Source organism: Lactuca virosa, chromosome 3, assembly GCF_052849685.1.
Source record: "Lactuca virosa cultivar CGN04683 chromosome 3, Lactuca_virosa_CGN04683_v6, whole genome shotgun sequence".
NCBI classification, from domain to species: domain Eukaryota; kingdom Viridiplantae; phylum Streptophyta; class Magnoliopsida; order Asterales; family Asteraceae; genus Lactuca; species Lactuca virosa.
Genome location: NC_136428.1, coordinates 367953260 through 368025348, shown reverse-complemented (window position 1 = coordinate 368025348; position 72089 = coordinate 367953260). Strand labels below are relative to the sequence as shown.

Below are 72089 nucleotides of genomic sequence, written 5' to 3'. Positions count from 1 at the left end.
ACTTTAACTGGAATGGGGCACATAAATGTCAACATGATAGGTTATAAACCTCTAGTCGTGTGCTAGTGATGAAACACAGGTTTTATTCTTGATTAGTTCTTGAAACTATTTTAGGATCTTTTAGACTCCCACTGTCCTCTTGGCCTATAAGACTTTCTTGCCAAATATTCAAGAGATAGTGTGGATTCTAATCAAGACAAACACTTCACATAATTGGCCTTAGTTGGTCTTTGTTTTATCCAAAACAACACAACTTACCAACTTCAAATGTTCAAGAATAAAAAACTTTTACTCTTACATTTGACAAGTGTTATAAACCTTCTTTAAGATGTGTCACTCAAGTTACAATCTTGGAGTATGATTCTAAGATTTGTTTTGGAACGAAGTATGAATCATCTTCTTGATTTAACCACTTCAACAATTCATAACTCCTCTTCTTAGCTATCAGAATGCACTTAGAGGATGAATTGTGATAAGGTCTCTTAATCATTAAGATGATCATATAACATGATACTAAAGTACTCTCCCATCTTTTCAGATTTGAAAAACTTTTCTCCTTTTGCCTAATTTGATTCTTCTTATTTGCTCTGCCATACATTGGAATTTTTCCAATGTCTCAGAATTATACTTAAGCTTGTAAGCATAACCATACTTACTAACCTTTAGTAAATCATGACGAATAGTCTTATCAATCTTTTGTGGTAGACTCTGACCAGTGCACAAGAATTTGTACTTGATCCCTTAGTCCTTCACTTGAGTCACATATACATGTGAACAAGCAACTAGTCTTAATTTTTCCAAAAAATGAAAATTCTCATCCATCATACTATACAACTTGCATGATTCCAAGTTTCGGTCCAACTGAAACTTGGGTGATGAGAATCTTTCCTTGTTTGGTAAATTTAGACACTACCACAAATGAAAGAATCAAATTCATATTTCCATTATTGCTATCAGTGGAATCATATAAAGAACCATTTTTTTTACAAATGCCACTGTAAGGATATTTAAAATAAATAAAATTAAAACCTTTTCTTTTATTTTAAAACTTGCGGAAAAACTTATCCTTACAATGCATATGCAAATGAAAACTTGCTGTTAATTATTCCTAAGCAATATATCATAACTCCTAAGCAACGGCTCAAAATTCTGATCACCGAACCATGCAATCGAAATCCATCTTCGCGATCAGAATCAGCATATACTTCCTTTAAGCTTCCTCACTTTTCTTTGATTCTTAAAACATCAACATGTGACCCAGTCACATCATGTAATAAGAATCTCAGAATAGAAACTTAACAGAGTTAGATAGTGAATTTTACCTGAAGTAGAGTCAAACTTCTTGACTTGATCAACCTTATGATCTTTCAGGTAAATAGGCAGCTTCGCAATAAATGCCCCTTCCTTTGGCAAGAGAAACATATGGACTCTTTGGGAATGGTACATGAGACTGTCGCAGACTTAGCTTTTTCTCTTTACCATTTGGTCAACCGAGTTGACTGTGGCCGATCCCTTTCCATTGGGAAGAGGAAGCCTTTTCTAGATATCCAATGTTACCATTGTCAATGTCCATTGGGAAGTTGATCTCCTAATCAGATTTGCTTTACTAGTCCTCAAACCATTGCTGATTCAGCAGCACCAACCAAATAGATAAGATCATTATGGGTCATGTCAGATTCTGTTTCATAGTAGTCCCAAAGGAACTCACTATGTGACTTAGAAAGTGATTGAACATCCAACTTTCTTAAGACTTTGACACCCAACTCTCCCGGCTTGTCAATATGTGACTTCATCTCCAAGATGCGATCACACATAGACCTTGCTTGCCAATAGGGCTTGAGTAACCTTGAACTTGTGGGTTAGGAAAAATAATTGGAGGAGGTGGAGGAAGTGAAGTTCCAAGAGATTTGGGAAGATCATAAATGTCTGAACTAGACATCTTTTGGGAGATATTCAAGATAGTTGATCTAAAGTCCTTAATATAACACCCAATATGAAATATTAAGGCTAGGACCCAACACAATATTTTATAACTTGGAAGAGAGATGTCGTATCCAGGCTATAAAATATTTGAAGGTAGGTGAATGACGATTCACCAATTTCCACCATGAAAAACGAAATAATTTATTAGGTTTTAATTGGTTTTGAAACTCCTAGATTCTTTTGAGATTCATTGAACTTTTCAATGACATGTTTCAATCTCGATTATGCCCTTTAGGTTTTGTGACTGGGATGCCGAGGATCACAAAACAAGGTGTGAAGTAACCATGCAAATTACTTGGTACTCTTAAATGTTTATCACTCAACCGATGTGCCGGTTAACCACACACGCTCCACCGGCCTATGATAAACTTTAAGAAACCCTTTGCCTACTTTGTTAAAACCAGTTAGTGTGCCGGTTAACCACACACGCTCCACTAACAGCTCAAACAAAGTACAAAGTGTAATTTCATGGATTAGCACCTTATTCACATTTTCCTAAGTAACTAAGATTGGGAATTTATAAGTGTTTAGTTACTTAGTATTTATCATTATACTTATAATGAAGGGAGAATTATAGTCCTTGTCCTACCCGTTCGGCTAACGACCCTCCACCAGTCAAGGAAGCGGTGGGTGAGAGTGGACACCCATTAAACTGCCATTTTATAGGCAGTAACCTTATACCCCCCTTATAGACTGGCTTCGTGAATGAGGCCTACTAATGGTAAGACGACTTGCTCATATACATATATATATATATATTATTAACTTATAATATTATAAAGTATAAGGGTTGAATTTTAACTTTTAAAATCCTAAGGGCTTAATTTGGAATTAAAGTATTCATGAAAGAAAACTTTTCAAATTCCAAAACTTAAGGGCAAGTTTTGAACTATTCAAAAACTTTTCAATTCCATAACTTATGTGTTTAAATTAGTTTTAATTCAACAAACTCTTCAAGTTCCATAACTTGAGGACAAGTTATGGAAGACTTTAAACTATTAAAAGAATATGACTTTTCTTTATTCATAACCTATGTAAATATTTATGAGTTTTATCAATCTTAAATGTGACTTTTCATATAACTTGAGGACAAGTTACAAACACATATTTTAGAACCAACTCTTAGATTAATTGGGATTGAAAACTACAATTTCACATAACTTTTCTATTAATCTAAGAAACTCATAAGAACAAGATAATTTAATCAAACTTTTTCATGTAATTAGCCTAACCATAAAACTAATACAAAACATGAATCTATTGACAATTATCTTTGAAATTGGATTAGCATGAACATTACCACATCAAAAACAGGTTTATAAGTTGAAAAACAGCTTAGGGTAATGTTCCTAGTCCAATTCCAGCCAAAACAGTCGAAGATATGTTGTCTGGGGGTCCAACTCGTCGAGTGCATGAACCAACTCGGCGAGTTGGATGAATTTAGTCTTGGACTCGTCGAGTCCCTTCATGGACTCGGCGAGTCTGCTGTTCAGACAGCAACAAACTTCGTTTTTTCAGCCAATTTTGCAAGTATAACAAGAAAACAAGCCTAGGCTCTAATACCACTGATGGGTTTTGAGCATTCTAACACTCCTAAGTGTACATGCAACCCTAAATACCTTGGATCTATGTTTTCTCTATTATACATGAAAATATGAATATTCTAAGGTATTACCCTATCTAGCATACAATCTTTGATACTTGGATAATAAAAACAAGTTAGAAGACATACCTTTTTATGTAGCTTGATTCCTTGATGCTTAAGAGCTGAGTGCCCCAAGTGTGACACCTCAAATGGTTCACACAACATCAAATACACTTGGAATAACTTAGAGAGAAATGAACCACTTCATGAAATCGGCTAGCCCTCACCATTCCATCATAGTCTTCTCATGGTTACCGATTTTGGGAAGAATAAGATGCTTATATAGTGTATCACAATTAGGGTTACACCATGTAAACCCTAATTGTCATGGCCTTTCATTTCCATGATCCATGGGTACAAAAACACCATGGAGCATCCATGGAGCATCCTATGGGTTTTAGCCCAACTAGATAATCCATGGAGCATTAGCCCACTATACAATTATGGATGATTTACACAATCAACCTATATATTTAATTAGTCTCCTTTTGATCACTTAGTTCATTCCAAATTAATTCTTGATCAATACTAATTAAATAATCTTATTAATATATTAGAACTTATAATATATTACCAAACCTTAAGTGTTATTTCTCTCATTTTAGTCTATCCAAATGCATGATGCCATGCAACCCAAATGGACCATGCCAACCGGGTCAAGTACATACCATATATAGTTATGGACTTAGACACTAATCCAACACTTGCACCATAAAATACTCACGAACTCCCTGATGTCATCCCTCAGCATATCATGATACCTTACCTTCTTCATTTCCTCATCCGTTGCATACTGCAGAACCAATAAAGCCTTCTCCCAAAACTTGGCAGTGATCTCTGCCATAGTCTTTGTAGTCTGACGAAGGTCCTAAAACTCCCTTGCCAACTGCTGCACCTCAGTATCCGGTGTGAACTCAGCCCTAAACCGGGTCACAAACTCATCCCAAGACATTGTCTCCAGGGCCTCACCTCCCAAGGCGAAGTCTACCTCCTCCCACCACTCTCGAGCTCTATCTTTCAAAAGACAGGAAACAAATTTGACCTTTGTCCCCTCGGGGCAGAAACTCGTCCTAAACACATTAGCCATATCTGCTAACCATCTCTTAATGGTAATGGGGTCCTTCTACCCAAAGAATGCGAGAGCTCCACAAGCACGGAACTCACGGAAAGAAAGAGTGTGAGCTCTAACAATTGCCATAACCTCGACTCGGAATGTGCCCAGACGCTCATCCAAAATCTCCAAAATCCTCTCCTTGACCGTACCAAAGATCATAGGAATCTGCTCCAAAATACCGCGGGTAATCTCCGACGAGATGAACTCCCGCATCTGCTCTCTAATCAGCTCAGTACCTGCACCTGAGCCGGAACCAGAACCTAAACCTCCTTCCTGAGTGCTCATCACCAAACTGAAAAACAACATGCAAATGATCAGAACATACCCAAGGATCCTTATCCCACAGATTTCCTAGATTCTCCGAAACTTTCCCCGATTCAAGTATGGATCTTGTGCTTTCAGTAGTACGAGCCCAATACTACCTTCCACACCTATCCATACTTTCCTCAAGAATCATCCCAAATCATATAAGTCGCCTTCTCAAACTGATACTCCAAATGATCGCTAAACAGTCTAACTAAACCCACTGAAGCACTTCCTAGGTTTTCCTAGGTTCCCGACCTCACCTTGCCATCGGCTGATGAAGAACTCCCAATAATGTCAGTTAACTACTTCATGAATAAAATCACATGCAACAAAGCTTAGATAATCCTTCGAGTAACAGACTCATCCCTACAACGGTTAGACTCAAACGAGAGTTGCGCAATAGGGTCAAATCCATCACTCTAAGATTATTCAACCTTTGTTACATGTGACTTAACATATTTACTTAGTAGCTAACCCACATCACTAAGGGACCCACAAAGCACAAAGCAAACAACATTCGGATAACGGAAAAATCTAACCAACGTGCCAACCAATCAAGCCATTCTATCCAATCATCTGAAAACCATACTAGCATGCAATTCTAAAAGCTCAACAATCAGGCATATAAAGGCATCTCTCCTAGCATGAAATCTTGAGCAGATCCTTAGCCCTAATCTAGCATGCATTTCTCATAACATATAATCATAACAAACATGTATGGGTATTCTGGGAATCACTTACTTAAGCTTGGCCGATTGCACAAATCACACCCCCTTTATCTTTACAAAATCCTTTTGAAACTTCTTTCCTTTTTCATTTTTTTGAAACTCATTTTCTTTTTAAGAAAAATTACCAATTCCTCAGTTTGAGTTCATTCACACTCGAGAATGTGCCCGAATCCCTCAAACCAAGGTTCTGATACCAACTTGTAATGTCCCAAAATCAAAACACCCATTTATCCTTTAAACAAACATTTAGACGTATCTCATAATAAAACAGTTATCAGAGTACAATCCTAAGATCACAAAGTTGCGAAAAAACATGGGTGTATGCGCTGCAATCATACCGAACCCTTCCCTTTTGAACCGTAAGTACCTAAAACCATAAACAATAAACCGTAAGCACAAAGCTTAGTGACTTCCCCAAAATAGCGCATACCATATATACAATAGAAAATGTTATGTGCCAGCCATAGTCTTGCCATTATGCCACGAGCCATATCATCGTCTTTCCTTGCCAAGCCGGGGCCAAACCCTAGGTCTTACAGACAAGTGCCAAGATCCACCTCCTGGTCTTCTATTCAAGCATCACAAAGACAACAAGCATACAATCTACAACTAACAATCTACTTAACTTACAGGGTTCAAACCCTGGTCTTGCATACAGATTTTCCAGGAGCCACCTCCGGGTCTTTCATACAGTGCCAAAGTCTACCCATTGGTCTTTCAATAATACATAAGCCAATGGGCCGACATTAGTGCCTTCGACCCATAGTACAGTGAGGAGACTCACCTCAGACTGCTGAAACCCACAGATAAATCTCTGACCGCAGATCCGCTAACATCCCCGCGTTATCAATCACAAAATAACATTTAATCAATAATTAAATCCCGACTCACACCAAGAGTCCAAACTAGGGTAAAAGAGCTTTCTACCCTTTCCCAAACTCGGCCCAAGGCCAAGGCCCAATCCAATTGTCCAAAAAGCCCAAAATCTAAAATAATTACCCAAAGCCCAAACATGGCCCAATTTTCCAAATTCCAAAACCCATCATGGGCCTAATTCAAGAAGGCCCAATATCCTAAAAGGCCCAAAATATCCATTGGTCAACTCTGGTCAAACTTCTGGTCAATGGTCAAAGGTCAAAAGGTCAACAAATCAAGAAAGCCCAAATAGACTGAGCACGCCCAGCATACTCAGTTGGTACGCCCAACGTACAACGAGTTGACCCAGTACGCGCTGTGTACCAGGAGGTACGCCCCCGCGTACGCACACTGCTCACAATCCACTTAAAAAAGGTCTTAACCCCTTAAGCCAAAGTGTCCAGTACTCAGAACTTGTTCCAAATCATGCCTTGATCCATAAAGTCGTCGACTTTGAGCTTTTGTATGGCTCAAAGGGGTCCCAATCTAACTTCTAACTTTACAACTTCAACAAAGGAACTAATAATCATGCATGGGTTGATATTATCCATCAAGATTGAATTTTTATGCATTTGGGACACCAAAAACGTCCAGATCTAGGGACCAAACTGTTGGGTTTTAAGCACTATAACACTCCTATGGTGCACATGCAACCCTAAATGCTTTGGATCTATGTTTTCTCTAATTATACATGCATTTTCAGTTTTCCAAAGCATTCTCCCTAGCTAGCATACAATTGAAGCTATAAAATATAAACTTAGTTTAGATGCTTACCTCTTGAGTAGGGTAGAGTTCTTGACTTTTGAAAGCTTGAGCACCTCAAATGTAATGCCTCTATTGGTTCACAAACACCAATAAGCAAGAGGAGGTTTTAAGAGAATAAAATACTTGACTCCAAAGAGTGTGTTGCCGATTTTGGCTTATGGGGTCACTATTTATAATGTGGCAAATACGAGGGTTACACTTTGTAAACCCTAATGCTCCATGACTTTTCATATTCTTATGCTCCATGGGCTAACCTCCATGGACTATCCATGGATTATCTTATTGGTTTAGCCCATCCATATAGTCATGGATCATTAGTCCACATTACAAGAATCATTGATTTATATAATTAATCCCCATATATTTAATTAGTCTCTTTTGATCACAAAATTAATTCCAAATTAATTCTTGATCAATACTAATTAAATAATATCAATATATTATACTTGTAATATATTAACAAATCATAAATAACCTTATTCTCAAAAATCCATCCTATCAAATTGCACTGGTGAAGGCAACCCAAAAAGGACCATGCTACAATCGGGTTAAGTACATACCAGTTATAGTTATGGGCTTAGACACCAAATCCAACAGTCTCCCACTGGGATAAGTCTAATAACTATTACTGCTAATGCACTTCAGGATCTGACTTAGCAATCGTAAGCTTTCAAAAGTCACTGTCAACTCTGACCCAGTCAGTGACGCATCCTTTAGATAAGTGATCATATACTCCTCTGTTCTCAAGATATCTATGCGGACAAACACATGGAATATAGTCATACTAATTATCCTGCAATTTGTTTCCCGATTTCCGATTCGTCTAACATAGAACATAACTGAACACATCAATTTAGTTCTGACCGGGCCCGACACATAAGTCAAAACAGAATCATCGAGGGGCCCAAGATATCGCTTTTAATCCTCTTATGATAAAAGGAACAGATAAACTTCGACATTATATGCTTGTACTAACTACTTATTAAATCATGCACAACGACACGTTTTATAACATCAAGTTACTGATGTGTTTTCGTGCCATCAATGCACAACCAACTCGTAGTCAACAACTCATATATCTTGGTTTGAAGATTATATGATATTACCGTCTCATAATTACTCGTGATAAATTCCATGAAGTAATTCAAGTGAGTGCGGGTTGAATCCAATACTCAAATCTTATTTAAGGAGCACTCATGAATGGTGTAGCATACTCTTGCTATGTCTAACTCCTTAGACAATCTACAGGCCAACTCATGACAGTCTTATTACATACTTACTTCCAACGTATGATCGACTGTGGATAGTTTGAATAATAATAATAATCATAATTTTATTATTCTGGAAGTCAAAACATGCAAAGTGAAACAATAGTAAATAATTGACACAAGACAACAACTTTACTTATAAATAAAACTCCTTTTATTCAATCATCAAATGTCAATTACAATTTAGCTATTACAAGTTTCGATTTATCTAATTACTAAAACTAATATCGTCCTTTAGCCCAATGCTCCTCGCATGCTGCAAGTGCTTAACCTAAGTCAATCCCTTTGTAAGAGGATCTGCTGGGTTGTCCTCTGACGATATCCCCTTTACCACAAGGTACCCTTCTTCTACTTGATGTCTTATGAAGTGGTACTTTCTGTTGATATGCCTGGATCTACCATAATCTCTCGGTTCCTTGGTTAAGGCAACCGCCCCTTCATTATCGTAGAAAATCTCCATAGGCTCCTTTATGGATGGAATGACTCCAAGGTCTCCAATGAAGTTTTTCAACCATATTGCCTCCTTCGATGCTTCGCTTTCTGCTATGTACTCTGATTCATACGTTGAGTCAGCTACAGTCTCCTGCTTGGAACTTTTCCATGTCACTGCTCCTCCATTCAGGGTAAACACCCAGCCCAACTGAGAGCGGAAATTATCTCTGTCGGTTTGAAAGTTGGCGTCGCTATACCCTGTCACTCTCAAGTCATCACTCCCACCGAGGGTAAGGACCCAGTCCTTCGTCCTCCGCAGGTACTTAAGAATGTTCTTAACTGCAGTCCAATGAGCTTTACCAGGATTCCCTTGATATCTGCTGACCATGCTCAAAGCAAAGGCCACATCAGGGCGAGTATAAGTCATAGCATACATGATCGAGCCAACTGCGGAAGCATATGGTATTCGACTCATCTCTACTATCTCAGCCTCTGTACTCGGACTCTGAGTCTTACTCAGTTTGGTATTGCTTAGGATAGGTAGGTTACCTTTCTTGGAGTTCTCCATGCTGAAACGCTTCAACACCTTGTCCAAGTAGGTACTTTGACTAAGTCCTATTAGCCTTTTACTCCTGTCTATCAATATTCTTATCCCTAGGATATAAGCAGCTTCTCCGAGGTCCTTCATAGCGAAACACTTCCCAAACCAGGACTTGACCTCCTGCAAGGTTGGAATATCGTTTCCTATGAGCAGTATGTCATCTACATACAATACCAGAAAGCTCACTATACTCCCACTAGCTTTGACATATACACATGACTCATCCTCGCTTCTCGAAAATCCAAACTCTTTGACTTTCTCATCAAAACAAAGATTCCATCTACGAGATGCTTGTTTCAATCCATATATGGATTTGTCAAGCTTACACACTCTATCAGGGTACTCTGTATTGACAAAACCCTCTGGCTGACTCATGTAAACATCTTCAGCCAACTTTCCATTAAGGAAAGCGGTTTTGACATCCATTTGCCATATTTCATAATCATGAAATGCAGCTATGGCTAACATAATCCTTATAGACTTAATCTTCGCTACTAGTGAGAAGGTTTCATCATAGTCAACTCCTGGAGTTTGAGTAAAGCCCTTCGCAACCAGTCGCGCCTTATATGTGTGTACTTTCCCATCCATGTCAGTCTTCTTCTTGAAGATCCATTTGTACCCGACTGTCTTACGACCCGGTACATTATCAACCAAGTTCCAAAATTGATTGTCACACATGGACTGAATCTCGCTGTCCATAGCCTCTTTCTATTTTGCAGACTCGGGGCCTGCCATGGCTTCCTTGTAGCTGTTAGGTTCATCCAAATTTACCAGTGTGCTATCACTGATAAAAGTATCACCTTCACTAGTAATATGGAAACCATAAAACTCAGGTGTATTTCTAACTCTACTGGAACGCCTCAGAGGTAAGGACTCGTCAAATGGATCAATTGGAGTTTCCTCCTCAGGTTGATTACTAGTGTTTGAGGTTCCTTTACCGCTTGACTCTTGAAGCTTTTCAAGGTCAATTTGCCTCCTACTGTTTCCTTGGCCTATGCGTTCTCTCTCACGAAAGACTCCTCTCCTCCCAACGAAGACAACATTGTCACTCGGTCTATAGAAGAGATATCCAAAGGATTTCTGTGGGTAGCCGATGAAAATACATCGCTCACTCCGAGGTTCGAGCTTGTTGTGAGTTTATTTTCTCACAAAAGTCTCGCAACCCGAAACTTTGATATGGTCTAAAGTGGGAACTTTCCCTGTCCACATCTCGTGAGGTGTTTTGGAAACCTTTTTGGTAGGAACTAGATTAAAGATATGGGCGGCAATCTCTAAGGCATACCCCCAGAATGAGATAGGTAACGAAGTTCGACTCATCATGGAATGAACCATGTCTAGCAAGGTTCTATTGCGCCTCTCAGCCACACCATTAAGCTGTGGTGTCCTAGGCGGTGTCAATTGTGAAACAATTCCACATTCCTTAAGATAGTCAAGGAACTCGATACTATTATACTCTCCTCCTTGATCGGATCGCAGCATCTTTATCTTCCTGCCCAATTGATTCTCCATTTCTTGCTTAAACTCCTTGAACTTTTCAAAAGTTTCTGACTTATGCTTGATTAAGTAAATATACCCATATCTATTATAATCGTCAGTAAAAGTCACATAGAAGCGGTTAACATCCCTTGTGGCGGTTCTGAATGGCCCACACATATCTGTGTGTATGAGATCCAACAGACCTTCACCCCTTTCACAAGTTCCGGTGAAGGGTGACTTGGTCATCTTTCTAAGTAAACAAGATTCGTAAGTATCATCCGACTTTAAGTCGAATGATTCCAAAACTCCATCCTTTTGGAGTTGGGCTATGCGCTTCTTGTTGACATGTCCAAGACGACAATGCCACAAGCATGCTTTATCCAAATCATTGGAAGAATCAATATTCAACACATTATTTCCTAAGTTATCTACAACCATCACAGTTTCATATATACCATTGCAAGGTAATGCTTCAAAATAAAATACATCATTACAATAAGCATAAATACCACCATTTTCATTATTAAAAGAAAAGGTAAAACCTTGTTTATACAAACTGTGAAAGGAAATAACATTTCTCGCCATATCGGCTGAGTAACAACAATTATTCAAATCTAAATTAAAACCATTAGTAAGCAATAAAGAATAAACTCCAATCTTGGTCACAGGGGACACTTTCCTATTTCCCATGATTAAGTTTATCTTCCCGTGCTCCACATCCCAACTTCTTTTTAGTCCCTGCAAATCATAACAAATGTGAATACAACAACCTGTATCAAGGACCCAAGAATTAGCATGTGATGAGTTATTAGATTGAATAGTGTAAATACCTGCAAATGAGAGTTTGATCTTCCCATCCTTAATGTCCTGCAAGTACTTGGGGCAGCTTCGTTTCCAGTGCCCTTTATCATGGCAGTGGAAGCACTCAGCTTCCTTCTGATTGGAAGGGGATTAACAGAACGAGCTTTGGTCCCACTAGAAGAGGATCCATCAAGAGACTTTCCATTGCGGCTCTTGTAGGGAGCCTTCCTCTTCTTTCCCTTCCCATGTCCAATTGCCAGAACAGGGGCAGAAGTAGTAGTAGGAGTAGACACGACCGATTTGCCTTTCAGGTTGCTTTCTGCAGTCCTAAGAAGGCCTTGAAGCTTGCTAAGAGTGACCTCCTCCTTATTCATATGATAAGTCATACAGAACTGATCATAACAAGAAGGTAAAGAGTGTAGAATAATATCTATGGCCAACTCTTCATCAAAATTAACAGTTAATTTAAGCAAGCGCTCCACGAATCTCTGCATCTTTTGCAAGTGGGCCATGATGGGTTCACCATCCTTCATTTTGGTTGTGATCATGGAGGCAATGATCTCATACCTCTACTGCCGAGCACTTTGATGGTATCTTTCCATCAAATCATGATACATTTCATAGGGGTAGTAGTCCTCATAGGACTTCTGCAGCTCAGCAGTCATGGTTGCAATCATTAGACACGACACCTTTGTCGCATCCCTCTCATGAGTGGTATGTTCAGCGATTTGTTCAGGAGTAGCAGTGGTGACATCAATCTCTTTGAGCTCTTTATCTAGGACATATTCTTTGTCCTCATAACGAATATCCATCCTGATGTTTCGAATACAATCATTGAAATTCAAGCCATCGAAAATGACCCTCCCACATAGATTCATTAGGGAGAAAGAGTCTGAAGGGATTGGGTTGGAAGCATTGTTTGGGATATACATCTTTAAAAGAAGAACAAAGCTTATATTAGATGATTATCCTTAATATTACACTCAATATGAAATATTAAGGCTAGGACCTAACACAATATTCTACAATTGCGAAAAGGGATGCCGTAATCCAATTGTAAAATATTTGAAGGTAGGTAAATGACGATTTACTAATTTCCACCATGAAAAACGAAATAGATTATTAAGTTTTAATTGGATTTGAAATTCCTAGACCTTTGAGATTCATTGAACTTTTCAATGGCATGTTTAAATCTCGATTGTGTCCTTCATGTTTGTGACTGGGATGCCGAGGATCACAAACAAGGAGTGAATAACCATGAAAATTAGCTTGGTACACCTAATGTTACAAATCCCCTAATCAATGTGCCGGTTAACCACACGCGCACTATTGATCTATGATTAACACCAAGTTACCCTTTGCCACACATTGTCAGTCCCAGATTAGTGTGCTGGTTAACCACACACGCTCCACTAACGACTTAACAAGGTGCAAAGTGTAATTTCATTGATTAGCACCATTTCACATTTTTCCTAAAGTAACTAAGATTGGGAATTTAATAAAGGTTTAGTTACTTTATATTTTATCATTATACTTTTAATGAGGGAGAATTAATGTCCTATCCTACCCGTTCAGCTAACGACCCTCCACCAGTCAAGGAAGCGGTGAGTGAGAGTGGACACCCATTAAACTACCATTTTATAGGCAGTAACCTTATACCCCCTTATAGACCGGCTTCGTGAATGAGGCCTACTAACGGTAAGACCGACTTTGTCTTGTACATATATATATATATATATATATATATATATATATATATATATATATATTATTAAACTTATAATATTATAAAGTATAAGGGTTGAATTTTAACTTTTAAAACTCTAGGGTTTGGAATTAAAGTTTCATTGATGAGACTCTACAAATTCCAAAACTTGAGGGCAAGTTTTGAAACTTGTCAAAACTCTTCACATTCATAACTTATGAGTTTAATTGATTTTAATGTATGAGACCTTTCATTTTCCATAACTTGAGGACAAGTTATGGAGGTCATTAAACATCATTTAGATCATTTTTCTAACAACTAAATTATCACATAATTCCTGATCTAACTAAACTCATAGGCAAGATAATTTTTCAAGTCAACAATTTGAAAGCAATTTGTTTGTCATATAAAAACAACAATTATTTTAAAACTTTGACAATTATCTTGTGTTTGGATGAGTACAAGCACTACCATATCATAAACAACATTTCCAATGATCCAAAACAGTTTGTGGTAGTGTTCCAAATCCAAACCAGGCCAAGAAACTCGAAATTCTGCACACAGAGCCTTCAACTCGTCGAGTACATGAACTGGACTCGGCGAGTTGCTCTGTTACTGAGTGGACTCGTCGGGTCTATTCATGTACTAGGCGAGTTCACCAGTCAGAGGAAAAAATTTCGATTTTTTCAGCTTTGAAAAACTAGTAAATATCAAATATAATAGAAAACAACCCTAGGCTCTAATGCCACTGTTGGGTTTTGAGCACTATACCACTCCTATGGTGCACATGCAACCCTAAATGCTTTGGATCTATGTTTTCTCTATTATACATGCATATTTTCAATTTCCAAAGCACTCTCCCTAACTAGCATACAATTGAAGCTATATAATATAAAACTTAGTTTGGATGCTTACCTCTTGAGTAGGGTAGAGTTCTTGACCTTTGAAAGATTGAGAACCTCAAGTGTGATGCCTCTATTGGTTCACAAACACCAAAATGCAAGAGGAGGTTTTAGGAGAATAAGAAGCTTGACTCTAAAGAGTGTGTAACCGATTTTGGCTTATGGGGGCACTATTTATAATGTGGCAAACACTAGGGTTACACTTTGTAAACCCTAATGCTCCATGACTTTTCACATTCTTATGCTCCATGGGTTAACCTCCATGGACTATCCATGAATTATCTTATTGGTTTAGCCCAACCATTTAGTCATGGATCATTAGTCCACATTACAAGAATGACTGATTTACATAATTAATCCCCATATATTTAAGTAGTCTCTTTTGATCACAAAATTAATTCCAAATTAATTCTTGATCAATACTAATTAAATATTATTAATATATTATACTAATAATATATTAATAAATCACAACTAACCTTATTCTCAAAAATCCTTCCTATCAAATTGCACTGGTGAAGGCAACCCAAAAAGGGACCATGCTACAATCGGGTCAAGTACATACCAGTTATAGTTATGGGCTTAGACACCAAATCCAACACTGACATGATGGAAACTACACTTGTCACGCTTCGGGTGGGAACCTGCGTAGGGTTTTGCAGGTGCTGGGTTGGTTGTAGTGGTTGCAGTTGGAGTTGATGAGGTTTTGAGCGGTAGCAGCGTGAACTGCTACCGTTTGCTGTTTCTTAGAAGATCCTGAAGACTGTCCCCCTTTCCTTTTATTTCTCGAATTCTTCTTGTTGCCTCCTTCCTTCTTGGCTTCCGTCACAGTATTCTTGGTGCCCTTCTTGTTTCCATGATCATAGAGCTTCTGAGCTAGACGCTTTGCACTATCGAAATTTTCAGGGTTTGCTGCAATCACGTTCCCCTGAATTGGAGGAGTTAACCCCCCAAATGAAACATTCGATTTTCTTTCCCTCCGAGGTTATCATTCCTGGACATAAAAGTGCCAGCTCGCTGAACCTAGCGATATAGGCTTCAATATCTGAGTTTTGCACAGTAAGATTCCATAATTCCTGTTCCAGCTTCTGTATTTCCCCACGTGGACAATATTCAGCCAACAACATCTCCTTGAGTTCCTCCCACGGCATGGAATTTGCAACTGGAAGTGTTAAGGCCTTAACATGGCCATTCCACCATGATAGGGCTTGATCAACGAACGTACAGGCCGCAAACTTCACTTTACTTTCTTCCGGGCATTCACAAATTTCGAAGATGGACTTGGTCTTCTCGATCCAACGTTTTAAAGTTATCACCCCACCGGTTCCGTTGAATGTTCGGGGCTTCGCATTAGAAAAATCTTTATAGGTGCATGCTTTTGTAGGCGCTTGATTCATTCCATGATTGGAGCTGCCTGTTCCCTGACCATTTCCACCTCCATTGTTTCTATTGTGGATATGAGCCAATGTCGCAGTGATTGCAGCTGAGACTGCTGCCTGGAAAGCAGCAGAGTTTATCTCCGATTGGGACGGCGGTGGTGGCGGTTGTGAAGTCGTGTTGTTATTTCGGCGAACGGGCTGTCTAGTCATCTTCTGTCATGGAACAGAAAGTTGATGAGTACATAGTAGTTTTTGGTTTCGAATTCCTTTATTATCTAGCGGTTGCGGTGGTTCGGTTGTACTTATAAGTGAAATCATACAATATCAAGAAATAATATGAATAGAAAGCATAGCTAGATAACAACATCACAAATGAAACATACTTATCTCATTAATAGTGGAGGTTTAGTACATGTTACGTGAAAATTTGGCCTTTATAAGGCCTACAGTACATGGGATAATAGTCAAACATCATAACAACCCCATCAAGTAGTGTAATCACTTAATCGAGGGGTCAACCCTACATACACAAGGTAAAACAAAGAAGATAACGTCAAATAGCATAATAATACTAACTAGTAGTGTGGTGACACTCATACGCCGAAATGACGCACAAGGAGTTCGGCCATTTCACGAGTGATCTCAGCTTCCTTTTGTTCTGCTCGAACTGCCCTAGCTTCGGCTGCAAAGAGTTGTTGCTTGAGAGTGGCTACTTCCTCCTCTAAGGAGCGTAGTCGGTCAGTAGGGTACTCCTGTGCTACGTACTGGTCTGATATTGCTTCCGAAGGGTGGAGTTCGCTCAAGATTTCTCGGATGCCTTCTTCCTCATCTGACTCCTTATCAGATTTTCCACCCTCATAGTCCATTTCTAGATATTCTTCCGGTCCTACTTCTGGGTTTCCCCCTTGAATCTCTTCTGGTTCTTCATCAATCCAACCATTGGCCACCAAGGCTTGGTAGTAGTGGTCTTCGTGCTGATACTCGGCCATGGTGCCTGCGCGAGAATGGAGGTGTGAGGAGCGTGTAGAAAGTGTACGTACGAAGGTTACATAATATCCTAAAATACTCCTATAATATTTTAATTGTTTATGTTTGGTTCCTTAACATTTTTGGATACAAGGTTGGCAAGTTTTAGATTCGTTGCCCACCACGATCACTCCCAAACACATGTTCGTCGTGTTTTGAATAAATATAGTTGATCAGGCTATATTTATCCCCAATACGATTACATAACTGCCCGGGTTTAACCGCGACGTTCAATTCCTCTAAAGACTTTTATAGTTTCTTATATTGACAATACTTTAATATGCACACATATGTATGTATTTTATTTTTGTTAGAGTATTTTAGTCCCAATGTATTTATAGTTGCATATCTTGTATGATTAGATATACTAGTTCACTATAAACATTGCTCTGATACCAATCTGTCACACCCCCGAACCGGAACAACGGAAACGTCCGGGGGCGAATGACTTCATCTTGTAATATCATAACAAGTGTATATAAATGAAACATAGACAATCATCATCACCATACATATAATATAACAACATACATGGTTTGCATCATTGTATCCATTCATAAATTACATCCCAAAAATAACAAGTGTATGGTGAAAACAAAAATACAGCAAATTCCCAAAAATCCAAAGCTGCCAACCTGCTTAATGAGTTCCTGAGAATACAAGTTATTTTGAAAAGCGTCAACATATAAAATGTTGGTGAGCTCATAAGTATGTTTAAATGAAAACTTTGTATTGGTTTGTAAACTCCAGAAAATCCGATATTTTCTAAAATAAATAGTTAGTGGGTTTTGTTTCAAATCTTGTATTATAGCATGTGTATCCTTGTTATATCTTGTTTGTAAAATGTATAGAGAGTGATTCCCAGAAAATCCTGTATTTTTTGTGTCATGAGAAATTGTGGTCTTAAACCCAAAGACCGGAGTGAGGTGGATAATACAAATAATCAACACAGTGTTTATACTTTGCAAAACTGAGTGGTATGTATATATTCAGCGTAAAACTTATAATAGTTTTGTTATTCTCTATGTGAGTCGTTATAACCACACTAATATGATGGAGTGCCTGTATTGACGTTCTTCAGGCGTCGGTTTCTGAGAAGACATTTGTCACCCTAGACTGGTCTGTCTAGCTGTAGCGAGTAGCTCAGGTGTGAGGTGTCAACCCCGTATAGATCTATACACAAATTGTCGTTCTCCCTCCAGGAGACTCTGGTTATAACTACAGGGCTTACGGTGTACACTAAGGTAGGTACGATGAAGGGGCGTCTCACAAGAGACTTAACGAAATTTACGCGAATTGTGTGTTTCATTATTTTAGCGTTAAAATAATGTTACGGGTGTCTATTTTTGACTATAACTCATAAATAGTAAAAATGTAATCATTTTTATCGAGAGTGTCGGAATAGTTCGTTGTTTCATCGTTGTTTTCAAAATAATCAATGGTTAACGATATGTTCACGAGAGGTCCAATTTACATAAAATTGACACTAAAGGCCAATTAACATAAAAGATGTCATATAAGGCCCAATTAGGATAGAATGGTCATATAAGACCCAATTTTTGGTCCAAATTGTTATAAGTGGGCCCATTTTACTAAATAATCCAATTTCGGCCCATTTTATATAAAAAGTCATTTTTAGCCCAAATTTGTTAATTAGTTCATTTTCGGCCCATTTTAAATGAAAATGTCATAAAAAGCCCATTTTTACCAAAAATGACCCTTTTAGCCAAAAAATACCGAAATTGACAATAAAAGCCCATTTTTATCAAAAATAATATTTTTGGCCCAATAAAACCGTGAATGTCAGATAAAGCCCATTTTTATCAAAAAATGACACTTTTGGCCCATAAAACCGTAAATGACATTAAAAGCCCATTTTTATCAAAAATGACACTTTAGGCCCAATAAAACTGTGAATGACATTAAAAACCCATTTTTTTTAATCAAAAATGACACTTTTGGCCCAATAAAACCGTGAATGTCAAAAAAAAGTCCATTTTTATCAAAAATGACACTTTTGGCCCATTAATACCGAGAATGACATTAAAAGCCCATTTTTATCAAAAGTGACACTTTAGGCCCATTAATACCGAGAATATCAAATAAAATCCATTTTGTTTATCTTTATTGTCAAGTATGGCCCTTTTGTATACTTACTTTGGTTTTCTAGTAACTTTTAACATGTTTAATCTTTCCAAGCATCATAGTGAGTTACATAAAGTAACTTGTTTCCTAATATCTTCAAATCTTGGAAGATATTTCGAGTTTATGAGTGTTTAACATAGTTTCATAACATATCACACAACATATCATGAAAAATACACACATGCATGCATAAATACTAAGATTAAACACAAAACCAAGCTTGTATTCCCCCACTAAAGATGGAAAATCATGAAAACAAGGGGTATGAAGCTCACCTTGAGGTTTGATCGGTTTTGAAGAGAAAGAGGAAGGAAGGTTTTCGGCCTAGATAGCTTCCTCGAGGAGAGTTTCGAAGTTGGGATGGTTCTAAGAAGCTTGAACACGAAATGAAGTTGTATAAGGAAGAGTTCTTAGTGTAACATGGAATTAAATACTTGAAAGTTATGTAACTTACCAAAGATGTAAAGCTTGAAGTGAACTTCTTGTTGCATACACCCAAAACCCACGGTTTTTGGAGCAAGAAGTGAAGAGAACACTTGAAGCTTAGAGAAGAAGGAAAATGTGTGTGTGAATTTTGAAATGAATGGGAGGGTGATTGAGAGAGGATCGACCGAGATAAGGATGAGAGGGAAAGAGATTAGTGGACAATACTTAATGGATAATACAATATGCTTGGATACATGGGAGGTAAATTGCATGTTTACATGCAATATAATGGTGAGTTGTCACAAGATTATCCCATGCCATCCATTTTTTTTATTTTTTTTTAACAATGGCCGATCGGCCCAATAGGAGAGGGGAGAAGAGAAAAGTGTTGGGCTCGTTTTTGAAGTATAACCGAAAACCAATAGCCCATAAAGGATTTCCGGCCCAAGAAGGCCCAAAAATAAATGGCTCTCGGTCCAATAAATGATCCATGAACGGTATTAGCCCAATTAATTCTTAAAATGATTCCTTATGGCCCATTAAGGCCCATTAGGAGGTTTACGGCCCAATACTATGTTGATGAAGAGTTTTCGGCCCAACTATGGCCCGAATAAGGTTAACTAATGTTTTTGGCCCAAGGAGGGTGTCACACCCCCAAACCAAGGATGGCGGAAACGTCCGGGGGTGGAGGACTTCATGTATAGTATCACAACAACGAGTATAATAGTGCTCAAAGTAAATACAACCATCATAAATATAATTGAAAAGGTTACACCATAGAATAAGTTTACATGTTTCAAAATCAATTACATTATGATGACAAAATGAACTGTTTGACGATTTATCGTCCCATCCTCAAAATGCTGTTGGTTTTCCTGTTTCACTGATTTCCTGAGAATACAAGTAGTTTTGAAAAAGTGTCAACAATTAATTTGGTGAGTTCATGTAACAACGTGAATTTTCAAAACAATTTTTCATTTTAAAACATACTTTCATTCGTACGATAATCATCAAAACATAATGTGTCCACTGTAACAAAACAAGACATGTCCCAAAATCTCATATACATAAATCCTCTCAGTGTGTACGAATCATGCCGGCGCCTTCCCGCGATCCTCGCTAGTACCTGAAACACATAACACAACAACTGTAAGCATAAATGCTTAGTGAGTTCCCCAAATACCACATACAACACATACGCCACTCGAGGCTATAATACGACCCTTCGGTCGATGTGTCTCAGCGGGACCCCCCCAGTCCCGTAGCTCGTCGGACCCTCTGGTCCAGTCATAGCTCGTTGGACCCATCGGTCTGGTCTGTATCGTTGGACCCTTCGGTACGGTCTATATCGTTGGACCCTTCGGTCCGGTCTATATCGTTGGACCCTCCGGTCCGGTCTGTACAACACATAGCATACATATATCACAATGCACATAATCTCATACAACACATAGCACACAAGACCCTCTGGTCTACACATAGATACCACTCTAGGTAATGTATAGTGAGAAGACTCACCTCGTATGATGTCTAGTAACTCACGTGCTCGATATCCCTGAATCTCGAAACAACGACCTAGCCCCGCCTAATCACATAAAGTAATTATTTCAAATCATTAACGGCTCTCAAGGCTAGACTACATCCCTTTTCTACAGTCCCACAGAAAGGTAAAAGACCATTTTACCCCTCCCTGACCCAAAGTCCAAATGTTGACCAAAACCTTAAAAGTCAACAAAAGTCAACTCTCCGGGTTACGCTGCGCGTACCAAACCTGTACGCTGGGCGTACCCGGCAACCTCACAGAATCGAGGAATGCAACCCCCTACGTCACGCGTACTGGGATTACGCCCAGCGTAATTCCCAGTTTCAGACTTCTTAGCTTTTAGGGTCTTAATCAGTTAAGACTCACGTCCAACTTCTAGATCTGACCTTTTCTAAACCTCTTAATCCATAAAGTTGGTGACTTTAAGCCTTTGCATGGCTGGACAAGTCACTAACACCCATAACATTCCATTTCCCAACTCTAGAAAGCTCATAACTCAAGCATGACTTCATAACAACGACCAAGATAGAAACTTTATGGATCTATAACTCATATATCACTGAAAAGGGACAGATCTAGGTCTATGGAGTCCTTTATGCTCATAAAGTCTCCACCTTTGGGACTTTAACCCTAGAAATGGTCCATGAAGCACAAATCAAAATAACAAGGAAAGCTTTGAGCTTTATACCTCCAAGTGAAGCTCTTCCCTCTGTAGAACTCAGATCCAAGGCTTGCACTCCAACTTCTAGCCTCCACAAGAATCTCCTCTTCTTCCTTACTAACACACAAAGGCACTTTAGCTCCAAAAACACTCACACAAGCTTAGAACGAAGGTTGGCTCTCTTTTAGGGTTTCACTCACTCAAATGGTGGCTGAGGATAAGTCCATAACCTTCTTTATATAGGGCTCAAGTCTAAATTAGGGTTTTGCATCTGGGCCGGTTACGCCCAGCGTAACCTTGGTACGCCCAGCGTACCTCTAAGGGTCCGCGTCCATTTCAAGCGCATGAGTACGCGCAACGTACTCTTTACTACGCCCAGCGTACTCATTTGCTACAACTTTTCACTCAAGGGCTAACTTTGACAATTTGACAAAAGAGAAGGGTTAAATAATTGTACCTGAATTTCGGGATGTTACAATTCTCCCCCACTAGAACCAGACTTCGCCCTCGAAGTCTCATGCTGTAAACATCTCCGGATGCTGCTCCCGCATCTCTGACTCTGTCTCCCAAGTCAGCTCAGACCCCCTCCGATGTTGCCACTGAACCTGAACCAGGGGCACCTCCTTGTTCCTCAGAACCTTGATCTTTCGATCCACAATCGCGATTGGCCTATCAGCATAATTCAGGCTCGCATCCACCTGAATATCCTCCAGTGGTACCACCGCCGACTCGTCGGCTATACACTTCCTCAACTGAGACACGTGGAAGGTATCATGAATCTGACTCAACTCCGCAGGTAGCTCTAACCGATATGCTACCTTGCCCACCCTCGCAGTCACCCTGAACGGACCGATGTACCGGGGCCCCAACTTGCCCCTCTTCCTGAACCGGATCACTCCTTTCCAAGGAGATACCTTCAGGAGTACGAAATCTCCCACCTGGAACTCAAGCTCGGATCGTCGTCTATCCGCATAACTCTTCTGACGACTCTGAGCCGTCAGTAACCTCTGTCTAAACTGTTGTATCTGCTCTGTCGTCTGCAGCACTATCTCTGTACTACCCATCACACGCTGTCCTACCTCTCCCCAACAGATGGGAGTCCGACACCTCCTTCCGTACAACAACTCGAAGGGAGGCATACCAATGCTAGAATGGTGGCTGTTGTTGTAGGAAAATTCAGCCAATGGCAAGTACGTGTCCCAACTTCCTCCGAAGTCCAACACACATGCTCGAAGCATGTCCTCGAGCGTCTGAATCGTCTGCTCACTTTGTCCGTCAGTCTGGGGGTGGTAAGCAGTACTGAAATGCAACCTCGTACCCAACTCCTCGTGAAACTTCTTCCAGAACCTGGAAGTGAAACGTACATCTCGATCTGACACAATCGATATCGGCACCCCATGTCGTGATACCACCTCCCTCACATACAACTCTGCCAGCCTCTCCGCAGAAGAGCTCTCACCGATAGCGAGAAAATGCGCGCTTTTCGTCAGCCGGTCGACGATCACCCAAATTGCATCGACACCCCTCGCGGTCCTTGGCAATTTGGTGATGAAATCCATGGAAATATGTTCCCACTTCCACTTGGGAACCTCAAGCGGCTGCAACTTGCCATGCGGACGCTGGTGCTCGGCCTTAACCTGGCGATAGGTCAAGCACCTCTCGACAAACCACGCGACATCCCTCTTCATACAGGGCCACCAATAATCTTTCTTCAGGTCCAAATACATCTTCGTGGCCCCGGGATGGATCGAGAACCTCGATCTATGCGCCTCCTCCATCAGAATGGTATGTGCCCCTCCTGCATGCGGCACCCAAATCCGATCCTGAAAGGTCATCAGCCCTCGACTATCGATAACGAACTCGGACACCTGTCCGATCACCCGCTCCCTCTTGCGGTTCTCCGGTATCACGGCCTCTGCCTGGGCCTCCCGGATGGTGTCCAACACCGGGGTCATCACTGTCAATCTCATGCAAGTTCCTCGAATCGGGGCACTTTCCGCCCTACGGCTCAGCGCATCAGCTACAACATTAGCTTTGCCCGGGTGGTACAGGATCTCACAATCGTAATCCTTCACCACGTCCAACCATCTCCTCTGACGCATATTCAGATTGGGCTGATCCATCAAATACTTCAAGCTCTTGTGGTCCGTGTATATGGTACACCGAACCCCATACAAATAGTGACGCCAGATCTTGAGGGCGAACACCACTGCCCCCAACTCCAGATCGTGGGTGGGATATCTCGTCTCATGAGGCTTCAGTTGCCTCGATGCATATGCTATCACATGCCCCCTCTGCATAAGTACTGCACCTAACCCCGATATCGATTCGTCACAATATACCACAAAATCCTCCATCCCTTCCGGGAGGGCTAACACAGGGGCTTCGCATAACTTCTGGCGAAGCGTCTCAAATGAGGTCTGCTGCTCCGGACCCCATGAAAAAGCAACACCCTTCCGGGTCAATCTGGTGAGAGGCACGACAATCTTGGAGAAATCCCTGATAAATCTCCGATAATAGCCGGCCAATCCTAGAAAACTTCTGATCTCGGTGGGAGATCTCGACACCTCCCAACTCATCACTGTCTCGATCTTGGCCGGATCGACCAATATCCCCTTCTGATTGACGAGATGCCCCAAGAACTGGACCTCTCGCAACCAGAAATCGCACTTGGAGAATTTGGCATAAAGCCTCTCCGTCCTTAATACCCCGAGAATCTCTCTCAGATGCTCCTCGTGCTGCTCTCTAGATCTCGAATACACCAATATATCGTCGATGAACACGATCACCGAACGATCCAACATCGGTCTACACACCCTGTTCATGAGGTCCATGAATGCTGTTGGTGCATTGGTGAGCCCGAAGGCATCACCATGAACTCGTAATTTCCATAACGAGTCATGAACGCCGTCTTTTGGATATCCTCATCACGTACTCTCATCTGGTGATATCCAGACCTCAGATCAATCTTGGAGAACCAAGACGCTCCCTGTAACTGATCGAACAAATCGTCGATCCTCGGTAATGGGTAACGGTTCTTGACCGTCAACTTGTTCAACTCCCGGTAATCAATACACATCCGGTGTGAACCATCCTTTTTCTTGACAAAAAGGATCGGCGCTCCCCATGGTGAGCTACTCGGTCGAATAAACCCCTTCCCCAGCAGCTCCTGAAGCTGCGAGGATAACTCCTGCATCTCCGGCGGCGCAAGGCGATAAGGCGCCTTGGCGATAGGCGCTGCCCCCGGAACCAAATCAATGCGGAACTCTACCTGCCTCTCGGGAGGCACTCCCGGCAACTCCTCGGGAAAAACATCTGGGAACTCACGCACTATCGGAACGTCATCCATCGAGCTTGGCCTCCCAGCGGCCTCTCGTGTATCCATCACATAAGCTACGAACCCTTTGCAGCCCTGCTCCAAACTCTGCCTCGCTCTGGCAGCCGAACAGAATGCTGACCCGCCTCGGGTTCCCTCGCCATAAACTGTCAGCACTCCCCCACTAGGATCTTGAATCGTCACCAACTGTCGCTCGCAGTCTATCACAGCCCCAAATCGGCTAAGCCAATCCATACCCACGATAACACATACGTCCCCCATCGCAATCGGGACCAGATCTATCGGAAACTCGACACCGAAGATCTCGAGTACACATCCTCGAATCACGTTCGTGGCATACACCGCTCGCTCGTTCGCTATGGAAACCCGCAGAGGTCTACTCAACGCCTCTCGTCTGCTACTGATGTGCCGACTAAATGCTATCGACACAAATGATCGACTCGCACCCGAGTCAAATAACACTAAGGCAGGTACAGAACTCACAAGAAAAGTACCTACGCATATCATCATATAAGCACAATATCTCATAACTCAGCATAAATAAATGAAAGAATACGTACCAGCCACGACATCAGGCGTTGCGCGGACCTCCTCCGCTGTCAACTGAAAAGCTCTCCCGCGAGCCCTCGGTGTCTCGGCCTTCGCTGGCCGGGTCTCAGTAGCTCGAGCAGCTGGCTCAGATCCCTGCGCTGATCCCTGAAGTAGTTGTGGGCACTCGGCCTTCCGATGGCCGATCTGGTTGCAATGAAAGAAAACCATGAACCCCTTGGGGCAATCCCTCGCATAGTGCCCCTCCTTCCCGCATTTGTAACATACCCCAACTCTGCACACTCCCTCGTGGCTCTTGCCGCACTTCTCGCAAGTGCGGCCCTTCGGACCCCCAGATCTCGAATCAGCGGGCTTTGCCCGCTTGGCTGCCGGCTGCGCCTGTGCCGGTCGCCTGTCCCTCCTCTGAGACTCGCCCTCCTCCCTGACCTGAGTCTCCAGCTCGATCTCTCTCTTCCGGGTATTTTCCTGGAGCTCGGAAAATGTCCGGTACGACGAGTTCGCCACGAACTCACGGATATCCCTCCTCAGAATGCTCAAGTATCGGCTCATACGTGCCTGCTCAGTCGACACGTGCTCAGGGCAAAACAACCCCCTCTCATGAAACATCCTCGTAATCACTGTCACAGACTCAGTTCCCTGCTTGAGGGACAAGAACTCCTGGGCTAGACATTCCCTCTCCACAGGGGGAACATACTCATCTCGAAACATCGTGGTGAACCTCTCCCAGGTCACCGCAGTCAGTTCTACCGTAGTGAAGTCTGCCGTCACAAACTTCCACCAGTCCTTCGCTCCCAAGCGAAGCTGGTTCAACGCAAACCGAACCCTCAGATGCTCTGGACACGAGCAGGTGTAGAAGCATCCCTCGATATCAAAAATCCACCTCATCACAGCAATCGGGTCCCGCGTCCCATCAAACTCTGGTGGCTTCGTGTTGCTGAACTCTCGGTACAGCAACGAGTCACCTCCCTGCGGCCTGGCAGCAGCAACAGCTGTGGTGGCCGCAGCAACAGCAGCCTCAGTAAGAGCGGCGTACCGCTCATCAAAAGTCTCGATCAACGTGGTCTTGATAGACCCGAACATCTCTGGTATCTCAGCTCGAATGGCCGCAGCCACCTCCTCATGAATCAACCTACGGATCTCCTAATCACTGGTACCACTGCCTCCTGGGTAGTGGCGCGTCCCAACCATGATGTCTCTGAAATATAACACAAAAGAAATCAGAGATTCGCTCGAGTATACTCGTACTCGATACTCAACCCTACTTGCTCTTTAGTACCCTAAGGATTCTTACTTAGAGTGCGCACTCCTCCGGTGTCTTCAGTAGTACGGGCCCTATACTACCGTCCACACCGCATCAGTATTCACCCTAAGTCCTCCTCCTTGGGTCCAGATCACAAGTACTCTATATCTCATTGGCATAGGCTACCCTTCGGTAGACCTCTCATCAGCTCCTCACTGCTACCTACTCGCTCTCAAGCATCACATAGCAGCAAAATCCTTCCTAGGCTAAGGCATCACAATTCAGGCCACTCTAGTCCTAATATGAACACCTAGCCTACTCTAGCATGCATATCATATCATAACATATCTCATAACATATAATGTAAGGGTATTTTGGGAAATCACCGTTCGGGCGCTGGCTGATCGTACACACTACTTCCTTCTGCCTTTCTCAAAATCTTTTACTCTTTTTAGAAAAATTGTTTATTTTATGAAAACTTTCTCAATTCCTCAGTTTGAGTTCAGATTCATCCGAAGATGCACCCGAATCCCTCAAACCAAGGCTCTGATACCAACTTGTAACAACGTGAATTTTCAAAACAATTTTTCATTTTAAAACATACTTTCATTCGTATGATAATCATCAAAACATAATGTGTCCACTGTAACAAAACAAGACATGTCCCAAGATCTCATATACATAAATCCTCTCAGTGTGTACGAATCATGCCGGCGCCTTCCCGCGATCCTCGCTAGTACCTGAAACACATAACACAACAACTGTAAGCATAAATGCTTAGTGAGTTCCCCAAATACCATATACAACACATACGCCACTCAAGGCTATAATACAACCCTTCGGTCGATGTGTCTCAGCGGGACCCCCCCAGTCCCGTAGCTCGTCGGACCCTCTGGTCCAGTCATAGCTCGTTGGACCCATCGGTCTGGTCTGTATCGTTGGACCCTTCGGTACGGTCTATATCGTTGGACCCTTCGGTCCGGTCTATATCGTTGGACCCTCCGGTCCGGTCTGTACAACACATAGCATACATATATCACAATGCACATAATCTCATACAACACATAGCACACAAGACCCTCCGGTCTACACATAGATACCACTCTAGGTAATGTATAGTGAGAAGACTCACCTCGTATGATGTCTAGTAACTCACGTGCTCGATATCCCTGAATCTCGAAACAACGACCTAGCCCCGCCTAATCACATAAAGTAATTATTTCAAATCATTAACGGCTCTCAAGGCTAGACTACATCCCTTTTCGACAGTCCCACAGAAGGGTAAAAGACCATTTTACCCCTCCCTGACCCAAAGTCCAAATGTTGACCAAAACCTTAAAAGTCAACAAAAGTCAACTCTCCGGGTTACGCTGCGCGTACCAAACCTGTACGTTGGGCGTACCCGGCAACCTCACAGAATCGGGGAATGCAACCCCCTACGACGCGCGTACTGGGATTACGCCCAGCGTAATTCCCAGTTTCAGACTTCTTAGCTTTTAGGGTCTTAATCAGTTAAGACTCACGTCCAACTTCTAGATCTGACCTTTTCTAAACCTCTTAATCCATAAAGTTGGTGACTTTAAGCCTTTGCATGGCTGGACAAGTCACTAACACCCATAACATTCCATTTCCCAACTCTAGAAAGCTCATAACTCAAGCATGACTTCATAACAACGACCAAGATGGAAACTTTATGGATCTATAACTCATATATCACTGAAAAGGGACAGATCTAGGTCTATGGAGTCCTTTATGCTCATAAAGTCTCCACCTTTGGGACTTTAACCCTAGAAATGGTCCATGAAGCACAAATCAAAATAACAAGGAAAGCTTTGAGCTTTATACCTCCAAGTGAAGCTCTTCCCTCTGTAGAACTCAGATCCAAGGCTTGCACTCCAACTTCTAGCCTCCACAAGAATCTCCTCTTCTTCCTTACTAACACACAAAGGCACTTTAGCTCCAAAAACACTCACACAAGCTTAGAACGAAGGTTGGCTCTCTTTTAGGGTTTCACTCACTCAAATGGTGGCTGAGGATAAGGCCATAACCTTCTTTATATAGGGCTCAAGTCTAAATTAGGGTTTTGCATCTGGGCCGGTTACGCCCAGCGTAACCTTGGTACGCCCAGCGTACCTCTAAGGGTCCGCGTCCATTTCAAGCGCATGAGTACGCGCAGCGTACTCTTGAGTACACCCAGCGTACTCATTTGCTACAACTTTTCACTCAAGGGCTAACTTTGACAATTTGACAAAAGAGAAGGGTTAAATAGCTGTACCTAAATTTCGGGATGTTACAGTTCATGAGAGTTTTGTTTGAGAAAGAAACCGTTTTCCTTGAAAAAGCGACAGAGTATGTTTCCAGAAAATCCAATATTTTCTTAATTAAGTGTGAAATGAAAGCTCCTATGTTATGCAATAATGAACCCTAGAAAGACCTGTAGGTTCCTTCTATAATTACCCAACGTATATAAGTTATATAAATTTAAGTTAAATAAACCGTTGAATATAATGGTTCTGCCCTAGGTCCTCAACCAAACAAGGAACAGGCGATAAGGCAGGCCCACCAATTCTAAGTCGATTGTGACTGGATTCTTATATAACTCTAGCATATACACTTAGCAATTATAGCTGAAGCCTAACAATTCTAGACGTAATGTAGTTTTAATAGAAATATGTTTCCAAAGAAAATCCGATATTTTCCTTAAAGAGTGAATTGTAAGTTTCTATATTAATAAATAGTGCATCCTAGAATTTCCTATAGTTTCCTTCTATAATCTCTAAGTGTATATAAGTTATATAAAATTTAAGTTAAATAGACCGTCGAATGTAATGGGTCAGCCCTAGGCCCACAACCAAACAAGGAACAGGAAATAAAGCGGACCCACCAATTCTAAGTCGATCACGACTAAATTCTATATAACTTATATACACTGGGTAATTATAGAAGGAACCTACAGGTCTTTCTAGGGTTCATTATCGCATAACATAGGAGCTTTCATTTCACACTTAATTAAGAAAATATTGGATTTTCTGGAAACATACTCTGTCGCTTTTTCAAGGAAAACGGTTTCTTTCTCAAACAAAACTCTTATGAACTCACCAACTTAATTGTTGACACTTTTTCAAAACTACTTGTATTCTCAGGAAATCATTGAAACAGGAAAACCAACAGCGTTTTGAGGATGGGACGATAAATCGTCAAACAGTTCATTTTGTCATCATAATGTAATTGATTTTGAAACATGTAAACTTATTCTATGGTGTAACCTTTTCAATTATATTTATGATGGTTGTATTTACTTTGAGCACTATTATACTCGTTGTTGTGATACTATACATGAAGTCCTCCACCCCCCGGACGTTTCCGCCATCCTTGGTTTGGGGGTGTGACAGATTGGTATCAGAGCATTGTTTATAGTGAACTAAGTATATCGAACCACATAAGATATACAAACTATAAATGCATTGGGACTAAGGTCTCTGATGTAACATTTTCAAATAACTATACTTTTAGAAATAAATAGTTTCTTGTTAAAAGTATACATGCATGCATACATACTAAGGTCAGCATCGTACTAGAACAAAACAAAAGTTGTGATTGTTGAATGGCACAAGTAGGCTTGGGGATGTATGGTCAGGTGTGGGAATGACATAGCCTGATCAACTATGTCTAACCCAGAAGTGATTAGCATATGCCCGGGAATGGTTGTGGAGTTGCAACAAGTCTAAAAACTTACCAATTCTATCTACAAACAAACATTGAAAAGCATAAGTCAAACATTAAAATACTATAGGAGTATTTTGTGATACTATAACCAACTTATGTGAAAACTAAAGACCCCTATTAGTAGGTCTATAATGACTGAGTGCATACGCCAAGGTTATACATAATTAAAGATATTATAGACTTAGAATCTATGACTATTGCTCTACTTCCTGTTCCTTGTTTGGTTGTGGACTTAGAGTAGAGTCATTTATTCGAAGGTCTATTCTATCTCAGATTATGTACAACTGGTATGCACTACGTGATTATAGACGTGACTAATAAGGATCACCGCCTATAAGTAATTATAGGATTAGGCGTCTATTAATTATCTCTTCTACCCCTATTCTCGCACGAGCAACATGATGGGTAGATCTTAACGCCCGTACAAAACCTACTTCTACCCACCACCATAACTACGTCTCAGGGACGTTATTACGAACGATTTGCTTATGGTAACTCTAAGATTACTTAACGTATACCTCAAGGATATGTGTAATTAAGAGACGATCGGCTTAGAAATGGTAAGTCTGCCTTATGTCTTGTTCCTTGTTTGGTTGTGGGCTTAGGGCAGACTCATTAAGTTCAACGGCCTATTGGACCTTAATTACACACAACCGGTATACGTTGAGTGATCTTAGGAGTGGATCGGGCATGGAACAAGTCACAAGATTACAATCGAGTCATTTCTGCTAAATTCATAAGTTTATTTATGTAAACCTCTGCTATGAATTGTCTTCCACATTCGAAAAATCGGGAAATACTATACTTGAAAACTAATAACCTAATTTTACGACGCCCGACTAATAACCATTACTAAAAGACTTATACTCATTTCGTCTTTGAAATTCTATAACAAAAAGATGCCGCCTCGAAGGTCTGTTAGACGCACTAGCGGAACGCAAACAAATCCACCACCGCCGCCTCCCCAATATGATCCTGTTATGTTCCAAGCTGCGGTCACGGCCGCGGTGGCAGCTGCTATGTCCCAAATCAACACTGATGGTACAGGGCGGACAGGGAGCGGTACTAATAACTCCACTCAAGGAGATAGCCAAGGGCGTTCTAGAGAATGCTCCTTTAAAGACTTCACCAATGCCAGACCCAATTCATTCAATGGCAGCGGGGGAGTCATCGATTTGATGCAGTGGTTCGAAAAGACCGAGTCTGTCTTCGAGATCTGTGCGTGCCCCGAAGCAATCAAAGTCAAATTCGCAGCTCGCACTTTCTCCGGTCGGGCCCTTACGTGGTGGAACGGCCACGTTAAGTCACTGACGCTTACAGTGGCCAACTCGATGAGTTGGGAGGACTTGAAGGCAAGGATGCTGAAAGAGTATTGCCCAAGGGGCAAGGTGCAAAAGCTAGAGCAAGAACTGTGGAACCTCAAAATGACAGACTCTGACCTTGCAACCTATACCGTCCGATTCTGTGATCTAGCACTCCTTTGTCCCGCTATGGTCACCCCGGAAAGCAAAAATTTAGAGCGATACCTCTGGGGATTGTCCCCTCAAATTCAAGATAACGTGTTGGCCTCAAGACCAACTACCTTTGAGAGTGCCAAGGAATTGGCACAACAACTCATCGACCATCATGCCAGCCATGACACTACGATAACCACCCCTGATCAAACAAGAGGAGGGAACAACAAAAGGAAGTTCTGGGACAACAAGAAGGACCAACCAACCCAGGACTTCACTAAGAAACAACAGAGCGTTGCTGTTCATGCTGCCACAACCCTCGCCACGCCAGCACCCATAAAACAATACGCTGGAACCCTTCCGAAATGCAACAAGTGTAGCTTCCATCACACTGGGGCTTGCTGGGAGTTGCATTGCATAAATTGCAACAGGAAGGGACACACTGCCCGTTTCTGTAAGGCACCAGCACAACCCATCAACCAGGTCCCCGACATTGGAGCAAGCCCAACTTGTTACGAGTGCGGTGAAACGGGACACTTCAAGAGAGATTGTCCAAGGACAAGGTATGTCGGTGATGGTGGAAGGGTGCTTGCAATCACCGCAGGAGAGACCACCCCGTAACCGCCCGTAAATATCAGTATGTGTTTCTAACATCGACGTTTAAATTCTAAATTTCTTTTTTTTACTAAAACTAGCATCGATTGAAGTATATCAACCATAAATCTCGAGAACACGTCGAAATCCGAATAAGTCTTATCATCTATATAAAAACACAAGGTTTTTACTGGTGAATCTATGATGGCTAGTGTAAACATTGTGGCCATATATCATTAAGATTCTATGGACTTAGAATGTGTGATTCCGCCTCATTTCCTGTTCCTTGTTTGGTTGTGGGCTTAAGGCGGGGTCACCCATCCGAATGCCCTTGCAATCTTAATGATATACGACTAATTTTACACCAAGCGATTATAAAAGATCTGGTAGGACTTATAATGCAAATTTCTTCACCAATTGTTAAAGCATTCGTAATTCCAGTACTCACTAACTACATTATAATATATTCATAGTGGTAACCACAAGGATAAAACAGGGAGCATAAAGGCACACATTGAATACACTATCATCCCAAAACAATAACTCCTTTTAAATTGACTCAGCTCATGTTACAATAAGAAATTCCAAGGTCGTCATTTGACATCAGGCGGATTGGTCCCCGCCATATCAATTTCTTGTACTACGAAAAGTTTCCCCCATCTTTCCTCCAAATTCTTGAAGTCCCGGTCGAAACGCTAATTTCAGGACGAAATTCTTTCTAACGGGGGATGATGTGACAACCGTCAATTTTTGGTCAAGTCAAAGTCAACCAAAGTCAACAAGTCAAACCGGTCAACTCATCTATCCCTTGTATATTAGGGTTTCTATTACGTTTCTTATTGTATAACTCGCAATCCTAATACAAAGTATCACTTAGACTTTTCACGTGTTCGAAAAATCTAAACCCTAATCAGGGAAGTGATGAATCCACTCGATAAAACATTATTCCTTAACCCTCGGGGGCATATAACAATCATAACAAGACTTAACGAGGTTTACAAACCTTGCGTTGCGAAGCCAAACACTTAAAAAGGTCACAAACGAAGCCTCTCTCAACCTCTTTCACTCTATCTCTCTCTATTAAAAATCTCTCCAAAATCTCTCTCAAAACTTCCTTTAACTTTTTATAATCATTTCGGGCATCCCGACACTTAACTTGGTGAAAAACTACGCAAAACGGGGAGTTTATGCGAAAATCAGCCAAATAGGACCGAACCTTCTTAGGGCCGAAACCCTAAGAAGCGAAACACATAAGAACCGAACCTTCTCGGACCGAAGCTGCTGAGGCGAACCCGAAGCTGCTGACCCGAACCGAAGCCTGCTGACCCGAACCCGAACCTCGCCTTTGCTCCTGACCTTCGCCTTCGGCCCATTTCGCCTTCGGGCCCAAGCTGCTGAGGACCAAACTTCGGCCCCAACCCGAGGAGCTTCGCAGGAAGCCTTTTTCCACCCGGTTTTCGACCTTTTTAAGTGTTTGGCTTCGTAACGCAAGGTTTGTAAACCTCGTTAAGTCTTGTTATGATTGTTATATGCCCCCGAGGGTTAAGGAATAATGTTTTATCGAGTGGATTCATCACTTCCCTGATTAGGGTTTAGATTTTCCGAACACGTGAAAACTCTAAGTGATACTTTGTATTAGGATTGCGAGTTGTACAATAAGAAACGTAATAGAAACCCTAATATACAATGGATAGATGAGTTGACCGGTTTGACTTGTTGACTTTGGTTGACTTTGACTTGACAAAAAATTGACGGTTGTCACAGAGGGCCCATTAAGAAAGTTTTGGGCTTACACGAGGAAGTTTCGACTTGAGTTGACATTTTGGAATGAGTAAACTTGTATAACATTGAAATTTAGCGTATATCAAAAATAGGGTTACAAGATTACACCAGGGGTTATTTGCACATGGACATAATTTCCTAGTCCTAAAATGCTAGTTGTGACATCCAATCTCTTCAAAATGCACAAAAACACTCCAAGATTCCTCACAATAGCTTAAGAACTCCAAGAGGGTGGCTAAGGGTCGAGATTAGGGTTTAGGAGGTATGGAGGCTGATAAGAGGCAAGGCTCAATGAATAAAAGAAGCTTAAATAGGGTCAAGACCCTAAAAAGTAGGGTTTCAACCTGAAGGGAGTACGCCTCACGTACCCCTGAGTACGCCCAGCATACTCAGATGCCACTCGCGACCACTTCATCCACTACACCCTGCATACACAATGATTACACCCTGCGTAATCATCGAAGCTCCAAACACTTAAATTTCAAACGGTCGTAACTCCTTCGTTCTTAGTCCATTTTTGACGTTCTTTATATCCATGGAAAGGTAACGAGAAGTTCTACACTTCTATCAACTCATCCTCGCCTTAAGACTTCCCGAGCAAAAACACAAAATTCATAAAGGCCCGAACTGCTAATTTACGGTTATACCCTTGGGCTTCAAAACACAACCGAACTCTCGGATCGCCTAATATATACTACCCGTATCCAAAAAGGGTCTAATTCTCTATTTCCCAAGGCCCTAAGCCTTGTAACAACTGATATTCGGGGCACGACCCCGAATAATGAAGCGATTTGAAACCGAATGTTACATATGCATATAAATATGCATATATGCATATAAAATATACATTTGCATATGCATATTAATATGAATATATGTATACATATTCATATAAATGTATACATATGCATATGATGCATATTAATATGCATATATGCATATAAATATATACATATGTGTATATGCCTATAAATACACATATGCATATCATATATGCCTATAAATGTATACATATGCATATGCATATAAATGTATACATATGCATATGATGCATATGCCTATGTATGCATTTACTGGGAAAAAAAATAAAGTGAAACAACAGGAGAATTTTCACAATAAGGGGCATGGGTATAATGGGAAAAACTTGCAAAATTCTAGAAATAAAAGTGGAATTTAAGGAAACATGGGAGATAATTTTTAGCAGAACGTGAATGGGAGGAATAAGGTAAGTGGGTTCAACTTTAAACATGGGCAATTAAGTTTTACTCATTTCAAATCGAAAAAAAATGAAGGGAAGAAACAAGAGGCAACTTCAGTTTTGGAGGTAAAGATTCAAGGGTATTTATGTAAAAAAGAGAGAACAATGGAAATTATAAGGGTACAATGTGTTTATTCCAATGGAGGATCAGGTTAAGAACATTCAAGTAAGCAAAAAAAGTCAAAGAATACAATAATAATAAATAAATACTTTAAAAAGAGAAAAAACATAAGTTAATTTTTTCAAAGGATACAACAACAAGTGTTTAATGACGTAAATATTTCTCAAACACAGACACATGAACTATAGCCGAAAACAAAGATTGGGTAGTTCTAAAGAAAAACACATATGTCAAACAACTAAAGTATAACTGAAATAAAATGTGTAAGAAAGAGGTCAACATAAATGACAAAAATGACCTTGATATATCAGTTTCATTAACCTCATTTCCCCTTTTTGTAACAAACTCAATGACTACTTGTATACCGCCTTCTGCTGAGGGCTTAACTCTATCACATATAGCTATAGAAAAATCGTTAAATGTAGCCACCAACTGTTTTATCAAATTACCTAGAAAAAGATTAATAATCAACACTTAAAATAGCCAAATCCCAACAAAATTTCGTACGAAAACCAAAGCAATACCAACCCAAAATCACTAAGATTAAACAATAACAACAAATATGGGTTCGTTGCTTTTGTCTATTAACAAATCTCAATCAATTACCTATAGATGCAAAGACATTAGAATAAAAAGAATGATACATTGCTTCGTTTTCTGTAAAAAAACATAAAAAACAGTTTAAAAAACCTATGCATTAAAAATGCATATAAACTTTAGACGGAAATTAAGTTCAATATTTTACTTTTAAACACAAGTTCATTAGAATACAAATTACGATTCTCAATCAGTTACTCCTATTATAGGATGTGTCGTTCCTCTCTTTGTAAATCAGTATTTGCCAATTAAGTAGAATCGATATTTTCAAAAAGATGAAAACTAATTAATTGAACGATTTCCAATTGAATCGATTGTTGTTCCAAACCTTTACTAATCGTTTTAGTTGAATTGATCATTGTTTCAAAGTTTGTAATCGCCAGTAGAATGATCTGATAAATCAGGTTGTTGTTAGTGAGTTCGTTAGTTCGCTCCCATTATTTGAGTTCGTTCTAGAACTTTTATATATATATATATATATATATATATATATATATATATATATATATATATATATATATAGGGAAATGTGAATATACATTACAGCCCCACCTAAGCTTAGGTACTAAACCTCATGAAAATACGTTGTTTTACTGTAAAAAGATCGCAGTTAGGGGATTCATAATTAACACTTGAAGATGTAGATTCAAGATCGACGCAATAGTTTTGATAAAGAAGCAAAAATATTGATTATCTTAGATCTTCGTGACAATGGAAAAAAGTAATGTTCACTGGGGTGAAGTAATAAACGATAATGGAGGAAAGAAAACAGAGATGATAAAACGATAATGGAGGAAAGAAATGTTATTGATGATGATATATACCAAGTGAAAACCAAATCGGATATATTTACTAAGTTAAAACCACATATTTTATAGGTTTAGTACCTAAGCTTAGGTGGGGCTGTAATGTATATTCCCTATCCCATATATATATATATATATATATATATATATATATATATATATAATTAGTAAATATTTTTATTTTCGCTTTTACTCTGCTGCTCCTTGTACCTCAAATCTCTAACTTTCTCTCTCTTCTCTTCTCTGTTTTCTGTATCTATCTCTCTTCGCCTCTTTCTTATTAGACCTAAAATCAGCTTCCGACATCGTCATTCAACAACTTCTATTCTTTGCTCTCAGGTTCTTCTATTTCTCGTACCATCATTCGATCCGTCAAACTTTTCAATCTGTCTCTCTTGTTAATTTAGATTATCATCTGGATTTGCTGTTATTAGGGTTTGGTTTTTATTTGATGGGTTTGCATGTTAATGATCCTTTCTTTTCTTTTCTATTTATATATGAATTCGGATTACAAGTCAATCGGACTTACATGGGATTTACAGAAAAGGGGTTTTGCAAATTGCGGTATAAATATAATATTTATGGATACATATCTCCATCCGTTAGTGTTATCTGCTCGTGTCTTTAATTTACTTCTTCTCATCAGTTTGATTGTTATGCTATTTTTCGAAGAATGATTTTAGGGTTTATTCAAGATTTTATGAAACTTCCTGATAGAATTCCTTTCATCGAATCAAAATCTATGATATTAGCGATTGTTTTGATGTTTCCAATCTTTATATCAGTGCTGTAACCCACTATAGGGACTACTGTTCTGATTGCTGAGTTTGATTATATGGTTGCGTTTGTGATTTTAGGGAAAATTGGTGAAGGGTTTAGGGAGCTGTGAGTGGTAAAATGGCGGGGAGTTCAAGTGAGGAGTCTGGGGTTAGCAGATCATTAGAGGGATTATCAAATGGGCAGCAGCGTTCTGGTGAAGCATTGGCTGAATGGCGCTCTTCTGAGCAAGTTGAGAATGGAATCACTTCAACTTCACCTCCCTACTGGGATACAGATGATGATGATGATTGTGGTATGCTTCTTTTTTATCTTTTTTATCTCCAATTTCCAGTCTAGATTTTGCATATATAGAAAGTTTAATCAGCAGAAAGTAATATCTTTTTAGCAACTCTTTCTTTGAGGCATCCCAATTGTTAGAACTCATACTTAAGTTGTGATAATACATTCTGAAAGATACATGGATTCATGTCATTAGTTTGCAGCAAGGTGAACTTATGATAAATCATAAATCCACTTATGTTCATGTTCATTATAGGTAACCTATTAAATTACTTCTATTCCTGTTAATGTAACTCACTTGAAACATGATACCTATTGCAAGATCAACATGTAACATAAAATAATCAGTAACCAAGTTTCACAAATTTTCCATTGTTTAGAAATTTTCTTGTAATGATGTTAATACTTGTTTATTTTAATAAGTTTTGTATTGACAAACAGGACCAAAACCTTCTGAGCTATATGGAAAGTATACATGGAAGATAGACAAGTTCTCACAGATTAACAAGAGAGAACTTCGAAGCAATGCATTTGAAGTTGGTGGCTATAAATGGTATGTGCTCTTTTTTTTTTTTATACTATTTGTTTTTTCTTTATTCTTTTTCATATCTTTTTATAAGATTCTTGATATTGGTTTTAGGTATATCTTGATCTACCCTCAGGGATGTGATGTTTGCAATCATCTGTCTTTATTTCTTTGTGTTGCAAATCATGACAAGCTTCTTCCAGGTATGGTTGAACAACATTTCTTTCAATTTCAATTTTCAAGCTTCTTTTTTTATTATGTTTGCTTAGATTAATGAGAAAAGAAATCAAAGTAGGATTCTACAATAAACAAATCAATGACAACTTTTTTTTTTTTTTAACAGGATGGAGTCATTTTGCACAATTCACAATAGCTGTGGTGAATAAAGACCCCAAGAAATCAAAATATTCTGGTTAGGTTTTTTGTTTTTTTTTATTTTTTTGGGAATATGTATTAAAAAACAAGGTTATAATTGTCTAAATATACATTTTCAGACACGTTACATCGCTTCTGGAAGAAAGAGCATGATTGGGGATGGAAAAAATTTATGGAATTATCAAAAGTTTTAGATGGATTTGTTGATGCTGATACTCTCATAATAAAAGCTCAAGTCCAAGTTATAAGGTTTTTACTTTTTTTTTTAAAGATTTTTTGTGTTGAGAATTATGGGGTATATATAATTTATGGAGTATAATTTTTTTTTGGCTTATGATAGCAAATGCTAACATGTGCCACTGGTTTTGAAGGGAGAGAGCAGATCGTCCATTCAGATGCCTTGATTGTCAATATAGGAGAGAACTTGTGAGGGTATATTTGTCAAATGTAGAGCAAATATGTCGCCGATTTGTTGAAGAGAGAAGAGGAAGGCTTGGAAAGCTGATAGAAGATAAAAATAGATGGGCAAGGTATGCAAATTTTCTGTTTTATTTAATTGACTTTTTGACTTAATGCAAAAAGAACAATTTAATAGAGAAAGTCAGGGAAATCAGGCTTTTCCCATTAAGTCCTAACTTTTTTTACGTTTTTGCCCTTGTTTTTTTTCTTCTATTTCCCCAACTGACCCTTCATTTTCTTCAAAAGTATTTCAAAACTTCATAGACAACATTCAATGAGAAAAATAAGAAACACTGTATATAGGTGTTTCTTCTTGACTTAATTCAAAAAGAACAAATTGATGGAGAAAGTCAAGGAAACAAGGCTTTCCACTTTCCACATTAAGTCAATAACTTTTTACAATTTTTCCCTAATTTTATTTTTCTTTCATTTCCCTAATTATTTTCTCACATATCTTTCAAACATCATTTATCCACACATCCATTGAAAAAAAAGACACAAAGAACAAATTAATAAAGAAAGTTAATTTTTTTTCACCAAATCCTAACTTATTACAAATTTGCCCTCAAGTGTGCCATCTTTTTCTCAAAAAAAATTTCAACATGATTTAACCAGACAATACTTAATGAGAAAATAATGAAACATGGCCTATATATAAGGTACTTGACTACATGTTGCCTCTTCTATAGAAAGAGTTCTTGATATTATTTCTATTTTCGTTTTTTTGTTTTTTCTTTTTTGTTTTTCAGCTTCTGTGGATTCTGGTCTGGAATTGATCAAAATTCAAGGCGTCGAATGTCAAGGGAAAAGTCAGATTCAATATTAAAAGTTGTTGTAAAACACTTCTTTATAGAAAAAGAAGTCACATCAACATTGGTAATGGACTCATTATACAGTGGATTAAAGGCTCTTGAAGGTCAAAGTCAAACTCAAATTCAAAGTCAAAGTCAAACCAAGAACAAGAAGGCCAAAGGACAACAATCTGATGCAGAAGAACCACCCATACCCGTTGTCCGGATGGAAAATGACACTTTTATCCTTGTTGATGATGTATTACTTTTGCTTGAAAGAGCAGCCTTAGAACCATTGCCTCCAAAAGACGAAAAAGGTCCTCAAAATCGTACTAAGGTCAGACCATATTCCACTAAAATCTTATATCCTTATCATTTTGTTTTCATTTTGTAGATCAAATCACAAAATTAGTCCCTATGTTTTACTCAAGCTCTCAACTTCAGTCCAAATTATAAAATTCTCTCAATAATCCATAAGTTTTGCATTTTGTTCTTTATATAGTCCCTGTGATTTACTCAAAGTCACAACTTCAGTTCATAATTTCAAGTCATTTTATATGGTTGATGGACTATATTTGAAAACTTTGAAAAGTTGGACTTGAGTTGTGATATTGGGTATAGCACAGGGACCAAATTTGTAATTTACTTTTTTTGTGGTGGCAGGATGGTGGATCAGGGGAGGATTTCAGCAAGGATTCTATTGAGCGTGATGAAAGGCGTCTCACTGAATTGGGAAGAAGGACTATTGAAATATTTGTGTTAGCTCACATATTCAGGTAATATAAATATAATACTCTGAATCTCATACAAAAAATAGACTTTTTTTTTTTATACTTATTATAATTTTTAATTTTTTAATTTGTTATTTGTTACAGCAGTAAAATAGAAGTTGCATACCAAGAGGCTGTTGCTTTGAAAAGGCAAGAGGAGCTCATACGTGAAGAAGAGGAAGCATGGATGGCTGAAAGTGAACAGAAAGCAAAACGTGGTGCATCTGAAAAGGAAAAGAAATCAAAGAAAAAACAGGTTTGTTATTTGTTATATTATAACAAGGGTATTTTGGTCATTTAATAAAAAAGGAAGAACAGAATTAAATTCAGAATTCCTTCCATCGTCCCTACTCCATAAGAAATAGTGAGCCCATGTAAAGGATTCGGACGGATTTGAATTCCATTCATTTCACAACCAAACACACTATGGAATGGAATCGTGAATTCCGAACCACACACACACACACTATAACTTCTTTAATTTTTTTTAATTTAGGCGAAGCAGAAAAGAAACAACCGGAAATCGAAAGAAAAAGGGCGCGATGAAAAAGCAAAACCTCAACAACAACAAATCATGGTTGAAGATGCGGAGTTACTAAAAAAAGCCGATACACTGGAAGACGTTTCCGATGTTGATGTTGATGTTGATGTTTCCGATTCCGCCGATTGTGTGACCGAAGCCCTTCTTCGTCCCGATTCCGATGATCGCGATTCCAGCCCCGTCAACTGGGATACCGACACCTCCGAACCGCATCCGCCCACAGAAGCTTGTAGCAGCGGGATAATTATTGCACAAAACGGGGACAGAAAAAGTAATTCCGTCATGGATGATAGTTCATCAACATGCTCAACGGATTCACTCCCTTCAGTGGTCATCGCCAGGTCATCATTTTTTTGATTTTCAATTTTATATTCATTTTTTTTAATGGCTTTTGCATAACGTGTGGTGTTGGTTATAATTATTTAGAGGGAAAATGAAGCGGGGAAAGGCTACCGGTGAAGTGATAACACGAGTCAACAATATGACGAAACCGCCCTTGGATGTTGGGTCTGAGTTGACTCAGCCGAGTGGTGAGCCGGATTGCAATGTCGGTGCACTCTCGTTGCAGGATAAGATGAAGTGGCTCGAACCGGATGTCGTCAAGAAAGTGGTATGGTACTTTTTATATAGCATCACACGGAGGGTATTTACGTCTTTTTGTAGAAAAGCTACCTTTTTGTCCCATCTCGATGGGACAAAAAGTTTTTTTTGTCTCATCCAGAATAGTCTCACCTTTCTGGATGGGACAAAAAGTTGCAATTTGTGTTCCATTGACATCTGTGTCAATGGAACACTAAACACAGTAGTCTGTGTTGACATAACACATGACACATGACATGACAAATCTTGTGTTTTTTTTTTTTTTTTTTTTTTTTTTTTTTTACCATAGGAAGAAGTTGTTCCACTACAGAAAAAGCTAAACATAAAGGACGAATTTGACCCCGAGAGACATCCAAAGGAAAAGATAACAGTTACCCCATCTTCACCAAAAAGCCCTTCAAAACCCTCGCCACGTGCCCTTCAAAAATCCGACCTCAAAAGAAATCTCCAAAACACCGAAAAACCAATGGTCAATAATACCCCCACCCAAAAACCAACCGAAAAGCCTTCTTCGATGGTGCACCAAGGACCCACCCCGGCTCACAAATCCATAAACGGTCCCACCGTGTCAAAGCCGGTCCCACCCATGTCAAGACCATTGAGTGCACCTTTAGTCGAAGTCTCCAGACCCACCACAACCACCGTGGCTACACCCGTTATTCCCATGGTTCAAACCACACCGTTACTATCACGCTCCGCAAGTGCAGCCGGATACCTCGGGCCCGGACCCGGGTCGTCCGACCCGTCGCCCATGGGTCAAAGCTACATCCCGTCATCTTACCGAAACGCGATGATGGGAAGCCCGGTTTCCGCCACGTCATCCGCTTTTCCAAAACCAGGAGTAGGGGTAAACTCGTCATTTTCACAACCCATGTTTTTACCTCAAGAAACCGTTAGACCGAGCTTCTCCTTCGGGATGATGAGCCAACTTTCAAACGGGCCCCAGTGGGACCCGAACATGGACCTTTACAACAACAAATCGGTTCCCGTTCCCGTTCACGTTCACACAACACAAGGGATGTTAGCCGATGAATTCCCGCACCTCGATATAATCAATGACTTACTTGATGATGAGTACACTATCCCCGTGGGCCCAAGCCCGTCGTTTAACGGGCCCCGGCATCTTAGTCATCAATACAGTTTCCCTGGGGAAATGGGCGGGTCGACGCTCGACCCGGGCCCGTCAACAAGCTCGTGTCGGTTCGAGCGGACCCGGAGTTACCATGAAGAGTTCCAACACGGGTACAATGGTGGTGGCCCGTTTGAGTTCACGAGAGATGTGGTTCCGGCCCAACCCGGTTTGCAGTATGTGAACGGGTCGGGTCAGGGTCAAGGTCAAGGTCAGGGTCAGAATCAGTGGCGGGTTGGCGGGTCGGATCTTTTATACGGGTTGAGAAATATGGATGGGGAAGGGTATGGGTATCAGATGGGTCCACCGGATTATTCGATGGGTGTTAACGGGTATAATGTGTACCGACCCAATGGGCAGTGACTCGGTGAGTGAGTGAGTTGAGTGAGAATTGGTTATTATTATTTGGGTGTAATAATAATAACGTATGTGAAGGAAAAATGGTGTTTGGGTCTTTTTTTTTTTTAGATTTGGAGTGAGGTTGTATAACCCTTTGATAAGATAACTCTTTTTTTATTTTTATTTTGAAAGAGTGAATTCTGTTAATTAATCTTTGATTATTTTTTTAGAAGTGGTTTTTTGTTTGTTTATCCATGGATTCGGAATTGAAATATGCAATGTTTATTAGATTCACGATTTTATGTTAAGATATTACTTGGATACATTTAAGAATAGTTATATAATTTTAAATCTACCATCGTTTTTTCATATGCTGTTCTTTTTATTACTAGGAGAATCAGAAAAATCATATTCATTTGATTCAAGTCTATTCTAGATATCGTTTGAAGTAGAACATCATGCGTAAGGCAAAAACACAAGGATAGGAACTATAATTTGACTTCTTGAGAACGAGTTTTCATTTGATTCAAGTCTATTCTAGATAATTTGTTTGATTAATGGATAACTTTGGCAATATTATAAAACAAAGTTATTACCAAATGTAATTGGGAATATGACATTGATTTTCAACTCCTCTTCGTTATCACTACTTATCCTATGTATAAACTAACATATTGGTTTCTAACCTCAAACATAGGAAGAATGCTCATGTGAATATTGTGTACTCATCAATAACAATAAGAATGCATCTCTTTACTAAGACTAAAGAAGTCACTATGAGCTATGGATGTGGTTTCTTGAAATACAACATTATCTCATTGAGAATAGACAATTAAGGAATAAGCTTAATGGGGCTTATTGTAGTGTGATATGGGGCTAGGATCAGGCTTTTAATTAGCATTCCCTGTTGAAAGAGGTGACCATATATGGGTAGTCCTTTATTAATAAGAAATCATATTTGTAAGGATACCTCATGGTTGGGTGATGGCAGATCTTTGAGTGTTGGAGATAAGTCCATTGATACAACATAAATAATAATAAAGCAATGATCATATTGGATCGTACACAAAGTTAAACCTTAATTGCAAGAATTAATTCATGAGAGTATTTTGTTAAACATCATTCTTGGTGAGTTAACTAGAAACTAAATAAAACGGAGGGAATATTTTGGACATGTTGGATTAATTAGTCAACTAGTAATTAATCTAAACATTGAGGTGCTTGAGTGTCTAGGGTTTGCCCTCAATGAAAGCATTCAAAGAACTGTGAATGAAAAACCTTAGCTCTCTCTCTCTCTCTCTCTCTCTCTCTCTCTCTCTCTCTCTCTCTCTCTCTCTCTCTCTCTCTCTCTCTCTAATGTGTTGTTATTTGAGATCAAAGACAACTCTAAGGGTTAAAACCACTTTTGACTTGGGTTAAATAATCCCAATTGATGGGACTTAGATAATAATTACATATTACTCTGGTATTACAAGTTACATTGTTTGATAGAATATATGAAGCTTCTTTTCCCGATCCCACTAACAATAAATTTATTAAACATTAAACAAATTTTACATCTTTACCCCCTTCCAGTTAAAGCTTATTTTCCGTTTATATCCTTTTATATTTTACAAAATTACTTTCAATCCTTATTACTTCAATTTAATATATATATATATATATATATATATATATATATATATATATATATATATATATAATGAAAAACAATTCAACATCACAAGTTCACGACTAATAGGTTTTAAATAAGTATATTAAAAGTAACTTATTAAAACGTTTGTAAGTTTTTTAAAAACGGCAAACACACATATACATCATAATATTATATATTCTATTGTGAATATAAACGTCGTTATTAAGAAAATTAAAATACAACTATGTTTACGATTAAATAAAAATAATATAACTATGTTTACGATCAAATAAAAATAATATAACTATGTGTACATTTATGGTCCTTAAAGTTACCCCGTATTTTATTATAAATAGCCTAAACTTTATTTCTTTTATTGAGTGCGGTGTAAATAAATATCATTACGATCAGATCAAAATAATACAAATATATTTATATTTATGGTCATTTGAGTTATCCCATATTTTACTGTAAAAACCCCAAACTCCATTCCCTTATTAAGTGATGTGTAAACGAATTCTACTACGATAGTAGAGTGTAAATCAATATCACTACAATCAAATTAAAATAATATAACTATGTTTATATTTATGGTCCTTTAAGTTATCTCATCCAATGCTTACAATTTTGCCACTTTGACGTCACAATAGATGAGAATGTTCAAGTGGATGAAAAATAATGTATAATATTCGTTTAAATGAATATATTCCACTGAATGCGCCACGTAATAATTGTAACATTCATATAGTTGAATTCTCTTATTATTAATAAAATTAATTTAAACATTATTAATATTACATGTTTTATTGTTAATATTAACATATTTCTAATAAAAATTAAAATATGACTGTGTTCGACAAAACAATGATAAATAAAAACTATTATTTTTATTTATTTTAGTCACATTTGATTAAAAATAATTGTAATTATGCTTTATTAATTACAAATATTTGACCATCTAAATGCTTTTAATTTTAACCTCACAAAACATATTCGCACTCAAAGTTGGACTATGATTTCATTTATGATAGTAAAATAAAATAAAAAATAAAATAAAATAATGGTGGTTTTCGCCATTACTTAATCAAACAATAAAATAAACTAGTGTTGTCCCCTCGTGCATTGCTATGAAAATCAGATGGTTTGTTGTAAACTGCTAAAATATTACAAAATACATATAATTAAAAGTTAAAAAAAACGCATTTAGAAAAAAAATTAGGATAATCGAAATCCTAACCTTTAGGGTGTGGATGACTAATCATACATTTACACTTAACAAACCGTAGCGAATATGAAAACAATAAACTAAAAACGATTATATTTTAAATATTATTGAAATACATGTAAAGGTTAAAATTTAATGGGAAATAATTTCAAAATGTTTGTCAATAATAGAAATAACTATTTTTATAGTTTGGATGCTTTGTGAATAAATGAAAAGACCTTAGGGAGAATTACTATATATATGAAAATACAATTACTAAAATACAAGATAAAGAACTAGTTTCATATATAGATACATGAACTACTTTATGTTTTGGAAGAAGAAAGATATTAAAAAAATGGGAAAAATTAAAAAAATCATTAAAAATTACAATTGCTGATAAATCAATTTATAAAATTGGGTTCGTAGGAAGAGACATTGATATAGTAATTGAAAAAACACCATTTAAAACTCCAACTATATATCAACATGATTCGCGAATAGATTTAGTAATAGGAAATAATTTCCTTAAATTATATCAACCATTTATACAAACAAATGATCATATAAGTCTTAATCACCCTACAAAAGGAATTATAAAAACTGCAATTATCAAACATTTTGATCTTATTAAAATAATAAAACAAGAAGTTGGTTTTCAATTACGTATATTACTAACATTTGCTAAAGAAATTGCTGAAAAACAACTTGAAGAAGTATGTAGTGAAAACCTGGTAGATCATTTAAAGAATAGAAATAATCAAGAAATAATAATATTATTAAAAAACCCTAATGATGAAGTTAATGTTCCAAATAAAATTCCATATAGTATAAAAGATGTTTCCGAATTTAAACAGGAATGCACTGAACTATTAGAAAAAAGAATCATTCGACCTGGCACAAGTCCTCATTCTGCACCTGCATTCTATGTATAAAATAATAATGAAATAAAACGAGGCAAACGAAGAATGATTATTAATTATAAAAAGATGAACAATGCTACTATAGGAGACTCATATAAATTACCACGAAAAGAATATATTTTGGAAAAATTAAAAGGAAATACACATTTTAGTACATTTGATGCAAAATCCGGATATTGGCAACTACGCTTACATGAAAATACGAAACCACTAACTGCTTTTTCATGTCCTCCCCAGAAGCATTATGAATGGAATGTCCTTCCATTCGGTTTAAAGCAGACACCAGCAATATATCAACGATTCATGGATGAAACCTTAAATGGTTTAGATCATATTTGTCTTGCATACATTGACGATATAATTGTTTTTACAAAAGGAAATGAACAAACACATATCGATGCAGTTATCAAAGTTTTACAAAGAATCAAAGAAAAAGGTTTAGTTTTATCAAAAAAGAAATCGAAACTTTTTCAATCTACAGTTGAATATCTTGGTTTAAAAATTGGAGAAAATGGTCAACTATCTTTAACAGACAACATACGAGAATAATTAAATATGTTTCCTGATAAACTTGAAAATAGAAAACAAATTCAACGATTTCTTGGATGTTTAAATTATATTGCAGAACAAGGATTTATGAAAAATTTAGCAAAAGAAAGAAAAGTTTTACAAAAGAAAATATCAGAAAAAATACCTTGGTCTTGGACCAATACAGATACTATTTTGGTACAAAATATAAAACAAAAAATTCAGGTTCTCCCTACTTTATATAATGCAAAAGTCGACGATTTTCTAATTGTGGAGACAGATGCATCACAAGATACTTGGGCAGGATGCCTAAAAACAATTATACATGTAAAAGTATTATTGGGACTAGATAAAGAGGGAACCTTATATCTTACCCATCAAAAATATACAATCATAAAGCATACATTGGTATGAAAATACCATCCGAAGTAAACAATGATAAAGTATACAGTGATATGAAAATATCACCAAAAGCATACATTGATACGGATGTATCATCTGAAGTATTAAAAACAGATAAATATGAGCAAAAATTATGCAAGTATATATCGGGAACATTTTCCCAAACGGAGCAAAATTATAGCACACATGAACGAGAAACACTAGCATGTCTCAGAACATTAAAAAAATGGAAAGTCGAGCTACTTCAAAACAGATTCGAGTCACGCACAGATTCCAAGTATCTACTTGGCTTTTGGCGATATAAATTACAAGAAGATTATTGTCGTGAACGATTGATTCGTTGGCAAATTACATCAATTTCACCCATACCTCAAGTATATCAAAAGCGCCAACAATCATATAGCAGACACATTGACAAGAGAATGGAAGCCATCATAAAGCAACAACCAAAAACATCCCTACTCAGATATGGAAGAAACGTCGCTCATGGAAGATTAACGTCAGCCATGACATAAGCAAACATTATTCAGAAATATCTGTCCTTTCGGTGGCGGGAGGAATGACGTAAGCAATGACGTATAAATCCATTATTAAAGTAGACATTATTGAAGGCACGCGTCTTTTCGTTGTGGAATGATGTATTTTATAATTTTGTATATTGTCTTATTTGTTGGTATTGGTCGTTATCGCTAGGTTATACGTCATATGTCACTAGGTATAGTGTGACATCTAGATTATGATGTAAAGTTTGTAAGATGTGAGATAAAGTGTGTAACCCTCAATAGTCTAGGGGACTATATTGTAAATATGTTTGTCGTATTGCAATCATACGATTGCAATTCAATTATGTAACCGACTCTCTTGAGCCTATAAATAGGGCCTTTGCCCATATGGAATAAACAAGATAAGTTTGAGTGTTTTAATACTTGAGTTGATCTCAATCGTCTTCCTCTGTTGAAATAGTTTGTCTATTTCTGAATAGCAGAGCCCTCTATTGAAAAAGTTCGTTTATTTCTGAATAGCAGAGCCCTATCCAACTCATCCATATAACTAATCAATATAATCCATCATCCATTAAGAGCATCATCAAAAGATCATCCCGACGCATCATTCATGTATAAATCTATCCTAATTTTTATTAATCTCGTCATGGTATTAGAGCAATTAATCCCTTGAGCCAATAAATGATGTTTCCGGTTAACATTATCTCTTTTAAACCCAAATTTACAAGACTTTTATGCATTCTTTATATTTTTTTATTTTACTTCTTAATCCCACATTTTACGACATTCTTTATATCTTTTATTTTATAATATATTATCAAAGATTAAATAATTTTAACACTTTTACCCGTTATAGTTAAAACATATTTTCAGTTTATACCCTTCTCTATTTAAAAAAAATTACTTTCAATCCTTATTAATATATTCATATTTCAACTTTTTCACACACATATACACACGAATGGTCCCTGCGGTTTGGGGTAATTTACGAGTTTGATCCCTAATTTTTTTTCTTAACTCGGACGGTCCCTATTACCTCCTTTTGTTGCGTGGTTAGTCTGAGCTAAAGAGACTGTTATACCCTTATTAACTATTTTTATTAATTTTTTATTTACAAATTATTTATAAAATTAAAAGTTAATAACACTCCCCACCCCTTCCATATAAATTATAGGGTAAGTTAAAGGACCATAAATATAAATATAGTTATATTATTTTGATTTGATTGTAGTGATATTCATTTACACTGCACTAAAATAAAGATATGATATTTATTGTAAACGTAAGGTAAGTTAAACGACCATAAATGTAAATATAGTTATATTATTTTGATTTGATCGTAATCGGTATTCATTTACACCGCACTAAAATAAAGATAGAGTATTTATTGTAAATGCAGGATAAGTTAAAGGACCATAAATGTAAATATAGTTATATTATTTTGATTTGATCGTAGTGGTATTCATTTATACCGCACTGAAATAAAGATATGATATTTATTGTAAATGCAATGTAAGTTAAAGGACCATAAATGTAAATATAGTTATATTATTTTGATTTGATTGTAGTGATATTCATTTACACCACACTAAAATAAAGATAGGGTATTTATTTTAAATACAGGATAAGTTAAAGAACCATAAATGTAAATATAATTATATTATTTTGATTTGATCCTAGTGGTATTCATTTACACCCCACTGAAATAAAGATAGGATATTTATTATAAATGTGGGGTAAGTTAAAGGACCATAAATGTAAATATAGTTATATTATTTTGATTTGATCGTAGTGGTATTCATTTACACCGCACTGAAATAAAGATAGTGTATTTATTGTAAATGTAGGGTAAGTTAAAGGACCATAAATGTAAATATAGTTATATTATTTTGATTTGATTGTAGTGGTATTCATTTACACTGTACTAAAATAAAGACAGAGTATTTATTGTAAATGCAAGATAAGTTAAAGGACCATAAATGTAAATATAGTTATATTATTTTGATTTGATCGTAGTGGTATTCATTTACACCGCACTGAAATAAAGATAGGATATTTATTGTAAATGCAGGGTAAGTTAAAGGACCATACATGTAAATATAGTTATATTATTTTGATTTGATTGTAGTGTTATTCATTTACACCGCACTAAAATAAAGATATGGTATTTAGTGTAAATGCATGATAAGTTAAAGGAACATAAATGTAAATTATATTTATTTTATTTTGATTTGATCACTAGTAGTGGTATTCATTTACACCGCACTAAAATAAAGATAGGGTATTTATTGTAAATGTAGGGTAAGTTAAAGGACCATAAATGTAAATATAATTATATTATTTTGATTTGATTGTAGTGGTATTCATTTACACCGCACTAAAATAAAGATAGAGTATTTATTGTAAATGCAGGATAAGTTAAAGGACAATAAATGTAAATATAGTTATATTTTTGATTTGATCGTAGTGGTATTCATTTACACCGCACTGAAATAAAGATATGGTATTTATTGTAAATGCAGGATAAGTTAAAGGACCATAAATGTATATATATATATATATATATATATATATATATATATATATATATATATATATATATATATATATGACCAATTGTAGACCAATCATTTGATAAGGGTAATTTGGTAATTTTATTAATTAAATTAAATATTACCTAATATTAATTTCCTAGAATTATCTTTACTTATTATTGCCTATAATTAAGGTCTCCAGGACCATATGCCAGCCAAACCCTTCCGTCACTTATAACCATACCACCATCATAGAGAAAACGAGAAGGAAAACGGAATGATCAACATCTTACCATCCCTGCCATATTCTTCTTTGTCCGTCTACAGAAACCTGCAGACGAGGTCGTCATCATCTTCGCTGTAACCATCATCATCTTCATCGGTTATAATCACCACATCTTCGCCGCAACCATCCATATACATCCATCTGTAATAACCCTTACTTCTCCTTCAACGATCAAGCACGACACTGGATTACACGTAAAAAAGGATACGACTGATTTAAAAAATTTTAATTTTTTTTATATGCGGCCTTACTAGAATTTATTTTTTCTTGCTGCTTAGGTTTCATTCTTGCCCTAGTTTTCAAGACACAGTTGTTGATTTTGCAATTTTTTCACTCGTTTCGTTTCTCATAGGAATTACAAAGTTGATTGGTGAGCCTATTATCTTTTTTTATCTTCAGCATTCTTTATTAATTAATATTAGCGTTTCCAACTTAGAGTCATTTCTTGGGCCACTCATTTGAAGATGGTCATTAGAGATTATCCTTTCAAAGTTTCTTTTTAATTTTTTCCATATGAAAACAATGTTTGTGTTTTTGAAATCGTTCGCCTTCCTCACATCGCCATCATTAGAATCGGTCAGAATCGTTCGCCACCTCCTACATCACCCCTCTTATTGTTTCTGTTACAGGTAAGATTGTTTTGGTTAGAATTCCAATTTCTGGTTCTTGAATGAATTATTTACCCAATTTGTATGAGTTTTTTTTGTTATTGTTAATTTGATCAGTTAAGAAGAGCGGCATTAGTTTTCAGTGTTCAAGTCTTTGCTATTGCTAATTTGTATGAGTATTGTATTCCAAGTCTTTGCTACTATTAAATTGTATGACTTTTGTATGCCAAGTTGCAAATTTGTGTTTTTTTGGTTATTGATTAGTAATAGGATTGTGCTAATTTGAGTAATATGACCATTGGTTTCTTTTGTCAACTAGAGTTTTTATTACTTAGATTGATTGTTAGTTCCCATGAGTACACACATTATGAGATAGAATATTCTAAATGCGTAACAAGTACCTTCATTCATTTTTTTCTATTAGACTGTTACACCTTCCAATTATTCTACTTCCTTTTTTTTTTCTTATTACAACATTATACTTTGATTTATGAGTTGTACTTTGTTTCGAAGAATTAGTTTAAGTTTAATTTTGGCATTTTATGAAATCTGAGTTTAATCTTTTCTAAATAGTTTTACTTTAGTAAAATACCAGATTTTATTAAACCTTACAATGTTGGTTTCTTATATAACTGAATAGGAAAAGGAATCTACTTGAAACAATGGTAGCTAAGAAAGGTGTAAAAGCATCAAAATATGATTTGGCACATGTCCCCGTACAAGCCATTCTTCTAGCTGACTGCTTCACCACAAAGTTTGAACCTGCAGTTGTCCTTGTTCTTGAATTGGAGGGAAGGATATGAAAACTGCCAATTTTACTATTTTTCTATTTTAAAATGTGTGATAATTGTTCGTGATGTAGGTTGATCTGTATATAAACTTCTCAATCTCTCCTGGTAGTTCCAGTCCAACATCGACTTCTTTGAGGTACATAAAGTCATTATCCCTGAAATCAAAATCTTCTCCTTTTCTTTTTCGATTAAAAAACTGTTAATTATGTTTTTTTTATTTAGTCATTGTGGTTTAATTTTCCTTTCAGATATGGCTATTATTTTACATCAGCGACAAACAATGGTGAAAAGAAAAATAACATAACAAGAACATAAACATGAAGGTGGGCATAATCAAGGCTTGATTTCACAAAAGGTATTTTTTTAGATTACATGTTAAATTTCATATCATTTTTTTTTATTATTTATGAAAGTTGCACACACCATGATTTTTTTCCTGGTAAAAGTAAAGAAGTTATTTGTCACTTTTTTTCATGTATGAATTTGGCACCAACCATTCTTTACGAATTATGATATGAGAATAAAGAATTTATTTTTATTTTAGAAATTTACAGTTCAAGCTACACATTCTTATAGAATAGTGCATGTTCATCATTTTCGTGTAGTTGAACTGAATTTGTATATAATTCCATTCTACAAGAATTCATTCACTTTACTTAATTATGTTTGTATTCTCAAAGAATATGGAAACTCAGTGTAGTGTGTGTTCATCTGGTTTTGTCAAAGAACCAATATTGTATTGAAAAGTTTGTGTTTTTTAGTTGTCGGTTTTCAGCAAAACATTCTCAGAGAATATTAGATGTTATGTTATTTAATTTTAGTAATGTGACTTTTATATATATTGCAGTGTATTATTCAATTCAAGAGGGAAGAAAGACATATTTCAAGACAGTTGTATGAACCATTTCATGGGAAACAAGGATGTATGTATTGTTGGTTGTTTGAAGATGATAAGAGGTGATGAAAACCAATGATCAGTGGAGTAGAATGTAGGGTTTTTGTAATTCAGTTTGCTTTTTTTGACAATTAGATTCTTATGGAATGTATATATTAAAAGTTTTTTTTTTAATCTTCAACAATACTTTATATTATATAAAGAATGTAGTATATATTACAAACATATTCTTAAAGAATGTTGTATAGAAGGTTGTGTATATTGTTTAAAATGTTGTACACATTATTATGTGATACATTTTTCTTCGATAATGATATGGTATTGTTTAATATATACACGTGTATTCTTTAAGAATATTTTACTTTTGGTGCAGATTGTTATTATTGAGAATAAATGTAGTAATATTATTTAATAACGTTTAGTTCTAAAAAAATCTCTAAAATGAACTCGTATTCTTTGAGAATGAACTCGTATTCTTCATCTCTATTTATTAGAAGAATTCTTCAATTCTTCAGTATAATTCGTATATTATAATTTCATACATATCGAGAGAGTTAGAGTTGATTTTGATATCTGAATATTGTTTTTGAATTAAGATAAATGTATTCTCCTTAATTCTCTTGACTTCCTTATTGAGAATTAATTAAATGTCAATTATGCCCTTATAATTACTATTTTTAATTTTCTTTTATTAAAAGGAAATGTTTGTATGTATTGAGTTCCATTGTAACTACTATACACCATCCAATCTTAGCCATATAGAAATCTAATTGCCAAAACTTATCATACATTCACACAATATATACCATTCATATTTAATCCTAACTTATATATATATATATATATATATATATATATATATATATATATATATATATATATATATATATATATATATATATATATATATAGGAGTAGGATCAAATGAGAACACCCAAAAGGTTGAGAACGCGAGAACAGATCTGAACCATTTAAAAAACTAAATCTAAGGTTATTATCGAATGAGCCATTTATGTAAAATTATAAAAGTTACAGGTATTAAAGTGTAACTTCAAATGGTGATAAGGGTATTATAGTAATTGGACCTTTACCACCGTTATTTAATTCCTATAATTCCTCAATCACTCACCTATTTCCTTCTATTTCCCGTCTCTCTCTTCATCTCTCTCCGTAAACCTAGGTACGCCTCCACCCTACATCATCGATCCACCACAAAAGGGAAAAGAATGGTGGGACAGATTGGAATCGATGAAGCCAAAAAAGGGGAAAGGGAATCATGATCTCTGAATTGCTTTTGATCGGAAGGGAAGGATTCACGAACGGAGCAGGGATCGGGAGGCACAGTCGATTGGGGAATGTTCGATCCTCGTCTGATCGAGTGACAATTAACGGAAACAGGTCAGAAATCATTTGGGCTGCTCTCGTTTTTTTTGTTTGATTTTAACAAAAATCGAAGAAGAATAAGAGAACAACAACAAATTTCTTTTTCACTTTTCTGTTTTGGAACAGGATCTCCGAATTGTTGTTGATCGGAAGAGAAGGATTCACGAACGAAGCAGGGATCGGGAGGCATAATCGATTGGGGAATGTTCGATCCTCGTCTGATCGAGTGACAATGAACGGAAACATGTCAGAAATCATTTGGGCTGCTCTCCATTTTTTTTATTTTAACAAAAATCGAAGAAGAAGAAAAGAACAACAAATTTCTTTTTCTCTTTTTTGTTTGGATTGAAATCGATGGTTGAGTCTCATTAATCGTTAATGATTACTAGAGATCTAGAGATCAAGAGGTAAGCGTTGAGTTATAATCATTAATGATTATAAGACTTGATGTAGGTTGTGCACAGAAGTTTTAGTTATTAGATTCAAAGTAAAACTGTAATCAGATTCAAAGTGAAAGGTTGTGCACAAAAGTTGTTTGATGAAATGCATGAAAGAGGTATTCTTTTATGAATTTTAGTTATTATTTTGTGGATTTTTGCAATACTAATATGATATCTTCACTTTACACTTACATTCATCGTATTGAATATATCTAATATGAGAATTCAGAATTACACTCATTTTTTTTGGGTAAAAAAAAAGTCATATGAATATGTTTTATGTGTAGTTATTTTTTTTGGTTTCTCTTGATTATCAGCACCTTCAACCAAATTCATCACACAGTTGACCTTCCCTTTGAAAGATAGCCCAGACCTGGAATCATATTCATAGGAAAAGGTTGTGCACGAAAGTTGATTGAACTCAATGATATATGGGTTTTTGTGGAGGTCCTTTGGAGTTGTTTGAGAAGATGAAAGGTGAAGAATTTAAGCTAGAGGAGAATGAAAAATTGTATTATGTTCTATATTTTTTTAGATGTAAGTTATATTATATTTTGATGAATTCATTTATGATAGAATGTGTATTTATTTATGAATAACAATATATTCATTTGTGAATAACAGTGTATTCATGTGTGAATGAATGTATTTATTTATGATTAGAGGTATTCATTTATTCATTTGTAAATAGTAGGGTATTCATTTGTTAATAGCAATGTATTCATTTGTGAACAACAATGTAATCATGTGTGAATGAGTGTATTTATATATGATTAGAGGTATTCTTTTATGAAGAAATGATAATTTTTACACTCATTTTATTTTCAGTTGATTAAAAAAAAGAATTGGATTACTTGTAAATTGATGTGTATTCATTTGTGATTGGAGTAGTATCAAGTTTTTTGAAGAAAAAAATTCTTTTATGAATACAGTATTGATTTGGGGTTGGATTTATATTCATTTTTTTAAGGAAAAAACGTGAAATAAGAGAAAAAAATTTATTTTTTTAAGAAAAAAAAATTAAATTTTTTTTTTCAATTTTAAATTTTTTTCATAAAATGTTCATATATTCCATTAATAAGAAAAATAAAAAATCGAATATTTATTTCTTTTTTTGGTAACTGATCCTAAATTTAAGGGAATTTGATTGATTTTTTTTATTTTAATTTAATTAAAATATATAATTACTAACATGCCCTTATATATTGATTGGTCCAGAATTGTTTTCACGTTCTCAATCTTTTAGGTGTTCTCATTTGATCATTCCCCTATATATATATATATATATATATATATATATATATATATATATATATATATATATATATATATATATATATATATATATATATATATATATATAACTGTCCATACTTGTTTAGTATGTTTAAATAGTTAAGGACAAAAAACATACTTATTATTTTTTTTTTCTAAAATTATGTATAGAAGACATGTAGAACGATTGCTAAAGTTCTATGTCAAGCTTTAAAGTTCTTTTCCACTCTTGAAAAAACTAAGTTTTTCAAACCTAAATGTTTTAGATCTTTACGTGTTTTAAAGTTTAGAACGAAAGTGTTTTTTTCTAAGCAAGATAAAGGTTGTTTTTGACCGTTTCTATTAGAATTTTAGGATTGTTTAGATAACAAATAATGATTTTTCAGGGTTGTAAACAAGTTTGGGGATGTTTTAGACAAGAAAAGCAAGGTTGTTCGGGGTGGTTTTGGATAGCAAAAAGAGGTGTTTAAAAAAATTAAAATAATAAGGTGTTTGTCCTTAATAGAACCGATCTTATTCTCTTAACAATAGAAATTTCGTACTTCTGATCAGTCAAATATGAGAAAGATAGATACAAAATACGGATAAAAAAGATATCCGGTATGGCTCTTACAATTGCTAGGCAAGTTACATGAGTGAGGACGAACGAATGAAACGAATACGGTGAGATACGATTTAGAATCTCTTGTAGTTAGGCAAGTGGATTAGAGTGATCTTCCAAATGATCCTCATGCAAAGAGTCATTTCCCCATGCCCATGCTATGAAACTTCACACAAAGTCAAGTGTCGGTGCGTAGCCTTCATTCTACTACGCTACGAAATCACTTAGCTCGACGTTAGGAGAGTCAAGGGGGAACGCCATACCTACATAGAAGAACCACTGTTCGCTGACTTTCTATGGTATAACCTTTAAGTGTTTAAGGGTTGTTTTGGTCCACAAGTTTTACATAATCCGGGGCAAATTTTATCTTATACAAAAGCATCAAAATCTAAAAGAAATAGAGATAATTTTGACAAAAAAATAAAATAAAAAATAAAGAGGGCTATGATGGGAAGTTAAAATTTGAAAAACCTTGTTTTACAAACCTAGGGTTTCTATTCTTATGAAATAAAACCTAGAGTTTTGTAAAATAGAAGAAACTGATTTTTTTTCTTATTTCAAAAGTATGGAATAATGTTTAATGTGACATTCCAAATATTTTGATGCACTTTCATGTTGTTTGGATGGTTTTGGCATGAACACCATCCTTACAAGAACATGAATTGAGTTTATGTGTTCATGTTGTCAAATTCATTTTTTCATTTTGATGATAATGAAACATGTAAACCAATATTGATCTGTTTTGTGCCAAAATAGCATATTTAATAAAAGTTTATCAAAATATGCATTTGCTTGGATTTGACATTTAAAATATGCATGTTCTATATCTTTAAAATATGCATGTGATGCCGTTCAAAAAAAAAAAATGCATGTAATGTTTGGTTGTATTTTAGTTAAATTATTAGGCTGTAATTATTTAAACGACTTGCACAACATTTAATTAATTTTATGTAAATATACTTGCGACCTAAAAGTCGTTTCTATTCTTTATGTGTTCGTAAAATATCATAGATTAGAATTTTCATCTTGTGAATATATATATATATATATATATATATATATATATATATATATATATATATATATATATATATATATATATATATATATATATATATATAGAGAGAGAGAGAGAGAGAGAGAGAGAGAGTCTTAAGGAACATGAAAGTTGATGTGTTTAGGAGTTTGGCCACAACAGTTTTCGAAATTGATAGTTCTGATCCCTCATTGCTTGGTTTTGTTGAATTTCACCATCTTTTATTTTTATTCTTTTGGGTTTTGAGCACACCACTTTGTAAAGGTTATAATTTTGGTCCTCCTTTTATATATTAATGCACAAACCCGTAGGGAAAAATAAAGTTTCATTCTTTTGGGTTTTGACCACACCACTTTGTAAATGTTACATATTTGGTCTTCCTTCTTTTGGCTTTTCAATCCTGAATAAAATTTTTTAAATGGCACTTTTGGCCTAATACTTATTATACTTTAATATATGTGGTTTTTTTTTTGGTTTTGCTGTATTGCGTATTGAATTTGTAGTGAATTTCTTCACTGTTTGCTTTTTAATCGATGCTTTTGGTTTATTTTAAAAATAAAAGTTAAAAAAATAACCCGGGCGAAACCCGAGCTTTTTTTACTAGTTAATGCATAAAAGTTTAAGGAATAGTAAAGTTTCTTCTTTTTAGACATTTTCCACACAACTTTTTCCGATTTTACAGTTTTGGTCCCTTATTACTTGGTTTTTCTGAATTTCACCCTCTTTTGGTTTGTGACTTTTCCCGGTCAATCCTGCCTTCTTCCGGTTCCTGCCACTTTTCCTCCACCGAGTCCATTACAAAATTATGTTTGACCTAAACTCTGTTTTCCCTCTTACTTCTCATTCTCACTTCCATCGCAACAACACCGCCGACCTTGCTTCCATAAGCGGTCCTCCGACGTCGTTTCCATCTCCGGTCTTCCACACCGCAAACCCCACATAGAACCGCCGAATCATAAGCTTCTACTTTCTTTCCACCTGTGGTTACCACCCATCAGATGTATCTCCTTCGACCGTCTACGAATCCCATCTACTCACCGCCTCTCTCTGCTGTTCCTTATTCTATGTCAAACAAACACTTTCTCCATTCTACCTTATTTTACTGCTTTCTTGTTGCATCACCAGAAAATTAAATGTTTGTGACTCACTGGTGGAGAAGAACCCGATGAGAGACCACGTTGGAGTCGCTGAAGGACGGAGAGGTACATTATCGGTGGCGGCGGTGGCGAGGTGTTGGGGACATTCAGAGTTCAAATTTTAGGTATAAAAATGGAATTGAAGTTAATTTGGTTACAATTTCTGAATTCATTCGGTTCCTTCTCCCTCTATCTCAAGATATGCTCATTTCTTTCTTCGTTTTCGGTTTATTTTGTCGACATAAGTATTTATTGAGTCCTGTAATCCCTTCTAAGTTCGATTTTTTGGTTTTTTCTCCAGTTAGCTCTTAGCAATCCCCCTTCAAGTACGTTGTCCATAACTTGGTGATTCTAATTCATTTGATTGCATTTCTTTTTTTGAATTTTAAGATTCTAAATTCGATTAGGGTTCTCCTTTTCACATATTGATTTTTAGTTAGGCATGTTCAATGATATTGCCATATTTATACATATTTTTAGGCAATATTTTAATGCATTTTGATTAGTATTTTGGTTATTTGCAAAGATATATGGTTCTTATGAGATTAAATTATATTTTTCGGTCAAAAGGAACAATTTTGAAGATAAAGGGCCAAATGCGACAAGAATCAGAACTTTGGAGGATCGAAGAATTAAAAGAAGAAAATCCCTGCGAAAAGCCCAAATCACGACATGGCCATGACTTACACGACGTGGAGTGAGTATTCTAGAAGATAAGTGCACGGGAAGTCAGAGTCCTTGCCCGTTAAGGATTCATCTTAAAACACGACGTAAAATCCTTGTTCACGACGTGAATTACAATAATTCCCAAAACTATATATATTCATTCACTTTCACGATTCAGAGAGACTTGGAGGGTTTAGAGCACGATTTCTGGAGGAAGTTTAGTCAGAAAAACCAAGTCCAAGCATTAAAGGAAGGAGAATTTATTGAAGAATTAAAGATTGAAGATTATAATCATCACTTTAGTTTGGTACATTTAATTATGTTTTTATTCATTGAATTTGAGTGTGTGATTTCAGCCATGAGTAGTTGAATCTAGCTGCTTCTGTTTAGCTAGATGAAGCTTCAACTTTATGGATTAGTTTAATTAATTATGGATTTTTAATGGTTGGTTATGTGCTTGTATTCGATTGTTAATACCTAGCATGTTAATAATTGACACTTTAATTGCTTGAATTCATGTTCTGTGTATCTTAGTGACTACTAAATTACATGAACTTGACACCTAGTGATTTAGTGACCATTGAATTGCTAGAGCTAGGATCGACCCAATCTTAGATAAGTAATTAAAATAATTAGATTTAGCTGTGTTGGAGAACATAAATTATGCCCATAATTGTGTTTGTTTAATAAATCTTACATAGCCAAATTCATAATCCATTACTGATTCTGTGTTTGATTGTGTGTGACCATACATAGTTTTATATGAATTAATGAAACATTAGTAAATTTGGACTTAAATTACTAATAATATAAAATTTGGTAACCAACTTTAATAATCCATAATTAGTAGCTAACAATTGAGGAGAAGTGTTTTTAGTACTTGATTGAATTTGATAGTTAAGTGCTTAAGTTTGTCTGAACTTGTTAAATCAGATAAAAAACCCAATTAACTTTTGCTTGTATTAGATTAATTTTTATTAGTTAAATTAGTTACTTAAATATGTTCCCTGTGTTCAATACCCGACTGTTAGTGCTATATAATTTGTGAAAAGGTATACTGCCTTAAGTCGTAATAGTAAGTAGGTAGTTGGTAAAACTATTAGGTGTAGCAAAATTACGCATCAATTTTTTGGCGCTGTTGCCAGGGAATGACTAATTTAGTTTTTAATTTATTTTAGGTTAATCGATCCTTTTTGTGGGGTTAAACCTGCAAAAAGTCAAATTTTACCATTAGTTGATTTTTCTGAATAACCAGACTCACAACGTGAGCTTAGTAATTTCATATTTTTCTTTCGTTTTTGTTGCGACAACACGAGGTGGTATTCTTTACCACGTCGTGGTGAATGATCAATATGCATTTTTATATAGTTTTTGTTCAATTTTATGTTTTTTTATTTTTTTTGTTACAGTAGTACATGACCCGTGGATCCAACACACCTTTGATACCACCGCTTGAAGATCAAAAGTCAGCCCTTCGTAAAAAGACGGATAAGAACGTAGGAGAAACCAACCCACCGAAGAAATCACATTTCAAGGATCTTAAATCAGTTTTTGGAAAGAAGAAAGGCCAGAACATAGGTGAATCAAGCAATTCCTCAAAAGATGAAAGCAAGGTTGAAAGCTTTGAGAAAAATCTTAATCCTCAAGAATCCGATTCCGAAGCAGAAACCGAAGAAAGTAGCGAACCCAAAGACGAGCCGAAAAATGAGATGTCGAACATTGCCAACATGTCCATGGAGGCATACAAGAAAAGAATCCGAGAGGACACCGATCCTGGTCTATTGCAACCTGTAATTCCCGCTACCGCAACATTCGAGCTGAAGGGACATATTCTTTCTACGCTTAAGGAAGTCCCATTTTCTAGGAAAGTTCATGAGGATGCTTACAAACACCTTGATGAAGTCAATGACATAGCTGATTAATTGAACATCCCGAATGTTCCGCGAGAGATGGTGTTATTGAGAATGCTTCCAGTTAGTTTTAAAGGAGCTGCTAAGGATTGGTTGAAGGCGCTTCCACCCGGTGCAATGCTACTTGGGCGCAAATATGTGAACAATTCTTAAAACATTTTTTCCCACCTTCTAAAGTTGCTAAACTCAAGAAGGCCATAACAAACTTCGAGCAACAACCGGGTGAGTCACTCTACGAGGCATGGGAGAGATACAAGGGATTAATAAGGAGTTGTCCCCAAAATGATTTGAATGAGCAACAAGAAGTATCAATCTTCTATGATGGGGTAAACGTGATGACAAGGCAACTCGTTGATTCTCAAGGACCTTTAACAAAGAAAAATACTGGTGAGATTAAGGAGTTGATTAAAGAGTTCTCTAAGCATTCGCGTGAATACCACAATCCTAGACATGATGGAGCGAAAGGCATTAGGAGTGGCACTTTCGAGGATTGTTGGGTTTTATGTACTATAACATTCCTATGGTGCACATACAACCCTAATGCTTTGGACCTAAGTTTTCTCTAATTATACATGCAATATTGTTTTCCAAAGCATGAAGCCTGAACCAGCATACAAAATTTCATACATGAATCATAAAACAAGTTAGAAGGTTACCTCTTGATGTAGCTAGTAAGACTTTGGCCTTAAGAGAACTTAGCACCCCAAGTGTTGTGCCTCAAACAAGTCACAAACACCAATAAACAACTAGATGGATATGAGAGAGGCTAAGGAGACTCAAAATCGAATTCTCTTCTTGGAATACAAGTAGTGGTCAATTTTAGGGCTTAGGATAACATATTTATAGTGTAGAATTCCAAGAGTCATATGTAACCCTAATTCATACACATAAGCTTATGATCCATGCATTTGATTTTGACTAACACTTCATTGTCTAACCCACAAGATTAGCCCATCACAAATCAATCATGGATCATTAGCCCAATCCATATGTACCAATTTAATTAGTCTCTTTTGATCACTAAATTAATTCTTGATCAATACTAATTAAATAATATGATTCCTCAATTAATATATTATACTTATAATATATTAATAAATCATAAATAACCTCTTACTCAAATATCCATCTATCAAATTGTTCTGGTGAAGGCAACCCGAAACGGACCATGCTACTATCGGGTCAAGTACATACCAATTATAGTTATGGGCTTAGACACCTAATCCAACAGTCTCCCACTTGGATAAGTCTAATAACTATAATTGCCAATGCAACTTAAAATCCGATTAGCAATCGCATCTCTCAAAAATCCGCTGTCATACTCTGATGCGTCCATTAGATAAGTGATCATATAATCCTCTGTTCTTCAAGATATCATGTGGACAAATACATGCAACATAGTCATACTTATTGTCCAGCAGTTTGTTTCCCGATTTCTGATTTGTTTAACATAGAACTTAATTGAACACATCAATTTAGTCCTGACCGGGTCCGACACATAAGTCAAAACAAAATCATCGAGGGGCCCAACATATCGCTTTTAATAATCTTAAGATAAAAGGAACAGATAAACTTCGACTTATATGCTTGTACTAATTACTCGTTAAATCATACACAACAACACGTTTTATAACATCGAGTTACCGATGCATTTTTTCACTATCAATGTACAGAAAACTCATAATCAACAACTCATATATCTTAGTTTGAAGACTATACGATATTATCATCTCACAATCACTCGTGATAAATTCCATGAAGTGATTCATGTGAGTGTGGGTTTAATCCAATACTCAAATCTTATTTGAAGAGCACTCATGAATGTTTATAGCAAACCTTTGCAATGTCTAACACCTTAGACAATCTTACAAAACCCATTCATGATAGTCTACTTTCATAGCCTACTTCCAAAGTATGGTCGACTGTGGATGGTTTGAATAATCTTATTATTCTGGAAGTCAAAACATGCAAAATGAAACAATAGTAAATAATTGACACAAGATAGTAACTTTACTTATAAATAAAACTCCTTTTATTCAATCATCAAATGTCAATTACATTTTAGCTATTACAAGTTTCAAAATGTCTATCTAATCACCAATAACTAATATCGTCCTTCAGCCCGATACTCCTAGCGTGCTGCAAATGCTTAATCCTACTCAGTCCCTTCGTAAGGGGATCTGCTGGGTTCTCCTCTGACGATACCCCCTTCATTATAAGGAGTCCTTCTTCTACTCGATCCCTTGGATCTGCCATGTTAGGGTGCAAAGTCACTCTTGGATGTAATGTTTTAGGCTTACCTTCTTGTATGTGTAAATGGGTTGAGTCTTTCCTATAAATAGGAAGTGAGTGACTCCCATTATGTAAGGAGAACCATTTGGAGTGTTAGACTAGAGAGAGAAATTGTGTACAAACCCATTTGTATATCCTTTCTAGATCTAATATGAGCTTACACAGATTTATTTACTCCTTGTGTTCTTGAGTTTACATGATGATTCACTAGATCTTTTCTAATTCCGCACATGCCATCATAATAAACACCGCTACAATTGGTATCAGAGCGGGTGTTCTTGATTTGATCAAGAATTGATCCTTGATGATTCATTTTTTGATTTTTGATCTTAATGATTTAGAGAGTTTTTAGATTCTAGAAATCGAATTCATCTTTGATTCTATTCATAATTCGATTTTCTTCACTAGAATTCAAGTGATTTTTACTTTCTCTCTCCAGAAAACCCATTCAAAATCACTTTCTCTCTCTAGAAATCTTCAAGTTCTAGTGATAAAAAATGGCGGTTTACTTGGAGTATGATTCTTGGATTGTGATCGTTAAAGATGTCAAATACAAAATCGGTTTATAACAATTCATTGGATTAATATTGAAAGGCTTGATGATTTCATGGGATACTTTGATTTCTTATGGAGGTTTGAAGGATGATCATGGATGATTGATTTGTCAACCACTTTCAAAGATTGAATGCTTGACTAAAGTTTGCCATAACTTGACAAATGAGAGAGATAAAAATGAAGGAAAGGAAAAAGAATTGTTTGATAAGTATTTCATTTCTCTTATTGATAACCCAAGTGATCTTCATGCTCTTAAGTTTGTTGAAGATGTTCTTGATGTTCAAGAAAAAGGAGTTCAAGTTGATTCTTATGATGAAAAAGTTTTTTGCTCGATTGGAGTTCAAACCGATGATAGTTTGTGTTCTTGTGATTCGTTTGAAGGAATGACTCCATATCGGAAGCCGGTGATCCAAGAAATTCACAAATATCAAACTCCAAAAGATTTGATTCAAACTCATAAAGTTGAAGTTGTGGAAAGTGGGTTTGTTCATGAAGTCAAGTCTTCAAGATGCAAAAAGATGAGAAAGAAAAAGAAGAAGAAGATCAATTGCAAAAACAAGTGGGTTTATTCACAAAAATCGTCGAATGTTGTTGTGAATCCGAAATCTGTGAAGCAAATTTGGGTTCCAAAGCAACAATCTCCAAAGGTTGCATTGAATTTGAAGTTAAAACTCAAAAGTGTTGGTGGTTCTTTTGAAGATGTTCTTGGATCGTTGAAGAACACGAAGAACGAGTTGTACATCTCGCATAATGGGTGGTACAATGTTCAAATTGGAGATTTTCTCATTCCAACAAAAGAACCAAGATCTTCAAAATTTGATTCATTCGTTGAAAATGGAAATCAATTCGTCAAAAAGGTATCTCAAATTCTCAAATGGATTCCAAAACGTCCATGATTTTGATTTGTACTTTGCGTTTTTCAATTTTTGATCGATTTGCCTCATTGGATCTAATTCGTTTCAACCCCATAGTTGATCCAATTATTTTTGTTTAGATCAAAATTCCAAAAATCAAAATCAAATTCTCAAATTTCTTCTACTATTCATCAAGTCAAAATGAAAATCAAATTTTTTATCACTGTTCATCAAGGTGCGAAGCCTAAAACAATTGGTTGTTACTGTTCACACAATTTGTGCCCAAGTTCCTTTTGTTCGGATACTATTCATAGACCAAAAATTGAGCCCAGATTAACATTACAACTATTGTACATTTAATTTGAGCCTAATTACTTCTTCAATAATATTTACAGATCCGATTCGTTATTATCTTTTATCCTCGATGATTCAAAGTTTTTTCTTTCCTTGTTCTCATCATCGCTGTTTAATTCTCGTATCTTACAATTGAGTTTGAAACTAAATTTCGATTGCTTTCAGCGATGTATTGGAAGTCGATTAATAACAAAGACCTGATAATTTGTTTTTGGCTAATCGATTTGAGGGTCGGATTGAGAACAGTCGATCGATGCGAAGTCAAGTAGAATCTGGAATTGATGGTTAGATTGACTTTCGAAGGTCAAAAGACGATCGATTGACAAACAGTGTATGATTGTCAATGGCGTTGTTTGATGATTTTGGATTTGGTTTAGAAAATTGATAAATGATAGGAGTCGATGGACGAACAGTTGAAATGGTTGAAGTCGATTGTAATTTCTTCGTTTCCTTTGATTTGGATCGAATATTGAGCTGTGAAGGTTTTGTGGGTTTGAAGAATTCGATTTTGATAAGAAGATTTTTGTAACTGGGTTTGATATTCGAATGATATATGGATGCCTTTTCATGAGATTTGTTAATGATGAATATTCGAAGGGTTAATGATCAGTTTAAGTTGAGATTTAAAGAACGAATGGAACGAAGTGTGATGTACAAAGGGATCGATTTAGACTGGACTTGGGATTGTTCGAATGTCTTGGCAAAGTAATAGATCTGGGGATGTGATTCAAAAGTAATACATTGGGAAGAACTGTGTTGATGGACGAAGATTTGGAATCGTTTGGGTTAAAAATCGAATGGTTGAATTGAAAAGCAAAGAATTGGAATCGACTTAGGTTATTCTGAGTTCGAATGGTTTGGTTGAGAACAAATTCGTTTTTATGATGCATCGATGAAGAACAGATGGTCGAGGCTGAGTTGTGCTGCTTGATTAAAAACGAACTGGGAAGATTTAGAGTCGATGTTCAAAGTCTGGATTTCAATTTCGTTCGTTTTGGTTTGAACTGTGAAAAGTGATATTTCTTTGTTGCTTGAAGACGAGTTGGAATCAACGAATCGTAAATGTTGATTGCTAACGAAAATTTGGAGTTGGGTTCGTAAGTGATGGTCATCTGTTGATTGGGAAGGACGAAAGTGTCTTTTGTGATGATTTCGTACGAAGTGAATGATGGCTGGGAAACGAAATTGAAGAAGATGAAAAATTTTCGTTAATATGAATGAAAAAGTTTCGTTCAAATGATGCTGTGAATTCGTACGAAATTAGGGGAAGAGAAAGTTTCGTTCGTTGCTTATACTTTCGTTAGATTGGGGATGAAGAAAGCATAAAGGTTTCGAAATTGGTCCCTCAACTTTTAACGAAGTGGCAGAAAAGGTCCAACTTCGTCATTGGAGTAAAATTTTTGTGAAGAATGGCAGAATTTCTCATTTAGCCCCTGCAGTTTCGAAAAGTTGGCAGCAAATACCCAACTTTGAAATTGGGCTAATTTTATGAGAAATTGAAGAATGTTCATTTCTGGTCCCTGCAGTTTGTGCGAATTAACATTTTCTACCCAGTTTCGCAAATGGGGGAGAATTTCGCATATTAAGCTGTTTTTGGCACAATGGGTCCCTGCAGAATTCAGAAAGTTACATTTTATACCCGGTTTTTGGAAAATCTTGCAACTTTCACCCAAAAAGTCAAAATTTTTCATAAATTGGAATTTTTTTGAGGCTTTTTCGTGATTGTTTTTCCGTGCAAGTTTTTTTGGGAGTTTCATTTTTGGTACACATCAAGGGGGAGTATTACGAAGTTCATTACTCGGGCGCTTCTCACCCTAATGGGTTTTATAATCATTTTTTGATTATAAAAGGGGGAGAATGATGGGTATTCGAAGCGGGTTTGTCGGATATTCATTTGCGGATTTGAAGACCGGTGTTACTTCGAGGGGGAGTTTGGTCTTGATCGCGCTAGCTCGTTGGAGACTGAAGCCGGGACATCCAATCCTAACTGTGAGGGGGAGAATGTTAGGGTGCAAAGTCACTCTTGGATGTAATGTTTTAGGCTTACCTTCTTGTATGTGTAAATGGGTTGAGTCTTTCCTATAAATAGGAAAGAAGTGACTCCTATTATGTAAGGAGAACCATTTGGAGTGTTAGACTAGAGAGAGAAATTGTGTACAAACCCATTTGTATATCCTTTCTAGATCTAATATGAGCTTACACAGATTTATTTACTCATTGTGTTCTTGAGTTTACATGATGATTCACTAGATCTTTTCTAATTCCGCACATGCCATCATAATCAACACCACTACACTTGGCTAAGGCACCGCACCTTAGTTGTCACAGAAAATCTCCATAGGCTCCTTTATAGCTGATACAACTCCAAGGTCTCCGATGAAGTTCTTCAGCCATATTGCCTCATTCGACACTTCGCTTGCTGCTATATACTTTGATTTGCACGTTGAATCAGCTACAGTCTCCTGTTTGGAACTTTTCCAAGTTACCGCTCCTCCATTTAAGGTGAATATCCAGCCTGACTGAGAGCGGAAATGATCTCTATCGGTCTGAAAGCTGGCATCACTATACCCTGTCACTCTCAAGTCATCACTCCCACCGAGGGTGAGGACCCAATCCTTAGTCCTCCGCAGGTACTTAAGAATGTTCTTTACCACTGTCCAGTGAGCTTTACCAGGATTCCCTTGATATCTACTAACCATGCTCAAAGCAAAGGCTACATCAGGGTGAGTACACGTCATAGCATACATGATCGAACCAACAGCAGAAGCATATGGTATTCGACTCATTTCTGCTATCTCAGCATCGGTACTCGGACTCTGAGTCTTACTCAGTTTGGTATTGCTTTGGATAGGTAATTCTCCTTTCTTGGATTCCTCCATGCTGAAACGTTTCAACACTTTGTCCAAGTAGGTACTTTAACTAAATCCTATTAGTCTTTTACTCCTGTTTCTCAATATCCTTATCCTTAGAATATAAGCAGCTTCCCCAAGGTCCTTCATAGCAAAACACTTCCCAAGCCAGGACTTAACTTCCTGCAAGGTTGGAATGTCATTTCCTATGAGAAGTATGTCATCCATATACAACACCAGAAAGCTAACTATACTCCCACTAGCTTTGACATATATGCTGGACTCATCTTCGCTTCTCGAAAAACCAAACTCTTTGACTTTCTCATCGAAACAAAGATTCCATCTGCGAGATGCTTGTTTCAATCCATAAATTGTGTACAAACCCATTTGTATATCCTTTCTAGATCTAATATGAGCTTACACAGATTTATTTACTCATTGTGTTCTTGAGTTTACATGATGATTCACTAGATCTTTTCTAATTCCGCACATGCCATCATAATCAACACCACTACACTTGGCTAAGGCACCGCACCTTAGTTGTCACAGAAAATCTCCATAGGCTCCTTTATAGCTGATACAACTCCAAGGTCTCCGATGAAGTTCTTCAGCCATATTGCCTCATTCGACACTTCGCTTGCTGCTATATACTTTGATTTGCACGTTGAATCAGCTACAGTCTCCTGTTTGGAACTTTTCCAAGTTACCGCTCCTCCATTTAAGGTGAATATCCAGCCTGACTGAGAGCGGAAATGATATCTATCGGTCTGAAAGCTGGCATCACTATACCCTGTCACTCTCAAGTCATCACTCCCACCGAGGGTGAGGACCCAATCCTTAGTCCTCCGTAGGTACTTAAGAATGTTCTTTACCACTGTCCAGTGAGCTTTACCAGGATTCCCTTGATATCTACTAACCATGCTCAAAGCAAAGGCTACATCAGGGTGAGTACACGTCATAGCATACATGATCGAACCAACAGCAGAAGCATATGGTATTCGACTCATTTCTGCTATCTCAGCATCGGTACTCGGACTCTGAGTCTTACTCAGTTTGGTATTGCTTTGGATAGGTAATTCTCCTTTCTTGGATTCCTCCATGCTGAAACGTTTCAACACTTTGTCCAAGTAGGTACTTTAACTAAATCCTATTAGTCTTTTACTCCTGTTTCTCAATATCCTTATCCTTAGAATATAAGCAGCTTCCCCAAGGTCCTTCATAGCAAAACACTTCCCAAGCCAGGACTTAACTTCCTGCAAGGTTGGAATGTCATTTCCTATGAGAAGTATGTCATCCATATACAACACCAGAAAGCTAACTATACTCCCACTAGCTTTGACATATATGCTGGACTCATCTTCGCTTCTCGAAAAACCAAACTCTTTGACTTTCTCATCGAAACAAAGATTCCATCTGCGAGATGCTTGTTTCAATCCATAAATGGATTTCTCAAGCTTACACACTCTATTAGGGTACTTTGCATTAACAAAACCCTCTGGCTGACTCATGTAAACATCTTCAGCCAACTTCCCATTAAGGAAAGCGGTTTTGACATCTATTTGCCATATTTCATAATCATGAAATGCAGCTATGGCTAGCATAACCCTTATAGATTTAATCTTAGCCATTGTTGAGAAGGTCTCAGCATAGTCAACTCCAGGAGTTTGAGTAAAGCCCTTCGTAACCAATCGTGCCTTATAATTGTGTACTTTCCCATCCATGTCGGTCTTTTTATTGAAGATCCATTTGCACCCGACTGTCTTATGGCCTGGTACATTGTCAACCAAGTTCCAAACTTGATTGTCATACATGAACTGAATCTCGTTGTCCATAGCCTCCTTCTATTTTGTAGACTCGGGGCCTGCCATGGCTTCCTTGTAGTTGTTACGTTCATCCAAGTTTACTAGTGTACTATCACTGATAAATGTGTCACCTTCAGTAGTAATATGGAAACCATAAAACTCAGGTGCCTGTATAACTCTACTGGAACGCCTCAGAGGTAAGGACTCGTCAATCGGTTCAACAAGAATTTCCTCCTCGGGTTGAGCGCTAGTGTTTGAGGTTCCTTCATCGCTTAACTCTTGAAGCTCTTCAAGGTAAAATTTCCTCCCACTGTCCTCTTGGCATATGAGTTCTCTCTCGTGAAAGACTCCTCTCCTCGCAACAAAGACAAAATTGTCACTCGGTCTATAGAAGAGATATCCAAAAGATTTTTGTGGGTAGCCGATGAAAATACATCGCTCACTACGAGGTTCAACCTTGTCGTGAGTCTCTCGTCTTACGAAAGCCTCACAACCCCAAACCTTGATATGGTTTAATGAGGGAACCTTCCCTGTCCACATCTCGTGAGGTGTTTTGGTAACCTTTTTAGTTGGAACTATATTAAGGATATGGGCGGCAATCTCTAAGGCATACCCCCAGAATGAGATAGGTAACGAAGCTCGACTCATCATAGAACGAACCATGTCTAGCAAGGTTCGATTGTGCCTCTCAGCCACACCATTAAGCTGTGGTGTCCTAGGTGGCGTCAATTGTGAAACAACTCCACATTCCT

General features: G+C 37.1%; 1 protein-coding gene and 1 non-coding gene across 3 annotated transcripts; one reads left to right on the top strand and one right to left on the bottom strand.

Annotated features, from left to right (window-relative positions):
* Positions 1–37468: 37468 nt before the first annotated feature.
* LOC145167634 (TNF receptor-associated factor homolog 1a-like) lies at positions 37469–44125 on the top strand. 2 transcript variants are annotated; one of them, XM_079086869.1, is made up of 13 exons: positions 37469–37624; positions 38143–38357; positions 38786–38897; positions 38985–39073; positions 39214–39282; positions 39365–39494; positions 39617–39775; positions 40454–40832; positions 41159–41271; positions 41374–41521; positions 41762–42147; positions 42233–42416; positions 42696–44125. In XM_079086869.1, the coding sequence occupies exons 2-13, from the start codon at positions 38183–38185 to the stop codon at positions 43896–43898; spliced, it is 3147 nt and encodes a 1048-aa protein (XP_078942995.1). In that variant the 5' UTR covers positions 37469–37624; positions 38143–38182; the 3' UTR covers positions 43899–44125. The 2 variants fall into 2 exon arrangements, with proteins under 2 accessions (XP_078942995.1, XP_078942993.1); XM_079086867.1 differs by having other exon boundaries at positions 41371–41521.
* An 18688-nt stretch (positions 44126–62813) lies between these two features.
* On the bottom strand, positions 62814–62920 carry LOC145167995 (small nucleolar RNA R71). The gene has a single exon (XR_013741591.1). It is a non-coding gene; the product is annotated as a small nucleolar RNA R71 (small nucleolar RNA).
* Between the last annotated feature and the right edge of the window lie 9169 nt (positions 62921–72089).

What these genes read in the sequence shown, in the direction of transcription:
- LOC145167634 (XM_079086867.1), top strand. Translation starts at nt 38,183, where the DNA reads ATGGCGGGGAGTTCAAGTGAGGAGTCTGGGGTTAGCAGATCATTAGAG. An exon ending in TCATGACAAGCTTCTTCCAG is followed by an intron (nt 39,074 to 39,213) that starts GTATGGTTGAAC and finishes TTTTTTTAACAG; the next exon opens with GATGGAGTCATTTTGCACAA. An exon ending in AGAAATCAAAGAAAAAACAG is followed by an intron (nt 41,522 to 41,761) that starts GTTTGTTATTTG and finishes TTTTTAATTTAG; the next exon opens with GCGAAGCAGAAAAGAAACAA.